General features: G+C 51.3%; 1 protein-coding gene across 1 annotated transcript; it reads right to left on the bottom strand.

Moving 5' to 3' along the window:
- Positions 1 to 15,897: 15,897 nt before the first annotated feature.
- Kcnq4 (potassium voltage-gated channel subfamily Q member 4) lies at positions 15,898 to 66,594 on the bottom strand. The gene is made up of 14 exons (XM_028786639.1): positions 65,973 to 66,594; positions 37,292 to 37,382; positions 36,780 to 36,906; positions 36,407 to 36,582; positions 35,627 to 35,752; positions 35,119 to 35,229; positions 34,854 to 34,949; positions 32,824 to 32,912; positions 31,058 to 31,219; positions 24,112 to 24,332; positions 22,133 to 22,232; positions 19,622 to 19,753; positions 18,227 to 18,356; positions 15,898 to 17,883 (listed from the first exon to the last, which is right to left on the bottom strand). The coding sequence occupies exons 1-14, from the start codon at positions 66,284 to 66,286 to the stop codon at positions 17,671 to 17,673; spliced, it is 2,088 nt and encodes a 695-aa protein (XP_028642472.1). The 5' UTR covers positions 66,287 to 66,594; the 3' UTR covers positions 15,898 to 17,670.
- Between the last annotated feature and the right edge of the window lie 4,169 nt (positions 66,595 to 70,763).

The following is a 70,763-nucleotide window of genomic DNA, read 5'->3' as shown; positions in this document are numbered from 1 at the left end:
CTATAGTCCATTGTGGTGCAGTAGTCAAGGTGGCAGGAAGTTAAAACAGCACAGTCAGAAGCAAAGGGAAATTAACAACTGCATGTTTACAAGTGCAGATCTTTCTCTCTACACTTATACAGACCAGATCTTCCTGCCTAGGGAATGGTGCTGCCCATGGTGGGAAATCTTTTCAGGTCAATTAGCACAATCAAGACAATCTCCTCCACCCCTAGCCCACACTCTAGACACACCCTCAGGCCAGCCTGATCTAGATAAGCCCTTGTCGAGACTCCCTTCCCAGGTGATTCTAGGTTACGTTCAGTTGGCATTAAAACTAATCATCACAATGGATAAGACCTCATGATCCCAAAAATATGCTTTATCTACTATATCAACATTCCGGTCAGGCGAAAGGGAGAAATGAGAAGTAAAGGCGCTCTCTCTCTCTCTCTCTCTCTCTCTCTCTCTCTCTCACACACACACACACACACACACACACACACACTCAAAATTAAGGTCTTTGTTTACTTATAGTATGCCTTCTATGTGAAAGTAAATTCTGCATCTTCAACTGTTGTGGAGGTTGCAGGAATGGGGAAGCAAAAGTGATGCCAGAGGGCTGACTCTGGGGACAGGATGACTCTTCTTGGAGTTAGTTGGGATCAGAGAAAAATGGATGCATTGGGCCAAGTCTGGCTGATGTTGAAGAGGTGAGGAACAGGGCCAGGCAGTGGGGCCAAGGCTCTGGAGTGAGGTTTGAGATAAACGTGTAATTGCCACAAGGATGCTGATGCAAGATGGTCGGAGTAGGTGGCCAAGGCAGAGCCTTGCAAGGTACAGAAGAAAAGAGGAATCGGATCGGTAAAACAGCTGTCTTATGCTAGTCACTCTTCTATCAGTGTGATAAAACACTATGACCATGGCAGCTCACAGAAGGAAGAACTTATTAGGACTTATGGATCCAGAGGCTTAGACCCAAGATGACAGAGTGGAGGCAGCAGGCAGTAGCCGAGAGCTCACACCTTGAACTGCAAGCATGAAGCAGAGAGAATGAACTAGAAATGTTGAGAGTCTCTAAGTTCTCAGGGCCTGCCTTTAGTGACATACTTCCTCCAATGAGGTCACACCCCTAAACCTCTCCAAAAACAGCCACCAACTGGGAACCAAGTATTCAAATCCCCAAGACTATGGGCAAACACTTCACTTTGGACTTCAGTATTTTCATAAGGTAAAAGGCCCACATGTCAGACTTCTCTCTCACCCCCACCCCCCACCCCGATCCTTTTTTTTTTTTCTTTTTTTGGTGGTACTGGGGTCAAACCAAGGATAACCCTCATGCTGAGTTTATTCTTTGCCACTGAGATATCCCCCTAGTGCCTTCACTGAGATTGTTCACTGGACCAAAAACATTTGAAAAGCTTGGGCTGGCGAGACAGACAAAGGCGCTTGCCACCAAGCCTGATGTTCTGAGTTCAATCCCCCAATGTGCACAGTGAAAGGTGCAAGCCGACTTCCGCAGGTTGTTCTCTGACCTCCACAAGTGCTCTGTGGCCACACACACACACACACACACACACACACACACACACACACACACACGCACACACCTGTAAAAGAAATTGATAGCACCTGCTTGATGTGGGGTGCAATAGCACCCTTTGCTCTGCAGGTGGCAGTACCGTACCAGGTGAAGCTTGCTGGACCACCCACGTGATTTTAATGCTCTCGAACACCAAACCTTTGATGGTTTCCATTATCTCAGATGTGAACTTTGAATAGGGGAAGATGTCAGAACTTTTTTTGTTTGAATCCTGACTCTGTCGCTCACACGGTGTGACCTAGAGCAAGTTCTCTCTTGCTGGAGCCTGCTTCCTGCTTGGCAAACAGGATGATCACACCCGAACCTACCTCATCGCGTCTCTGTGAGTGTCTAAACAAGCATGACTGGGTTTGACATTTGTGTGGATGGGCTCAGGGCTGGTGTTTGTAAGCAGGGTGGGTTCAGGAGCAGGAGGCAGGGTTCAGCCCAGTGCCCAGTCATGCAAATGACCCGAGGTGTGGAGAGGGAGGCGGCTTTGGGGTTAGGAAAGTTGAGTTCAGATTTTAAGATGAGGGAGCTGAAGAAATAACTTTCCCAGGGCCACACCTTCAGATAGGCAAGGCACCAAACCCAAAATTTGGGAAAGAATTTAATGTGTAATAATATATGGGGAAGCCTTAAAGTTGAATCACAAGACCAAAATCAGAACTCTGTGGGGTCTCTATCATTACTGTGTGGTTTTCGTGTAGTTTTTTTCTGAAAGTTTTACACACAGAGATACACACACTATCCTTTTAAGACCCACATTCTCAGGACTGGAGAGATGGCTCAGTGGTTAAGAGCACTGGCTGCTCTTTCTGAGGACCCAGGTTCAATTCTCAGCACCCACAAGGCAGCTTACAACTGTCTATAACTCCAGTCCCATGGGATCCGACACACTCACACAGACATACATGTAGTCAAATCGCCAATGTGCATAAATTAAAAATAAAGTTAAAAAAAATCCACATTCCCAAGCAGCCTCATATCCCAAGAAGACACAGTGCCAGCTAAAGAGCAAGGGGACGGAGAGCCATTCAGGGACTGGTCCGGAAGGTAAGAGACTCGGGAATCCTTCCTCTCTGGGCTCTACACTGCCATTTAGAGCCCCAGTTTCCTCATCTGCAGTACGGACCTGTTGAATCCAGGGCTCCCGGAAGCCATGGAAACCTTGCTCTGTTTCCCATGGATCTTCCGGTTACCTCACCCCCAGGACTCTTCCTAACACCGTGACTACCCCATTTCCGTTTTGTTTTCTTACCACCTTCTGGAGTTATTATCTAAGCTTTGTTGCTGCTGTTGATTTTTGTCTAGACACTAGTCTACTATTGCCTGTTCTCTCTAGGGAAACAGGGACTCGTGAGTTTACCAGAGCTGCTGCGACCATGACCGTGAGGGCTGTAACAGTGCTTGATGTGTATCAGCAAATAACAAACAACTGGAATAAAAGTGAAGGGCTGAGAACACCCCTGTACCCTCTGAACCTTTCAGGTAGGGTGTCTAGGATCCCAAAACTTGTTTCCTAATACCAGGCTGGTGCTGTGACACCAAGGTCTATACTGACCCCTTGTGGCCGTGGAAGTACATAGCGGGGACTAGGGGAGGTTTCTTGGGTAGGAGACAATCACTCCCATGTAGCTTTGCTATGCTCCCTGCAAACCTGCATCTAGGTGCCTGGTCGCCTGTGGAGAATAGAGACGATTGAAAACATGAAAATATATCTTTCAGGGACTGGAGAGATGGATCAGCAGGTGAGCTCAAGTGTATGGACTTGAGTTCAGATCCCAGCATCCATTGAGAAAGCTTGGTGAGGCCGAGCACATCTGTGACCCCAACATTGTAGACGGCAAATCTAAGATGACTGCCGGGGCTTGCTAGCCGGCCAGCATTCAAACTCCAAGATCAGTAAAACAAACTGTCTCAAAGAAACAAGGTAAATGTGATAGAACTGGATGCCAGATACCATCCTCCAACCTCTGTACATGCATGTGTGTCTCACACACGCACACACACACGCACACACGTTGCAAGATGTATCATCAGGTAAGATCGCTTGCCACCAAGCCTGATGATATGAACTGGATCTTCAGAACACACTTGATGGAAAGAGAGAACCACCTGCAAGTTGTCTGCTGACTTCCACATGTCTGCCCCCAACACACACGATAGACAAATGTTACAACAACTTTAAAACAAAATAGATGTTTCTTGTCCTCCACCTCGATGACATCACACCTGAGAAAGCAGAGAGGTCCTGGCTTAAGGAGAAGAGCCGTGGGAGAAGAGACCTTGAGAGAGAGGTGTCTTAGGGTTTCTATTGCTGTGAAGAGACACCGTGACAACTCTCATAAAAACAGCATGTACTTAGGGCTGACTTACAGTTCAGAGATTTAGTCATGGCGGGAAGCATGGCAGCATGAAGGCAGACATGGGGCTGAGGAGGACTGAGAATTCTACGATGGGATGGGATCAGCAGGCAGCAAGAAGAGAACTGAGCCACTGAGCCTAGCTTGATCTGAGGTCTCAAAGCCAATCCCCTAGGGAAGTACAACCTCCAGCAAAGCCACACCCACTCCCACAAGGCCACATCTCTTAATAGCACCCCTCCCTATGGGGGACTATGGGGGTCATTTTTATTCCAATCACAGTAGAGTTGAGACAGATTTCACTGCATTCTGAGCAGGTAGAGAAGTCTAGGCTCAGGCCTTGGGTCCTCCCAGCAAACTTCAGTCTTCCAAGAAGTCCTAAATGTCTTCAACTCTTTTTTTAGGCTTTTGGGGGAAGGGGAAAAGAAAGAGAAGAGGGAGTATCTAATGAATAGAGAAGCCATTTGGGACAAAACCAAAGTCGAGTAGAGAGGGTTTGAGAAAATCTTTTGTTAGGTACAATATGAACACACACACACACACACAACTGCCTCACTAGCTACCAGTCAGGTCTCTGATAATGTTACAAAACAAAACAACCCCATGTCTCAGAAAACATAGTGGGTCAACTTCTCCACCTGCCAGCCCTGCCTTCTCTCTGTCTTCCATCTGGATGAAAGATCCCAGCATATTCCTCCATGAACCTTCCCCACACCAGTGTCTCAGAATCTTCCATGAGGCCTACGGTGAGACGGACAGATCAGCAAGTGTCTGCCCCACAAGCAGAGCCATGGCATAGTTTAGGCAAGAAGCAAGATTTCACATAAACAGACTTTCAGATTTGTAGACTACAAATTACTCTAATCTCTAGATAAACAGTGCATCATGAAGACAGACCTGGTTTATTTGGATAGCCATAAGATGGTGGACACATATTCCATGCCTGTGGCATGGTTATGCTTGAGGTCACCTCTGCATTGATGCCATTTGATATACGGGGGGGGGGGTACCAAACACATAATGTAATAATGAAGGTTCTGTGTCTAACCAAATAAGCTTTTAAAGGTTTACTTTTATTCTTTGGGACAGGGTCTCCCAGGACAGCCTCGGCTGGCTTGGAGCTTGCTATGTAGACCAGGCTGACCTGGAACAGATACAACTACTTCTGTCTTTTTGTCTCTCAAATGTTGGGACTAAAGTGTCACTGCAGCCTAATATTTTTTATTATTTAATTGTACATAGGGGTGCGTGTGTGCATGCATGCCCATTAGTGTGTGTGTGTGTGTGTGTGTGTGTGTGTGTGTGTGTGTGTGTGTGAATTCACAGGGTATGTGCATATGAGTACACATACTAGGGGAGGCAGAAGCTAAAGTTACAGACAGTTATGAGCCACCTGATGTGGGTGCTGGGAACCAAACTCAGATCCTCTGGAAGAGCTGCAAGTGCTCTTAATAGCTGAGCCAGCTCTCCAGCCACTAAATAAGGATTTTAAATGACTGTTTTTATGATGTGTTCATTTGTCTACCTCTGTCCAGAAGATCAGGCTCCAAAGCAATGCTGAGCCCCTGAACATTTCCAGAAAGCAGGCCAGGAGGGAAGGCAGATTAAAGACTGCTCCACATGTGATGGGATAAATCGTGGCTCCCAAAAACTCACGTGTTGAAGCGCTAGTCCCTCGAGCCTGAAAATGAAGTTGTATTTGGAGACAAGGCTTGAAGGAGGTCACTGAGGCCCTGTGGGGTTGTTATGGGCTCAAAGGCAACATGGATAGTAACCTTAAAAGAAGGGGAGACTAGAAGTACCCGACATTCAAGAATGCAGGGATCTTATGGAAACAACTAAAAATACTGTGTGGTGGTTTGAATAGGAATGGCCCCATTGACTCCTGTGCTTGAATGCTTGGCCCATAGGGAGTGGCACGATTAGGAGGTGTGGCCTTATTGGAGTAGGTGTGGCCTTGTTGGAGGAAGTGTGTCAGGGTAAGGTAGGCTTTGAGGTCATATATGCTCAAGCTATACACAGAGTGCCTCACAGTCTCCTTCTGCTGCAGGTGTGCAGATCAAGATGCAGAACTCCCAGCCCCACGTCTGCCTGGATGCTGCCACGCTTCTCACCATGACCATAATGGACTAAACCTCTGAAACTGTAAGCCAGCCCCAATTAAATGTCATCCTTTATGAGAGGTGCTGTGGTCATGGTGTCTCTTCACACTAAAAACCCTAACTAAGTCATACTGCAAGCTCAGAAAGAAAGCTTAAGAATGAAGCTAACTCTGCTTATCCCTGGATTTTGGATTTCCAGTTTCCTAAGCCACAGGGAAATAAAAGTCTGGTACCAGCTGCCAGGTCTGTGGTATCTGTTATGTGGATTAATGCACCCACGTGGCAGCCATCACAATCCCATTGCCCACAGGAGGTGGGTGGCAAGGCTGGGGTGCTCTGGAGCTTCTCAGGGGGAAACAAAGAAGCTATTTTAACGTGGAGCTTGTCAAAAGAACATGACGTCATCTAAGATAAGAAGTATGCAGTATGGTTTTCATTGTTCTGCAAGAGTATGAAAGTTGCAACATTTTCAGAGTGCCATTGGCATGAGCTGCTTGGTACAGCTGCTGAGCCTGGACCTAGAGAGCTGTCTGCTTTTGTGCTCTGCCTATGAAAACAAAGCAAAACAGAAACCCGCTTTAACCTACACGAGAATTAGAAGTCATGAGGGGCCTGACAAACCATCCAACCTGTGGGCCAGGAGGGTATATGAAACACTGAACAGGTAAAACCATCTTAGGTTATCTCCATCCATTCTATTGCTGTAACAAAATACTTGGCACTAGGAACCTTATAAAGCAAGGAGGTTTGTATAATAGAAGGAACTCGGGGTTCTAGAGACTCAAGCGCATAGTGTTGGCATCTAGGCTGGGGAGGCTTTCACTGTGAATGGCACCATGATAGTAGAAAATGCTCTTAAGAGAGTTAGCTGCTTGAGTGGGAGAGGTATTCAGGGGAGATGGCAGGCTCCAACTAATTATAATTAGATCTGAGAGGAATTCATCCAATCTCGGAGGACCTTCACTAATCCCTTCTGAGGGCAGTTCCCTGGAACCTAGCTGCTACCTTCCATGAAGGCCCTACTTTCTGAAGGCTCACCCACTTCCACACTGCTGTAGAGTTGGAGGAACGTCCTGTATAAGAACCTTTGGGGGATGTATTCAAACACTAGCAAGCAACCAGCCTCAGGCAAGATGCCAGATGATTGCAAGCACATTAGTGATCCCAGGTGAGACCGGGAAAACTGCTCAGTTGATTCTGAGACCGAACTGCTGAACCACAAAATCAAGAATAAATAAAGCGATTGTTGCTTTAAGCCATTAAGAGTCAGGGAGCGTTGTTACACAGTAATAGATAAATGACATATCAAGCTAAAACTTGTCGTATCTGCTCTCAAGATGATGGAAGTTCAGGGACTCCCAGGGCCACCTGCAAATGCTCCTTGCTGAGCCAGACAAACCTAGAAGAGAAACAGCGACCTGTGCTTTGGCTAATTGAGCATCTGTCTCCCCCAGGGCCTTGATGACCTCTGAGTTATAACTCATCCCCCTGCGCCTGTTCATCCTGCATATTGTGCTGAGCTAGGGTCTGGCATACAGCAGGTGCCCAATAGGCATTTACTCAATTAGTGAAATGTCATGGGACTTGCTCAGGATGCTAACATTCCCTGCTCGGATGACTGTAGCAGTCTCCTAACTGCTGCCAGACACACCCAGCTTTGTCTCTGAAAATCCACCTGCCATCCTAGGAAGGAAACTTTATAAAGTACAAACCTACCCCAGTGCAGCTCCTAATCGAACGAAAGCTTTCACTTCCTGTTTCCTCAGAATGATTTATGAACTGCAGTCTGTGAGTTTGGTTGTGTGTGTGTGTGTGTGTGTGTGTGTGTGTGTGTGTGGTAGGGACTAGATGTAAGGCCTTATATATACTAAGCAAGTGTTCTATGGCCAAATTACAGTCCCAGCCTTAGGGTTCTTGAGACAGGTTCTTGCCAGACAGGTTTGTCTGGCTATGTAGCTGAGGCTAACCTCTAACTCTTGTCTGCCTCCCCCACAACCCAATGCAGTGCTTAGATCTCAGGCATGCAGGGTCATATCTCTCAAATTTTTGAAAATGTTCAACCCCCAATTCTAATATCCCATCATGTACCTCCCTGAGCAGCCCTGCCTCTGACACACACACACTATTGGAGCCTTATCACCAGGTCTCTTTGTTTCTTCCTTCTGGCACGTGTTCTAGCACCTCTGGGCTTTTACATACGCTATATCCACTAGCTAGAAGTCATCAGCAACACCAACAACCTCATTCCTGTACTTGGCTAGACCCCACTCACCTTTCAGGGTGCTTTGTGTTTGGCAATGGGTTTGTTTGCTTTATATTTGGAGGCAGTGTGTGTGAGCCTTGGCACAGGTGTGGACATCTGAGGACGTGCGTGAGTTATCTCTCTCCACCATGAGGCTTCTGGGATTGAACTAAGGTCATCAGGCCTGGTTGCAATTGTCATTACCCGCTGAGCTTTTTTCTTCTTCTTCTTTTTTGAGATGGGAGTCGTACTGTGTAGCTCTGGCTGGACTAGAGCTCACTTTATAGACCAGGCTGGACTCAGACTCATAGAGATCCACTGGCCTCTGCCTCCTGAGTGATCAATGCCACCACACTTGGTCCTACCGAGCCTTTTTGATGGCCCTGTGTTTTTATTCTGGTTTGTTTGTTTGAGACAGGATTACAAGATCTCATGTATCCCAAACTGACCTGGATGTATCCCAGCTGAGGATGACTTTAAACTTCCCATCCCAAGTTCTGGTACTATAGGTACGTACCACCACATCTGATTGCCTTTGTGTGTATGTGTGTGAGTATGTATGTGTGTGTTTGTGTGCTTGATTGTATATGTGTGTGAGTGTGTGCATGTGTGTGTGCTTGATTGTATGTGTGTGAGTTTGTGTGTGCTCCAGTGTGTATATGTGTTTGCGTGCTTGATTTGTATGAGTGTGTGTGCTTGATTGTGTGTGTGTGTTTGTGTGCTTGATTGTGTGTGTGAGAGTGTGTGTGTGTCCTTGATTGTTTATTTTATTTGGATTGAGAGATGGCAGAAAGTATGGATGGACATTGACTTCTGGGCAGTGGGTATCAGTTTGATTGAATGGTCCAGGATTTGGGAAGCACAGTGCTGAAGGACTGGCCATAAAGAAGATGGAAAGAGGTGTCCAGATTGGCTTTCTACCATGGCACAAAATTCAAAGATATTTGTGTTTCAAAGAAATCTTAGTTTGGCAGAGGAGGCTCTCGGTAGCTAGACAGAAAAGATGGGATATCCCATGGTAACAGCCCAACTTTCTCCAGGTCCTCCCTGTGCTATCTTAGTATATCCATGTACAGTTCAGACACAGTGGCCAGAACGAAGACTGTGAACTTAGCTTCACCAAGACTACCGGGGCCTGTGCCAACACATCTCACCTGTTATCAGCAGAAACATTAAAGACCTAATATGTCACCCCTCCACAGTGGGCCCCAAGATACCTGGTGTCAGGTGGGTTCCACTGAACTCGTTCTAGTATGGAGGAACATGGCTTAGCCTCACCAACAAGCACAGGACGTAAGATTCCAGGAAGGCAAGGAGTGGCCCTCTCACCAGCACTGATTCAAATCACCCATAGTATTGATTTCTGTGGCCACTGCCGTGAGTCACTTTAGACTTGATGGCTTGAAACAACAACAGGTTATCTCACAGCTCTGGAGGACAAAGGTCAGTTTCAACAGGTCTCAGCCAAGCAACAGGTCTGCAGAGCAGGAGGAGAGAATCCAGCCTTCCAGATGATGGCTGGCAGTCCTGCCTCCGTGTCTGTCCTCAAATCATCTGCTCTTTTGTGTGTCCAATCTCCCCCTGCCTCTCTCTTAAACAGACACTCATGGGATTAGAGGTCTGCCTCGTGGCTGAGTGCTTGCCTGGCATGTGAGGGGGGCCCTGGGATTTTATTCTCAGCAGAATTACCCTCTCATCAAAATGAACAAATAAACCAACAAAATGTATTTATGATTCTATTCAAGGCCGATCTCTAACAAAGGATAATTTCCTCCTGTCAGGATCCTTAATTGCAGGCTGTAATCCCAGCATCAGAGAGGCTGGGGCAAGACAATCAAGAGTTTGAGGCCCTGGGTGAGAGAGATGGCTCAGTGGGTAAAGGCACTTGACACCAAGCCTGATGACCTTAGTTCAAGCCTCAGGGCCCACATGGTGGAGGAAGAGACTACAGTAATTTGTCCTCTGACTTTTGCAAGCATGCTGTGAATGGGATGTTTGCATCTGTGTTCACATACATCAATAAATGAGAGTTTTAATTTTAAAAAGTCTTGAAGAGTTCTGAGGCCACCTTGGGCTATGTAGTGAGATTGTCCCATGAAAAGATAACAAGCAAACAAAAGCTTAATTTAATATACCCCCATCCCTTTTCCTTATGAGATGACAATCTACAGAGATTAGAAAATCCTCTTCTGCCGGGCGGGGGTGGCGCACGCCTTTAATCCCAGCACTTGGGAGGCAGAGGCAGGTGGATCTCTGAGTTCAAGAGTTCGAGGCCAGCCTGGTCTATAGAGTGAGTTCCAGGACAGCCAGGGCTACACAGAGAAACCCTGTCTCAAAAAAAAAAAAGAAAATCCTCTTCTTAGTGGCCATTATTCAACCTATACACCCACTTACCAAACGTTTGCATTTGGCTCCTGTAACATTGGTCCCTGCTACATTGGAAGTCTTCATCTTCAGGGAAAGAAATGAGTTTGCAACTCATTTTCTCTCATTGCTAGAAGAAGTAATGTCCTGGCTGCATGGACTTGTTCCCCATGACCAGGGGAAGCCGAGCTACTCTACAATAGGACAAGGTAGAATCCAGAGGATGCTTTAAGGCATCCTTAATAGTCATCCATCTGTCCTCCATAACTGTGGGTTCTTCATCCGTAGTTCCAACCAACTGTGGAGACAGATGACATGTAGGTAGGTAGATAGAAGGATGGATAGATGATAAATAGATGATTGACTAATAAACAGATGATAGGTATATAGATTAGAAGTCTATAGATATATAGACTAGACAGGGATCAGATCTAGTTGGTAGATAAATGGATGGATGGATGGATGGATGGATGGATGGATGGATTGACAGACAGAAGAGAATAGATAAATGACAGGTAGCTGAACATTGCTTTTATGCTGGCCAGGTGCTGGCTTTTATCTCATGATTTCTCCTAAACAATATGGTATAACAACTATTTCATACAGCATCTACACTGGGGATTATGAGGTAGAGGTGATTTAAAGCATACAGGAGGGTGAGCATCAGCTAGGCTACATTCTCTTACAAAGAAAATGGAGTTTCCACAGTTTTAGACTCTCTAGTGGACCCTGCAGCCAACCCTCCATGGTTACTTTACTTCCATGGACAACAATAAAAGTTAACGAAAAGCTATACCCCCACCCCCAAACCATGCAGGAGCACTAATGATTCAGTCTCAGAGATCATTCAAGTCACTTCACCATGTAGAGAGCCCTAACCAGGGGCTGGAGAGATGGCTCAGAGGTTAAGATTACTGACTGCTCTTGCAGGACCTGGCTCCCAGCACCCATGTGGTGGCTCACAAGCATCTGTAACCCCAGCTCCAGAGGATCTGACACCCTCTGCTGGCCTCTGCGGGCCCCAGGAATGTAAATGTATATGGTGCACATGTGCTCACAGGGGCCAAATAGCCATCTACAGGAAATAAAACTAAAAACAAGAACAAACCAAAAAAAATCATCAAACTTTAACCAACCTAGGGGTTGGCAGAGGACAGGGGTTGGGGAGGATCTGGCCCTGGGGTCATGAGAGTGAGAGAACTGGCCATGTCCCTCATCGGCTGCAACTCTCAGGAGAGCAGGCCATGCACCTTGACTGTACAGCAGGGAAGAGCTGGCCCTGTGTGTGTGTGTGTGTGTGTGTGTGTGTGTGTGTATTGGGGGTAGGGGTGCCAGTGAGCCTGCCCCAAGGGTGTATGAGTGGGAGAGGTGGTAGGCTGACCACCAGCTCAGATATCTCTCAGGCCCAGATCCAGGGCTTTGAATTGTTCCACCCCAACATCTACCCCATCCGTGAACTGCTAGAGTGCATAAAGGGGCCGGTCCTACAGAACCAAAACCATAGGATCTCCATGACGAAGGGCAACAACAGGATATCCAAAAGGAGTCCCAGTGAGGTTCCAGTGTTGATAGAGTAGCAGAAGCCAGAGGCCTCGTACCAGACCAAAGAATCATTGCAATGAACATTTGCAAGCAAGGAAGTGTGGACAAAGGGTATCCTGTGGGACACACTGATATACTACAGCTCCCATGGGGAGATTTTTCTGTCTGTTGCAGGGAGGTTGCAAGGGTGGAGGGTGGGTATGGGGGGTATGTGTGGGATTCGGGTGCATGATGTGAAGTTCACAAAGGACCAATGAAAAGTTTTTTATAAAGTGGGGGTGGGTAAGGAGAAATATCATACACCAGCTATGGTATATTTTACATAAAGAAACATGTATTTATGAAAGATAAGAGTCTGTTTTCTTCTTTGCTTGGGTTGTTGTGGCATTATTTTTTTTCTTTTTGGTTTTGGTATTTCAATGGCATTAATGTTTTCCCTGCTTCCCTCCCTATTTTATGAACTAAAGTTTCCTTTAAAAGCCACATCTGTGTTGAAGATTCTGCAGTGATTGACTAGGAAGCTGATTGGACAGATTGGAATGCCGCAGATTACGAGCCACAATTACACTGTGCTATCTTTAGTCTCCTTAATCACCATTTATTACTGTTAGGGTTTGAATGTAAATGCCCTGTACAAGCTTTTATGCTCAAGTACTTGGTCCAGAGGGTGGCGCTGTCTCCAGAGGTTGTGAAACTTTCTGGACTTGGAGCCTAGCTGACAGATACACATGGCCACAGAATCAGAGCTTGAGAGGTATAAACTGTGTAAGTTCTAAGACCTCCCTCAGCCACGTGCCCCCGACCAAACCTCCCCTACCAGGATAGACTACATGTGTGACACCATAAGCCAAGATAAAATCCTTCTTTTAAGTTGCTTTGTCAGGTGCTGTTAAAAGGATGAAAAAAAAAAAAGCTTAATACAGTTGCTGCCCTCTGGGCTGGGGATGAAATTCCATTGGCAGAATGCTTATCAAGCATACATGAAATGTTAAGTTTGATTACTAGTACCTTATAAACCGAGGATAGTGGAGCATCCTTGGAGGATCAGAAAGGTCTATGTCAGTCTTAGCTAGTGGTTCTCAACCCGTGGGTCATGCGTGACCTGTTTGGGAGCCACATATCAGATATTTACATAATGATTCATAACAGTAGCAAAATTACAGTTAGGAAGTAACAATAAAATAAATTTATGGTTGGGGTCACCACAACATGAGGAACTGTAGTAAAAGGTCACAGCACTAGGAAGGTTGAAAAACTCTCACCTATGAGTTTGAGACCAAGCTGGGATACTTGAAACCCTGGGGACAGGAGTGGGAAGGGGAGGGGGAAGGAAGAAAGGAGAAAGAGGGGGAAGGACAGAGAGAGAATGGGGAGGGAGGGAGAGGGAGAGGAAAGGAAGCAGGGAGAAGGAGGGGAGAGTGATTGAGAGAGAAAAGAGGAAGAGAAAGAAAAAGAAACTTGTATTTGGTAAAATTCTTGGAAAATATCACTTCTAAGATCTAGTTTCTAACCAACACAAAAGCTAAGAATGTCATTAGATCAAATCTGAAACTTCTGCAAGATGTCCCTGCTTTGCTGTATCCCGTCCACCTACACTGTCCCCAGCAACAGATTCGGTAAACGCATTGATTTATGACTGTCTTTTGGTCTATGACTATAAAAGCTCATGTAACCGCTTCCACAGTAAAGATGTCATTCAGGGCAACCTGAATCCGTATCCCTGAGTGACGGTCACTCATACTTGGCTCAGAATAGTCCTTTTTCCCTTTGGAACAAGAGTGGTCCTTTTGCAGCCTTCCCCCCCGCCCAGAGGTTAATGTTTGGTTGTATGTAGGATGGCCACTGAGTCAGAAGAATAGCTAACATATCCCAATAAGGGTTGGCTGGCTAGTTCCTGGTTATGGATGTTTTTGTTAGACGGAAACCTGGGAGACGGCGCGATGATGGCTCGACTGTTTGTAAGAGAATGTACGCTGCTCTTCCAAAGGGTAAGAGATCAGTTCCTAGCACCCATGTCTGTTGGGTCACAACTGCCTGTAGCACCAGCTCTGGGGGTCGGAGGTGGGAGCTGAAGTCTCTACCCTCTGAGGGGCACTCATATGCACATACGCACACAGAGATAGGGTTATACACATAATTAAAAGTAATTCAAATAAAATATTTTTAGAGGTTGTGGGACTTTGTGTTCTCCCCTTTTGAAGGAAGAGAGTGAGAAGGACTTTGTTTATATGAAGCATATCTCTGTCTTATTTGGTGGGAGACACTGTCATTACATGGATGTCCCATATGTGTGGGTTGATGTATATGGCTATTGACTGTTCAGGGGGTCTGTGGTCATCAGTAGATTCCAAGAATGTCTGTGATACTATGACTTTAACAAAAAGGGACACTAGGGAAAGATCAGCTGTAGAGACTTTCATACTTTTCTTCCCATCTAGATCAGCAAGGCTGTGTGGGTGGCAACATCTGGTGTGGACACCTAGGCAGGCCTCATGGATCGCCACCAGACTTCCCTCTTCCCTCTCTCTCCTCTCTCTCTCTCCCCCCCCCTTCTGTTTCTGCTAGGGACTGAACTAGGACTTTGCACATGCCAAGCAAGAGCTCTACCACGGGGCCACATCCCCAGCACCACGCTTATGAGTTTTGATGGTCCCTGTGGCTTCCTGCAGTTCCAGGAAGGACTGCTATGCTCAGCGACTTTCTCTAGGTTACCCTGGATTTTCTGTTCTTTTGTGTTTCCCGCAGCACTGTGGCCCACTCCTCAGTGTAAATCCTCTTTGTTGCAATACCCACTCTGGGTCTGGGGTGAATTTAGAGGAAACATTCCATCTCTCTAGTCATCTGGGTTACACGGATGGGTTACAATTAGAGATTAGCAGGTATGGACCCAGAGGGAGCCCTCTGGGTGGTAAGGATCATTTGGCAGGATCCATAAATGTCAGGGTGGCACTTCCCAGGTGGCTCACATTAAAAGACACCTTTGCTTATATGAAGAAGGGCAAAGACAAATGATTTTCCTATCACTGAGCCTTTTTGGAGAATCACTGACATGTTGACAATGTTTTGAAATGTTAATGCCTTTTAATTCCTGTTCTGTCCCTGCCCCAGGGGAATCACATGACTAAGTATCCCTAGGTGTCCAGCTCAAACCTCCTTAGGAGTTGGGGCTGACACTAGAAGTGAAAAGCTTCCAAGCTCTTCTCTGCTTCCAGAGCCAACAGAACGAAAGGCCTTGCTGGGAGTGGTGGTGACTCCATGTATGTTTGAGGCTGGCCTGGGCTACACAGCAATACCCTGTCTAAAAAATACAAGGCTGGGTGTGCCGGCTGTATCATGGTGCTAGATGTATAGTCACATTCGTTTTTTCTCATTACCAGTGTTTCTGTGTGTAAATGAACAAAATGAATTATGTCAACTGTTGAAAATCAAAAAGGAAAACCTATCGGCCATAAACCTGATATCAGAACCGCCCCAAATTCAAGGCCAGCTATAGACTATGGACTGAGACTGGCTCAAAAACAAACATGTTAGCAGACATTTGAGCAACTAGATTTGCCTGTACGTGAAACCGAATCTATCCCCTAGACACTGGGACGTGTCTCTTCTTTTTCCTTGAGTCATATGGAGCTGGGCTTTTATGGTTTACAGTAAATCCAAATCCCATTTTCTCCATCAAACCAGGAGCCTCAGCCCTCAGTCACCAAGCACAACCAAGACCAATCACTTCCTACTGAAAACTTTAATGAAACCAATAAGTTAATAAGTTAACAAAGTGAGGTACTTGCATATCTGAGAACCGGGTTGGTGGGGGAACCTCGATCGTGGAAGGAGGGAGAGCTTCTTCCCATGTCTCCTTTGGTCACAGGATAATCTTATTCTCCAGACCCTCTGTACAGCTCCATCTCTGAGGGAGTGGAGTGGCTCCCCAGGGGGCAATACAACGCAAGTGAAGTGAGCCAGGATGGGCTCCATCCAGGGCTTGATGGTACATGCAGATGGTAGGGCAGAGATTGGGCACCATAGGGCTGAGCAGGATTCAACCCAAGCCCTGGCACTGGTACATGCAGGTCCCAGTATGAATTGCAGACAGTTCGGCCTCAGCCCCTTGTTCCCAAGCACCCCCTCCCCCCCAGAGTGTTATCATTGGAACCCCACCCCTGACTCTCTTGCCACCTGCATTAGCTTAGCAGGAGAGGAACAAAGGGGTAGAGATCTAAAACTGGTGGTGGGGTCTGCAGTGTTTGGGCATTTGTGCCGACACACAGCGCTGCCAATTGAAGTGAGAAAGTGGGGCAGAGGCCGGTGCTGGTGAGAGCCAGGTCCAGTCGCTATAGCACTGGATGCAAGTGTCCTCGCTGAGACTAGGAAGAGGAAGTGCCTGAATTCTCTCCAGTGTGCAAGGCCCCGAGGCCTAGGCCTGAGTTACACTGTAGGGACACCAAGGTAGTCCTTAGGGCAACTAGAGGACTCCTGGACCTGTCTGAGGAGGGGAGCAAGTCAAACTCTGAGGCGGGGCCTGGGGAGACGCGTGGATGCTCTAAACCCTCTCCTGCCCAGGAGAGAACAAGTGGCTTTGTGCTCACACCTTCAAGTGTGTGTGGTGCCGTGTGCATCGGTGTGTGCGGCATTCTGCTGGAGAAATAGAAGGGCCATGCTTGTGGTTCCTGGTGGTAGGCCACTCTCTAGTAAATTTGAGGAAAATACAGGAATTTGTGCTGTCAAAACTGTTTGGAGGGCCAATGGGAATGGACATCCAGCAGCAAGAGGGAGCCCCTGGGGTGACACCTATAAAGGGGGCAGAAAGGCCCAGTACTGCCCTTGGGAGAGGACAGAGAGGTTTAGGCCCCATGCTGGGTGAGGATGGATGATAAGCCAAAGAATAGAGGTGGAGTATGGCCAAGCAGCCTGAGACCAGCTACTGCTGGGGCCCATCTCCCAGTGAGGGAGGGGCAGAGGAACCCCATAGGGGTCCCTAAAGTTGCATATTTAACATAGTTTGCATATATGATGCCCATCTGCCTTATGGCAGAGTCCTGTGCTTTGTGGGCACCTGTGGGGGCACCTTGGGCCCATCCCCGGATGGGGCGGGGCTTGGCAGGAGGGCTTCCCTGCTCTGCCTGGAAGGGCGGGCCTGGAGACCTCACCTTGCATAGCTAGAAGCTGGGTCAGGGACCAGGGCCCCAGCGCTCTGCTCCCATTCCCAGGGCAGTGCCCCTGCCAGGCGGGCCACATTGAGCCTTGGTGGAGCGGGCAGGGTCCGGGAGCGCCCAGAGGCCTCCGGTCAGCCATTGCTGTGGCCCACCACATGGCCTGGCATTTCATGCTCCTGGGGCGCTGGTACCTGGCATTGGGTATCTCGCCCACCCAGACAGCTCAATACTGTGTATGGCCTCTCTCCCTGCCAGGGAGCGAGTTCAAGTAAGAGAGGAGTCCAGAGGCCCCGGGGTGAGTCCGAAGGGCAAACCGAAGGCTGCCCCGCCCCTGAGAAGTCCTTCAGTCCATGTTGGTGCTGACTGAGCGAGAGATGCTGAGCGTCTGTGCCGAGACAGAGATGTCCTCGTGATCCACAGGACTGTGGTAGTCCGAGGTGATGTCCGGGTCGAAGAGCGGCACTTGCACGGTGCCCAGGCTGGCCGAGGTGCCAGAGCGTAGGCAGCGCGAGTAGAAGCCCAGCAGCAGATCCAGCTTGTGCTCGATGGATTGCACCTAGTGGGCGGAGCAGGACGAAGCTGGGAGGTGATGTTGGACCCAAGAGCAGGTAGCCCCTAAGGAAGGAAGTTGGCCTGGACGGGGCGGGGCCTCGGGGGCGGGGCTTGGAAACCGTAGGGCCATTAGGTAGGAGGCGTGGTTAGGAGGACTTTCCCCTGAGATCCTTCCGGAATGATTGACTGTGAGTGGGCTTTCTTGGAGCCCGGCTTGTTTGTAGGGTGGAGCTTGGCGGAGCAGAACTCAGCACGTGAGCCCTACTAGGCCAAGGCTCTGCACTACAGCAGTGCTGAACCCTTGCCAGCTATTTCAACCAGCGGGTAGAAGTCCTTCCTACACCCACCTGCTTTTCCACCTTGACGACGCGCCCCATCATGCTGATTTCATCCACTGGCTCCGTGTCTGAAGGACCCTTATCGCCCTTCTCCCGAGTCTTGCGGTCCCCGGGCCCTCGACCCACAATTTGGTCCACCCTGGGGGTGGGGAGAAGAAACCATCAAAGAGACTGAGTTACACTGCACCTCTCTTCCACTAGAACCCTAGGTTGACTGCTGACCAGGAAGACAGACTGCACTAATTGGAAGAAGCCGCTTCCCTGCCCAAGGGAGGTGAGCCTGGAAGACACCCGCCCCTGCTTCGAAAGTTCTCCAAATAACAAGCAGAGCCTCCGAGGTGGAAAAACGGGCTGGGGTAGGGAATGTTAGAAAGTGGACAAAGATGAGCCCACCTTATTCTGCTCTCTACCTGCAGTCCTCTGCCTGCAACCCTGCTTCCTTTCCCTATAAAGCCACTCTAGTCGGACTTCTCCTCCCCCAACCGAACTCCATGTTGCTAAATCCAGTGATCAACTCAGTCTTTCCTTACTTGACCTGAGCACAGCAGAGGTCACATCAGATCACTCCTTCCCACAATACTTGTTCTTTTTTTTTCCCCCCCTTTTAGACAGGAGCTCTTGTAACCCAGCTCTTTAAACAGCCAAGTTGAATTCCTCCTGCCTCTAATCGCACCCCTAGCCCAATACTGTGGTTGTTGTTGACACTGGGCCTCCTTATATCACCCTGGCTGACTTGGAACTCCCTGTGAACACCAGGCTAACCTCAAACTTAGAGATCCTCCTGCTTCAGTGTCTCCAGTGCTGTACACCAACCATGCCCCACCTTAATTGTTACTTTTTAAGTTAATGAATGAACAGACAATGAGAGGGTATGGGAGAAAGGAAAGCTCTAGGCAGTTTGGGACTTGATGTAAAGGTTCTTCCTCAACCCTGGACCTAGTGGACATGCAGGACTCTAGAGAAGCAAAAGGTAACTTGCTTCACTTCATACTGCTTCTTGGGAAACGGGAAGTCAGTGATTACTGTGGTCCAATTACTTTAGGACCTGGAGACAGGCACCCTAAGGAATGCCCTCAAGTCATGAATGTGGACTGGACTTGGCTGGACAACTATAACCGAGGCTGTTGTTTTGGTTTTCGGCTTCCAAACAGCCTGTACACTGCAAGACAGGGGTCGTCTGGTTTGGGTTTGATTTCTGATTTCTTTGTTCTTTTGAAGCAGAGTCTCATAGCCCAGACTAGCCTAAAACTCATCATGGTCTTCTGTCCTCTGTCTCCCCAGTGCTGAGATTACAGATGTACCACCAGGTAATACCCCCAACAAAGCACAGATGGCCTTAGCTCCCTCACCTGGGCCAGGACCTTCAACTGCCCACCCCTCCCTCCTCAAAGCCTGAATACCCACCGAGCTTGCAGGCTCTTGATTCGCCCCAGCATGTCCAGGTGTCCTGCTGAATACTGCTCGATGACATCCTTCACATCGTATGGCCGCAGGGTCTCCTTGAATTTCCTTTTGGCTACCAGGAACTTCAGAATCCTGTTAGGGGACGGGGATCTCTGACAGATGCTCCTGTTCCCACAGGGGACTCTTCCAGTCCCCTCTTCTGCATCTTTGTCCAGGTCCAGGTCATCTGCTTGGACCACTCTCTCCAACAACCTCTGCCGGGGCCCCTAGCTCTGTAACTAACCACCATGCTCCCCTTTGCCCTCCACATCCAGAGGCTGGTTTGCTGTTTTCTCATATGCCTCTATGGCAGCATTAACCTAGGAGGCAGGAAATGGCCATGTCTCCTCAGTTCAGTGGGACACAGAGCTTCTAGAACACCAACTGCTGCTGCTGGGTTAGGGAAAGGAATGTCTCATTCACTCTATGCATACTTGGCAATTATGTGCAGGTTCTTGGACATCCAAAGGGAGTTATATCCAACCTCTGGCTACAGGGAGGCCAGGTGTAGACAGAATCTCTTATAAGCATTACGTACCCTCCCCCCCAAAAAAAACAAAACCTCAAAATCAAAGAAAACAACTAAACCAAAAAACAACAACAACAAACCCGACCTGGCTCTAGGGTGGGGAGCTGGGAGGACACAGGCAAGTATGGGGTGACAAGAGCCAGGTTCAATGAATAAGAAAGAAGAGCTGGCAGCCATGAGAAGGGCCACAGTAGGTAGAGCCTCAGATGATAATTTTCAGCCAGGGGCAAGAGAGCTTTTCTTGCTCTGAAGAAAGGAGCTTCCCAGAAACAGGCATAGAAGTGCGAAGAGACAGAGCTCTGAGGGGTGGGAGAAGGAGCATGAGAGAAAGGGGACAGCCCCTGGAGTGGTGGGTAGTGTGAGCAGCCAGGACTAGCCATGAGGAAGAGCTGGGGTGGGGGCTGTGTAGAGAAGGCACTGGGATGGAGGGGGGACCATCTGCTCTGCTTCAACATGCTTGCTTTGCCAACTTCTAGAATGTGCTGGGGTGTTCTACGCTCTGGGCACAGAGACCAGTTCCCAGGACAGGCCTGAGTTGGGAGAGGACAGTTGGGTAGAGGGAGGAGACCAATTCGAGCAACTCAGAGGTTAGACAAGAGACTCGAGTCCAAATCCAAGTTGACTCCTATGTCTGGAGACAGTGCCTGACTTGGGGAGGTGGGCAGAGGAGCAGTCTGGGGGCATTCTGGGTTTGAGGGGGTTGTGAGGGTGCTGAGGACAGCTATCCTGGCCTTCACAGCTCAGATACTGTGTCCAAGATAGTGGTCACGGAAAGGGAGAGAAAGTGGCAAGGAGAGGCCTGACTCAGGGAGGAGGAGCCCACCTGGCTGATCTCAAAAGGAACACAGGAAAAAGGCTGTGGGCAGGTGCAGGAGCCAGGGAACGGAGTCAAGGGAGCTGAGCTTCAGTGGCCTCGGCAGCCCAGCTGCAGGCTGGAAGTGGAGACCCAGCCAGGACTCCTCGCCAGGAAGCTGGGGCCAGATCCACACTGGGCAGGGCTACAAGGCTATAGGAGACCAGCACCTACTTAATTATCACAGCAGCGGACGATGTATCACGGCTTTCAAACGGTTTGACCAAGACATAGAAATACATCTTATCCTGCAAGCCAGTACCCGTTCACACACATTAAACACACATTTCATAAACATAGTCGACCTCAGTATGAGACATGTAGTCGCATACATTCTTGTTTGTTTTTGTTTTTTGAAGCAGGAGGTCAGTAGCTCAGGAGAGCCTCAAACTGTCTGTGCAGTCAAGGTTGACCTTGAATTCCCAATCCTCCTGTTTCTACCTCCCAAGTGTTAGGACCACAGAAGTGCCACTGTGCCCAACTTCACTTTTTTTTTTTTTTTTTTTTTAATGCTGACCATGAAACCCTGACTTAGTCTCACTGAGTTCTTGACCTACGGTTTGAAGAGTACTGCTCTTGAGGATGTCCTAGGAGAAAGAGTGAGAGGCCAAGACACCCAGGGAGAAAGACTCTGTGATGTAGAGACGAAAGGAGCTTGGGACCGAGACATAGATACAGAAGAAAAACACATGTAGAGTAGGCAGAGACTACAGCAGAAGCTACTGCCTCTGGTGCAGCTAAGGAGAGGGAAGGAAAGAGGCCACCACAAGGTGGGAGAAGGGAAGGGGAAGGGAAGCAGAGAGCCTGAACTGGAAAGGGGAGGACCCAGTGTGTGTAAGGACAGAGACCCTGCTGGGCAGCTGTGCCACTGGCCACCGGAGCCAGGCCCTCTGGACATGATGTATGCTGTGCAGGAGTGAACAGTGCCGGAAGCCATCTGCTCCCTGTCCACAGCTCCTGCACTCCAGGCAGGTAGCAGCTGACACCCTGGGACCTGTGCCAGGGCTGGCCATGAGGACAGGCCCAGATGGGGAGCAGTGACGGGTGGCAGGTGGGATGGTGGGCTGCTTACCTTGGGTCTCAGCCTCACCTGACAGAACGGATGACCGTCTTCACAGCAGGCATGACATCATCCACCGTGAGCTCACACTGGTAGCTCTTCTCCTCAGATACTTCCTCCGAGGGGCCCTCTGTAAAGACAGGAATGGCACGTGAGGGCGAAGACTGGTAGAAGAAAACACTCTCAGCCCCCACCTCCATTAGCAGGACTCATGGGAAGACAGATCCAGAAAGAGCCCAGAACCTTCCTGAGGCTCAAGGCAGACGGGAATCCTGCCTCACTGGCTGCTGCCTCTTACTGTCTTACGTTACATGAATGTCCTTTTGCCTCTTCCATGGCTGGGCAGGGCCTGCCTGGTGACAGGTGGGTAGCAGCTACTTTAGAGGACATATGGTCTAGCCTGGGACAAAGATGGTGCATGCAGCCTTTGAGGACATGCCAAGTGTTACCCCTTACAGGGCAGGAAGCCCCAGGGAAAAGGCATTTATTTGATGCTCTTCATGGAGTCCATGTGTGGTCTCTTCTGGTTAGGAGCAATAGGGTTTGGGAGGTACTCCAGCTAATGCCAGATCTGCTACAAGGAAGGCTTTTAAAGCCAGTATGGAGAAAAGCTCCTCTGAGGCAGGTACCCTGTGCTTAAAGAGGGTGATACTTTTCCTCACCACACCGGAGGAAGGCGATCTCAGGCACCACCATGCCTAGGCTTCCGTGAGTCAGGACCTCCCAAAGAACCACTGGTCTGTGATGTTCAGTAACTTTCCAGGAAAAGGCTGAGTTCTCAGGCCTCAGCATCTTGGCACAGTGCAGGCAGAGGCTCTGAGCTGGCCTCTCTCTCTCTCCAGGAACAAAGGGAGCATCCTGTCCTCATCTCCACTGGATCTATTGACCCTTTCTTCTCTACCAAGAGCCTGCAGCATGTTCCACAGAGGTAAGGGGGCTGTTAGGAGACCCCATACAACCCTCCCATTTTCCAGAAGAGGCACAGAACAGGGCAGCCTCTTGCCCAAGTCCTAGTCCTAGTCCAAGACCTAGAATTCAAAGGGACCCTCTTCCTCTAACAATGGAGAAATGGCTCCTGCCAGACCCTCAGTCACAGTGACAGCAGGCTGGGCTGGGTACGAGGTGACAGTAGAGAACATCAGCTTCAAAGCTGGCCGGCCTTGCTTCAGGATAAGAGTGCTCCCACTCACATGCTGAGAGTCTCAACTTCCATGTCTACAAATTGGAGGCAAAAAAAAAAGGGGGGGTAGCTAGGAGAAGCAATGGAGACTGCCCAGGGGACAGCTTCACATAGGACTACTTCCAGAGGGCCCTCTGCTGAGAACTTACTATGCTGTGGCTCATCCCACTAAGAATTCTTCAGAATCTGTATCTGAAATAGATACTACTGTTGCTTCCATTTTACATATGGGGAAAGTGGGACCCAGAGAGATGTGGTCCTTATCTAAAAAAAGTGACAGAGGCCTCGTGTGGTGTGAAGGCTGAAGAATAGAGTTTGATCCTCAGACCTGTGTGGCAGGGGAAGGGAGCCATCTCTCACGGTTTGTCCTCTGACTTCCACCAGCACAGACACAGACACAGACACATACACACAATAAATAAGTAAAATAGGGGGCTGGAGACACAGCTCAGTGGTTAAGAGCACTGTCTGCTCTTCCAAGGTCCTGAGTTCAATTCCCAGCAACCACACGGTGGGTCACAACCCTCTGTAATGGGATCAAATGCCCTCTTCTGGCATGCAGGCATATATGTATAACATAAGTAAAATCTTTTTTAAAAATTAAAATATAATTTTAAAACATTAAAAAGAAAAGACAGAGCCAGTGACCAAATCTTGGAAGCCTGGTTCCAAATCCTATGCTCTTACCTCCAACCAGTGGCCCTTCTAAATTCTCTGGGTTATAGCAAAGAAGAAATTGTGATGCCCGTTTTCTAGAGCAGACGTTCCGAGCCAGTCCCCACCCATGCTGCCTCCAGCAGATGCACAGCCCGTGACCTCTGGGGCTTACCCTCAGCTGAACAGCGGGGCTTGAGTCTTAGAGAGGCTCGGAAGCGGGTGCGGTCATTGAAGCTCCAGCTTTTCTGCACCTTGCTGGGACTGGACGCCTCACCCACCTGCTCACTGCTTGGTGAGGTGGGAATCGGTGCAGGTGCCAGATGCTGCTTGGAGGGACCTGTCCGCTTCTGGGAGCTGCTCATTCGAATTCTGTCTTTGATGCCCATCCGGCTGCTGCCAGGGCAGGGCACGGCAGAGAAAGAGTCAAGTGAGCTGGCCGGAAGTAGGTAGGTGAGGACAAAGCTGACCTAGCTGATCTAGGGGGTTGCTATTTGGTCTTGGTTTCCATCAGTTATTTCCTTGGGTGTACCGTGGGGGCCCTGATGCCTATGAGAAGCTAGATCAATGGGGACATATCCCCTCCCCGTCCCCACATCCCAACCCCATCCCCAGACAGATAAGGGGTACACAGGAGACAGATGTCACAGTGAAAGCAGTGAGAGAAACCGGAAGGAAGTCAGAGACAGGAGGACGAGGATCCAGGACCAGCCCAGGTAGGTGGGGGGAGAGGGGAGATAGCAACCCCTGTGGACACAGACAACACTGGGAGGAGGAGCCCACCCAGCCAGGCGCACAGAGCGAGGCTCTGGGCTTCACCACACACAGGGGTTGGCTTTGTGTATGTACCGTTGGAACTGGGTTCACAGGCACCCATGTGTGTACACACTGTGTATACATGTGTCAACCTTACACTTCCCTGCCCCCCACCACCTTTACACTCCCCTCCTCCCCACTCTGCTGGAGCTATCTTATCCCACACTGGTCAAGTCACAGCTTTAGGACTTGGCACAGCTGTACAAATAGAACGCCACAAACTAAGGTCTCTATCACACAGCCCTCCACGTGTGATAGCTGTGGGGCTGTGGGATATGATGGGCTGCTGAGGCTCTGATGTCCCGGACACATGAGGTGCCAGGCCCCGCAGTGAGAATCCGTGTGTAGTAGCCTGTTCTCCTGTGGTTTGCCCCGTCTGAGTTCTGTTCTCCAAGACTGACATCCTAGCTACATGGTCTTGGAGCACCTGGAAGGTCCGCCTTTCTGCCTACTCACCTGTGTGTTTGTGAATGCATATGTATGTAAGGATGCTTGCTTACTTCCTGTACCCAGCTCCCCACCCACATTCCCAAATCTTGGAGGAAGATAAGCAGAGGGAGGCCTCCATTTCCCTGAGACAGGCCTCAGATAACCAATACCTGATAGAGTAACTCTGTGTCTAAGAGGTTTGAGAACCATGCTATGCTGTTGGCAAGACCTCAGCCAACACCCTCTGCCCCATACCCTACAGCATTACCACCATCTCCCCTGATGGATGTCCTCACTCTGCACAGGAAAATAGCAGCCAGGTTCAGACAAGGCTTGAGAAGGGGCAGAGGTGAAGAAGGGGTCATAGGACCTGCCTGGGGGCTTTTAGATTAAAGGCTGAGCAGATGACAGAATCTGGTTTCCATATCAGGTGGGAGGCAGCCCCACCCCAGGCCCAGGCCATGGAGCAGAGAGGCAGAGCCAAGATGGTGAGGTAGGGGGAGATCATAAAACCAGGGGTGCCACAGATATAGGGCCATCCTGTGGGATGGGTGCCTGCCCCAGAGGGAGAGGTTATAGGTCACAGGTTGGGAACCTGAAGCTGTCAGAAAGAAATCCATCATGTTCTTGACTGGCCTGGGGTCTCTTTGACATACCCAAAGATTCCAAGTTTAGTTTGACTGTGGTTTTCCCAAACTTCTGCAGCCCTGTTCTGTGGGCTCTCCTCATGTTAGCAAGGACCCCCACACACCCTAGGCCAATCAAGGCCACCCTGTCCTCTGTTACTCCAATGGGAGAGAAGGAGAGGAGACTGGAGAAACCCTTGTGCTTCGGTTCAAGGGCTGGAACTCCAGATCACTCCTTGGCGTTTTGGCGAATGTGTGGCCTCCCTGTCACTAAGGTGTGTAGCAAGGCTATGCTTGTACTCAGCAGGACTCTCAGAGGAAGGGGGCTTAGGCTTGCATTGGAGGCCTTTAAAAGTCCCTTTCTGGTTCTCATTCTGTGGTGGCAGAGGGAGCTTCTGGCCTGATTTAGGGATTCTGTAACTTTCCAGCCGGTCAAAGGCCCTGGCTCCTCTTGAATGCAAGAAGACACTGTTTTCACCCGGAGCGGCCCTGGATTCCAGCTCCTTGGGCAAGGACCAGAAAAAGGCTCACGTCAGCCTCTCTGGAGCCTGAAAGCTCAAAGGAAATGGAAGGAAATCTGGCACACGGTAGGCACCAAAAAGCTCTTTTCTTCCTCCGTTCCATAGAACACACAGGGCCCATCTGCAGACCCTGGTGTTTTAGGCCTCCAAGTGTCCTTTTGTAGGGTCTCTAAATTTGCCATCCCTCTTTTATAGATGGAGAGAGAAATGGTTTGGCTAAAATCAGAACAAGGTCGGACTCCATTTTCTTTGACTTTAGAGACTGTGTCTTTTTCTGGGACAAGGGCTTAGTGTGGAAAGAATGGCAGTGGTCCTCAGCTGGGGGCAATCTTGCCCACCAGAGGGCATCTGACATTGGAGACACTGGGGGTTATCATTCTGCAAAGGTGCTCTCCTGAGGCATCCTGGGTAGAAGCCAGAAGTCCTGTCTATCATCCCAAGATGCATGCTGTAGGCCTCAGCAAAAGAATCATCAGATTCAAAATGTCAACAGTGTTGAGGTAGAGAAAAGTGGAGCTGCTGGTGCCTGGAAGGATGGGGGTGGAAAGACGTGGGGGAAAGGAAAGGAGGAGGTAAACCCTGTATTAGCTGCTCTCTAACTGCCCTGAAAACCTAGGCAGCCCTGTACTCACAGTCACAGGCAACTCTGCCCACCACAGCCCAGGCTGGGAAAGGCAGACACCCACCCCTGTGCTATTCTACCCGGCCCCTCTTCAGAGACTTCGGGGAAAGAGCCTTTCCATTGGCCTTTGATCCTTCCTGCCCTCCAACCTACACTTGCACAGGAGCAAGTCTAAACCAGTCTCCTTAGTGCCACCCTCAGGCAGCCCCTATTTCCTGCAGACATGTTCCTGAGCTTCTGGTTTTTTGTTTTTTTGTTTGTTTGTTTGTTTGTTTTTTCTTTTTTTCAGGACTGGGGATAGCATTTGCAAGATCTACCACAAAGCTGCATCCTCCTCAGCTTCCAAACTATTTTTCAAAAGTATGGTTTTTATTTTATTTGTTTGTTTGTTTGTTTGTTTATAGATGGGGTCTCATGTAGCACAGGCTGACCTGAAACTTGATATGTAACCGAGGATAACCTTGAACTTCTGATCCTCCTGCCTCTCCCTCCTGTGTGCTACGACTATAAGCATGCACCACCATATCCAGTTTATGCAGCGCTAGGAAGCAAACGCATGCATTCTAGGCAAGCACTCTATCAACTGAGCCACACCCCAAAGGTCGTCTTAATGGACATAGTAAACTGAATGAGGTTAATGTTTACAGGAGCCAGTCAGTTTTAGCAGAAGCAAGTCCCATTAGCACCTATATTTTACATGAAAGGGAACTGAGGCATAGAAAGCTAGGTGCTGGCTGTATCCAAGGACACATGGCTAGCAAATTGGATCTAGAGGGTGGCCTGGAACTATAATTTTAAAACGGGCTGCCTCTCAACAGAGGCATACAGACAATTTGGGGCCCTGGCCCTCATTCCCAACCACAAGGCTCCACTGGCATCTTGGGGAGCCAGGCGCTCCATGAACCCAGGCCACCTATATGTTAATTGAATGAGGCTCATATCGGGCTGGGGTTCTTTGTGACCCAGTCTTGCCCTAGCCCTGGCTCCAGCAAGTCACTCTCAGATTAGGACATACTGGGCTCCAGGCTCATCTCCTGCACCTATGCTTTCTCCTTTCCCTCCAAGCCTGATCTATGGGGCTCTCTGGCCTGAGTACCCTCCCCCGACAGCCACCTCTTGCAGGGCTGCTTCTGGGCTAAATGCCTACCTCAGCTGCACAGCCCCTCTGCTTCGCTCATGTTGTACTCAATGCACTGAACCACAATTACTCTTTGCAACTCTCTGGGGACCATGTTTTATTCATTACCATTTCCCCAGTGCACAGAGCTGGGCCTGGCGTGGGGCAGGTACCACAAATGTAGTTGTGATGCAGCTGAATGAGCCGGGGCTCTGAAACTGGTGACAGAGGTGCCGGGCACAGCCCCTTCAGACACCTGTGGGTCAGGAAACTGTTTCCAAGATTGGCACAGGTCAGAGTGGAAAGGACCCTCAGAGAACCTTGAGTTCATCCTGCCCATTCCACAGAAAGGAAAAAGTCCAAAGGAGGGAAGGAATTTGGCCAAGATAACACAGGGGTCAGCAGCATAGCTGGCACACCCTCAGAGCTCCTGAGAGTGTCCCTTCTGACACACTGGGCCCATCCCTAAACCTGGCAGAGGCATCCCCAGGAAGGCAAGGGGGCTCCTTAGGAACCCAAGGCAGATTGCAGGCGGCAGGCACATGCACCTTGTCCTTGACCCATCCTGTCCTCCTCTCCAGCCCCTAAAGTGGGAGGAGAAAGGAAGAGAGAGGACAGGAGGGGCAGACGAGGGGGTACCTCGGTCTCCAGCTGGCGTGGATCCGAAAGAAACTCCGTTTATTACTAAACATCTGGCTGGAAAGTTGAGAACAAGACACGAACAGAGGTTAGTGACGAGGAGACAGGCGGATAGAGTGTGGAGGGCTGCCAGGATTGGACTGGCCTCCTGTGGCTGGAGGGAGAGAAGGATGCCCACTTAAGTCATCGTCCAGTCCCAATCCCAGGATGCAGAGATGCTCGGGCTCTGCATACGACCCCTTCGGAGTATGGCGAGCCTGCAGAACTCAAGGTCCCTTCTCCAGAGACTGAGTCTGTGCGGTGGGGCCGTCCCATCCTTTGCATTTTGAGTACATGCTCCATGGAATGTGGATACAGGCAGTCAGGAGACCAGGCTTTTAGGGACTCATCCCAAAACCCTCAAAGGGAGGACCTGGTGCAGGGAATGCCATTCCCAGGAAGTCCCACTTCCTGAAAACATGCACAGTGTAGACCATCTCCAAGCTCCGTGTGGCCAAACCAGGATGGGGTGTGGGACATAAGTGTGTATACATGTGTGTATACACATGTCTATGTATACACGTGTTTGGGGGTATTCTAGCAGGAGTTACACCCCATCTCCTAGGGTCAAGATAGCCAAGATTAAGGGCATGGCCACTGAGCTTGAGCCTGGTGACAAATCCAAAAGTCACAGTTCAACACCCACCCAGTCCACTCAGGTTCCTGAGTCATCCACCATCAGACACACAGAGTAGACAGATACAGTGTTAATAACGCTGGGGTTTCAACATCCATGTGTTCCCAGGCCTCTGAGGACTCAGGGACCCAGAATCATTAAGGGCACAGGCTCCAAGCTTCCTTCCACCCCTAGTATCTTCTGATTCAGCTGAAGAGATACAAGAGTGAACTGGAAGCTCAAAGCCCATATTTGGCCCAGCTCAGGGTTGCCAGACCTTGTGAGTTTCTGATTATAAGCTGTGGTTTGGCAAGCATGGTCCCTACAGGCAGTGATGGAGAACCCAAGTCAGGTTTTACAGAGGGGCTTCTCTTCAAGGGAGCTCCCAGTCTAGCTTGGCCAATCTTTCCTCTCCCTGAAGTTCCAGACCTGTCTAGCCCTTGGCCAGTAAGAGCCCTTATTGCGAACGCAGAAAAGACCCTGCTCCCAGTTATCCCCACCAATCCATTCCCCAAGCCTCTTCAGCCCCAAAAACAGAGAGCCTAGACTCCCAAATAGCCTAGACATGGTTAATGCTTTGCCATTGGCAGAGTTGCTTGATGACTTTCTCCAGGACACACGGCAGAGGTGAGCTTCGATGTGTGCCTCTTCCTTCCCTGGATGCTAATGCTGGACCTGGGCTTACTGATACCCCAGACTCAAAGAACAGAGGATGTCCACCTGACTAGTTCAAGGCTGATGTGTGGGAAGAGGCAAAGCAAAAGCGATGGCAAAGAAGAGGAGAGAGCATGAGGGGACTGAACTGACCCTTGATTTCAAAAGGGTTGAAGCAACATCACTGAAGTCCCTCTTCTTCCTAAGACATGAGGAGGGGTGTCCCTTATCCTAATGTGTCTGGGATTCCTCCAGTTAGGAGCATGTAGGTGAAGCAAGCACTGTTCTGACTTGATTCTTCTTTCAACAGGCAAAAGCTCCAGGTCAAGTTCGGAGAGAGGGTTGGGAACAGCAAAGAGTACCTCAGTACAGAAGAAGAGAGCCCCGACACAACCCCCCACCCCGCCCTGCTCTAGCAAAGCTGCGGACAAGAGCTGCAGAGATAAGTGTGTTAGTCATTGGTGGCGTTTACGAAGGTCCTAGTCACAGCGGTCTTAGTCACAGAGTTCTCTTTCCAGCAGGCACCTGCTTCCTGGGAGGTGTGTTCAGCATGGTCAGTGAGCATGCTGGGGGAGGGGATCCCTGCCCTCGCACCCCAGAACAGAACCGCGCCCTCGATTACCTGAGCCGTAAGCACCTGGGGCCAGCGGCCTCCTCCTCTCTCCAGCTTCCCGGGAGGGATGGGGGTGCAGGGATAGAAGAATGGGGGTGGGTGGGGACGTGGAAACAGAGAAAGAAAGAGGACAATGGTATGAACGATGGAGGTGACAGGAAGGAGTGATGTGGACAGCTGTCCCTCTCAGACCCTGGGAGACCCAGAGAATGGAAAGGTAATTCCACTGTGGCCTCTCTAGAGAGGGCCCTCCGTCTGTACCTGTCTGGCCATCTGACGACAACTACCAGGCCTCACAACAATGCCAGAGAATCCCCCAAACAGGTCCATACACCCATGTGGTGGCTGGAAGAGGTCTGAGAGAGGGTGAAACAGAAAACGGAAGAGGAAGAGAAGCAAGAGGTGGTGGTGGCCTCACGGGGCCCCTACCTTTCCCCAGGGCAGAAGGAGGCACTGCCTGGCCGGTGGCAGGTGGCAACGGGCGGGTAGCGAGAGGGCGCTCCATCAGGTACTGGCGCCCGCCTCACCTCCAGGGGCCGTAGGCCCCCATTGCGGGCCCGTTGTATGTGCTCAAACAAGAGGGCCAGCTCTCTGCAGGAGAGGGCGCCATCAGCTACAGTCAGGGCCTTGGGGACACCTCCCACCTCACCCAGTGGGCCCAGAGCTACTGAGCTGAGTCCTGCCAAGTCTTGAGCTACCTTCTAAGGGTGCTCACAAACACCACGGGCCAGAACAGGCAGGGTGGAGAGACTAGCTTTCTCCCCCTCTGCAGAAGTTTCTGGGAAATCGGAAGGAGTCTAGGTTAGGCATAAGTCCAGAGCACCCACACAAAGAGGGAGCTCCAATCTAGCTGACTCTGCTCCCCACCATGGAGCCATGCCTACCGAGCAGCCATTAGCAGCTCCGAGATCCTCAGTCTCCCAAGCTGACTTGGGTTTTAGGAGACTGGAGCTAAAGACAGATTTGATAGGGTGGCCGGCCCAGCTTCCCTTCCCTGTAGCGTTCCTCCTACCATGGAGTCCCTGGAGATGGTGTCAGGTTGGCTATCTACTAACTCTCCGGGTCATTTACTACTGCCATAATCGGGAAGGCACCCACCCCTCACCTGCTTTTCCAATGGAGCCCAAATCACCAGCCCAAGCTCTGTTCCTCTTACTAGAAAACCCAGGCCACCCCATCTAGAGGTTCCCCCCCCACACACACACACTCATACTTCTTTGCCAATTTCTAAGCATCCAGTCCCTGCTCCCTTTCTGGCTTGGTCTTGATTCCTTATAATTTCCTCTGTAAAGGGGCTGCTTCAAATCCAGCCTCCGGTCCTACCTCTGAGGTTGGAGCTTGCCTCTGCCAGTTGTGGAGATGGGGAGAGGGAGGAGTGATGTAGGGAGCCCCCCTTTCCAGACCTACCTCCTGCTCCTCCCCTGGGAAGCCTGGGGGACAGGGGGGAGCAAGAGGGGGCCAGGTGCGGGTGCGGGCAAGTGGGATCACGCAACAGCTGCTCAAAGGTAACTAATGAGGCAGTGACTGTGGAGAGAAGCGCTGAGCACAGCAGCCTGGACTAGCACGCACTCCATGCCATCCTGCCCATGGGACTGAGCCAACCAAGCCGGCTCTGCAGTCTTCACTCCTGCCCCAGGGCCTGGCCAGGCACCTGGCTCCACACACCTTGATGATGCTATTAATAACTTCCAGCGCAGAGCCGCCCCCATTCAGTCTCAGCCCAGCCTGGGACCAGCAGAGCAGACCCACTGCTGGCCTCAGAGACTGCTGGCCACAACAGTAAGAGGGGCCACACAGTCACGATCAGCGGCTCTGGGGCAAGTATACATATTTCTGCATAGCACCCTCTCTAACCAGCTGCACTGGTCGGTACAAGCTAATATGTCCCCGACTCAGGACTGAGGGGAGATGAGCTAGTGTAGCTTCCCTGGGTGGCAGCATCTATGGGTGAGCATGAAGATTGCCAGCACTCCATGAGTGGGGCTCAGTTTCACAGGCAAAGATGCATCCATACTCTGGGACCAGTGGACACTGAAGAGTTGGAGAGAGGACCAGCCAGGCTCCAAGTTATGCAGGACCTGAAGAACTAGTCCCAAATGCTCTGCTGGGAGCTATCTCCTTTTTCAACCCTGAAGGCATCTTCTCAAGGGGCATTAGTGCCAGCCCCTACCCTTTTCTACTCCAGCAGCACCTACCTGAAAGACGGGAGAATACTGTCATAGTAATACCAGGTGGCTGTCAAGTAGGCCCGGCTTGTGTCAGTGGAGTACAGGCGCCATGCAGCCTAGAGGCAGAGGGAGAACGGAGTGTCATAGAAGTCCTTAGCCACCCACCAGCCCTCTGCCCCTGAAGGAACCCAGTCCCAGGCCAGCTGAGAGTGATGCCAGGACCAGAGGCCAAGGCTAATCCCACAGCTACCAGCAGGGCCAGCCAAGAAATCAAGACTTAGTGAGAAACGACTTCCTCAAGGTGACCCATTAAATTGGCACCAGAGCCAGGGACCTACAAGCACTGGGTAAGAGCTGGGGTCTGCGGTCAGATAGGCATGGGTTTCTAATCCATTCTCCCATGCAGAACAAACTGACCATTGTTGACCTAACAGAGTGTTGTGTGGTCAAAACGAATAGATATCTGCCCAATGCTAAGCATAGTGCCTGGCACACTCATGTCCAGGTTCCTTTAAGCCCTTCTGTTAGCTCCCTTAGCTAAATACACATTCACAGTGTCTGGTTAGTGTCTTTCTTCATAAGTTGCATCACGGGCACTGCTGCATCCTCAGTGCCAAGTACAGTATCTGGCACGCGTGGGTGGTTCTGCAAATGTTTGGGGAGGGAATGTTGACTAAGTGAATGACTTTACAAACAGCAAGTCCGCTGTAGTTTCATCAGCTGCCTACTGCTACCATGGGACTACTAGGGCCCGAGAGAGAGAGAGAGAGAGAGAGAGAGAGAGAGAGAGAGAGAGAGAGAGAGGCCAAGATTATTGACCACCAACTCTTCAGCAGCTGCGGACACTGCAGCAGAAGGAACTACAGTCAAATGAGAAGCAAAACTGTCCCTCATCCTCCAGATGAAGAGAGGAATTTGGGAAGGCTCGGGAACGGATTGATCCACCAGGACAGGGAGATACAGAAACAGACAGGACAAAGCAGAATCACACCAGCCCTGGATGCCCCCCTCCTTTGGGTGCCTCTTGTCCTTAAGGGGTTGCCACAAGTGACCTCACCAGCCTGGCGCCTTCCTAAGACAGAAATATTTTTACTTCCTGCTTGCCTGGGTCCCTGGCATGGTCAGGGCAGCAGCTGCCAGAGCTCTCATTAATTATGGGCACCACAATGCCAGCTGTCTCTCGGCATGGACAGTGCCAGCTGCCTGCCCCTACAATGCCCCTCGGGAGGCCAGTTCCCAGAGGACAGCGGCCATTGTGCCCCAAGGGATGTTAAGAAGGAAAGGCCAGACTGGTGGTTGGAGATAGCAGGGATGGAGAAAGGGTTACACCCTGGGAAGGAGAGATAAGGAGGAGCCGAGTCAGGCTTGGGTCTGGGGGGTCAGAGGGTGGTGTGCTGGGGAGCAGGCAGAGGTATGCTGTGTCAGTACCCCTCGACTATTTCCTACAGGGAGTTCTCTTGCACGCCCCTACATTGGAGGGGAGCCAAGGCAATGGTGAGAGACGCACAGATCAGAGTCCACCCAGATCCTCCATCACACTGAGGGAAACAGAGATCACACGCTCCTGGCTTCCTACACCTGCTCCCATCTCTGGCCACTCTCCCTCTATTTCGTTGGCTGGCCCTTTTCAGCTGCCTATTAAATGCTGGCAATTCTAAAAGTCTAGCCCGGGATCATCTTCTTGCATGAGTTCCTTAGGACGCAGTGACTGTATCGAGGTGCTGGGAGTGGAGCAGGCTGACGGTTTCAGGATGGCAGAGTTAAGTCTCCATCACGAGATGGACGCCTTTTGCCCCAGGCTCTCTCCCCATCCCAAGTTATGGCCAGAGCTGGCAACAGTGGTCTAGGGAGTTCAAAAGCAGGTATTTGCTGCAGGGTTGGGGGGGCATTACTGATATTGCTGCCAACATCCCAGCTCTGTCTATAATGTGGCATGCAGTCCCCCAGAAGTCTCCACCCTCTCTTAATGTTGAAGGAGAGTTTTAGTTTGGAAGTTTGGAACCCACAGATCAGCACACAGGGCTGACACAGCACAGGCTTGCCTAAGCATCGTGTACCTGGATGAGATTAGCTGCTGGCATCCTCCGCTTCTCAAAGTGCTTCTGCCTGTGCTGCTCCTGGACCTTCAGAGCAAAGCCAGAGCCCAGGATGCCCTATGGGGATAAAACATGGCTGCAGGTAGTGTGGCAAAGAGGACAAGAGGCTACTAGGATGTTCCCGTACCTGTCCATCTGGGACACCCCAGGCTGCCCAGGGTAAATTTAGGACTAGGCTGCTCAGGTCTTGGTTCCAGCCTCCCTCAACAACCAGCAGGGAACTCACGGCAGGCAGGGCAAAGAAGGAGATGCCCAGTAAGGCGAAGCCAGCAGCCAGAACCCTGCCCAGCCATGTATGTGGCGTCTTGTCACCATAGCCAATGGTCGTCAGTGTAATCTGGAGATACAAACAGGTTACTCATAGGACTGGGCACAGGGACCTGACACAAGGACTTGGAGGTACAGCAAATTCAGGTGGAAAACTAATAACAAGGGAAGGGCTTCCTCTACAACCATAGGGATTGGTCTCAAGGACTTCTCAGATGGATTTCTTTCTCACACTAATCAGGAAAAAGCAGTACAGGTCACAAGGGCTGAGTGTAGGGCTGGATATGAGGGCACAGGCAGGTCCCACAGAGTGGGAAGGACAAGCATAGGGACTGGTCACAGGAGCCTTAGTGTGAAGAGACAAGGATGGGCCAACCCTGAGTCGGGCATCATAAGAGGACAGAACCTGGGAAGTGTCTGGGGATGTTTCTAGGGGGAAGGGCAGCCCTGCACAGACCCTCACGCACCGTCCCCCACCAGAGCGAGTCGGCATAGGAGGAGAAGTCAGAGTTGGCATCCTTCTCAGCCAGGTAGACGAGGAAAGAGGCGAAGATGAGCACCAGGAACCCGATGTACCAGGCGGTGATCAGCTCCTGGGGGAAAGAGGAGGGGCACCTACCAGTCCGGGGATAAGGCTGTTTCTCCAGTCGCCCCCTTCTTCAAGGAAGAAGCCCTTGCCCGGCCTTCTCTGAAACCCCGAAAGGCAGACTCCCAGGCCTGTCCTTCATCGTGGCGGCTCAGGCCTCCTTCTCTAGGCCTACTGTGCTCTGCCATTCTAGCTCCGCCTTTCAGGTTTCAACCCAGGAGCTCCGTCTGATCCCTTCCCAGCCTCACCCTTAGCACCTATCCAGTTCCCTCATTCCATTGGGAACAGTTCTCTCCTAACCTAGGGGCTTCCCGATGTGACCCTTAAGCCCTACCTCTCTGGCCTTGGCTGAGCCCCGCCCCTGATGGCTCCAGACGCCTCGACCCCTAACGTAGGCCCCTCCTCTAGTTTCTATTAAGTCTCATCCCTGCTAAGCTCCAGCCCCATATCTCAGACAAGCCACGCTTCTGTTACACCCCAACTGTACTTGCCCAACTGTATGCCCCATCCCTCACTAACTGCCCCCATCAGTGCCTGACGAGGCCAGCCCGGTCTGGCTACAGCCCTAGGTGCCCGCCCCAATTTGGCCCGCCCCAGCTCCGCCTCTTGCTTGTGCCTAGGGTCCAGGAGCTTGGTTCTCCTCACTTTTCTCCAGCCTCACCTTACTGTGCGCATAGACCACCGACCCCAACAGCTTCCAGGTGCCGCCGCGGCGGTCCATACGCACCATGCGCAGGATCTGCAGGAAGCGCATACTGCGCAACGCGGATGTAGCAAAGATGTTGCCCTGTGTGCCTGCCGCAATCACAGCCACGGAGGCCACGAACACGATGAAGTCTGCAGGGCAGGGTGTTGAAGTCACCAGTCGACCCCTTGTCAAGACCTGGGGTCTGGGACTCCTGGGACATTAAGTGGGTGGGGTGCAGATAGGGAAGGTCCACTAAAATTCATGAGAAACCAGGGTCGGGGTCAAGGCTGGTATCAAAACGCTTTCTTGAGGTTTGGAATGGGGCACAGTAAGAAAGGCTTTATACCGATGACACAGAAGGGTTTCCTGGCGAAGCGGAAGCGGCCCTGCCATCCTCTGTAACGACAACAGCATCCGGCCGACCAGACGCGGATTATATACTCCAAGCCAAAGACCACGATCATCACAAATTCCTGTGGGGAACCAGGACCCAGATCAGAGCCCTCTCCTGAGCCAGGTACACCAACACCTGGTTAGGTCCCTCTTATTCCTGGAAAGCTTGGAGAGGGTTCCAGTGGGGAGGTTACCCTCCCTTTTGTCCTCTAGGAAGAACAGAAGCCCGTTTGCCCTCTTACACAAGTGTCTAGCTTCATAAGACGCTGGATTTTTTCTTCTCCCCGCCCTCAGCCTTCCTGCCATTCTAGACTCTTAGCCCTGGTTCAGTGACAACGAGAACAGCTCTCCTTCGGTGGAAGGCCTTCTGTTGGTGAGGTTTGTTTCTGTTCGGGTGCAGATTGGAGCCTACTCCTGTGCTGCTCTCCCGTGAAGGAGAATCTAAGGGGGGCTCCCAGCACTCACCAAGATAAGGAGACACTCGTTGGCAAGTTCCTGGTGCTCCTGGATGGTGGACAGCACAGACAGCACCAGGCAGCTGAAGACTAGCAAAAATCTGCAATTAGAGGGTGACCAGGAAGGTTAGATGGCAAGGGGAAGGGGATGACTGTGGGATGCTGAGCTCAGACACCACCCAAGCCCTCTCCAGAGGACCTTGGTGTGACTGAAGCTCAGGGAGGAGGCCTCCCAGTTTTTTTCTGAGCTGGAAAGAGAACATAGAGGCTCAGTGTTTCCCCTGGCTCAGCCACCCACTCGACTTGGCCCTGGGCTCCATTTTAAGGTCCGAAGGAAGTGTTCCAGCAGAGCTCAGAAGCTGTGGCCTCAACTCAGACAGCTGCTCTGCCTCCATGTTTCTATGGAATTCATAATGAGTCAGCTACAGAAGAAAGGGGCTGGGGAGACAGCTTAGCAGTAGATCACTCACTGTACAAGCTTAAGGTCCTGCATCTGAATCCCAAATACGCATGTAAAAAGGCTGGGCATGACCACATGAGTCTATAACCCTGGTATTGGGATCAGAGACAGGCAACTCTCAGAAGCTCATGGGCCAGCTAGTCAGTGAGCTTTGGGACTTCTAGAGCACCCTGTCTCAGAGCAATAAGGCAGATAGCGATATCATACGGCCCAAATGTCCTCCTGTTGTCTCCACAAGTACGGACATTCACACCCATGACACATGCATGAGCACATGTGCGAGTACACACACACATACCACACCAACCACTACCACCACCACCACCACCACCCCGTAAATAAAAAGAAGGGGGACAGGGTAGGCAGGGAAGTAGCAACACAGAGGTGAAGGAAAAGAAAAATGAGAACAGGCAGTGAGGAGTTGGAAACTAAGTTCTGAAACCACCCTGTGGGCAGTGGGAAGCTACCAAGTAGCCCTTTTGGAAAGAACTAGAACCTAGCTCATCCAACACTCTCCTTGTCAGCTACACATGAAGAAACTATGGCCCCCAGCAAGAAATAGAGTTCACTTAAGGTTGCTATGTATTTCCAGGGCTGACCTGAGTTTGGAGCCAGGCGTCCCAACTCCCTAGCACAGAGGTAGTGGGGAGAGGCCATAAGCAGATGCCTTGAGGCGTGTATACACATGGGAGAGCTGCAGATACAGCGAGGGCAGTGTGGACTCTTTGGAACACTAAAGCACCCACCTGCCCCAGAAAACACCAGAAGGGACGAGCTTCTTCCCTGGAAATGTATCCTCTGTGTGTATGTGTGTGTGATCTCTATTGCTGAGATCCACCTGGGCCTCACACACCCCTCAGCCCTGTACAAACTCTACATGCTCCCCAGAACCTCTGCGTCCTACTCACGGCTCCTTCTTCAAGATCCCTTTAAGAGACCACTTTCTTGTATGTGCCCCAGGGGTTGCTCTTTCTTCTGTTAATTTTTTGAGGCAGGGTCTTACTGTGTAGCCCAGGCTGGCCTTGAACTCTAGCCTCCAGTCTGTCTCACAAGTTCTAGTGTGTCACAAGTGTGCAACCCCATGCCCATTCCAAGTCTCTTTCTACTTATCTTTATTTCTGTTCATGCATGTGTGCACATCTCATGGTGTGTGTGTGTGTGTGTGTGTGTGTGTGCATGTGTGTGTACACCTAGGAAAACCATTGATCTCTTCTGGCCAGCCTCCTTCTCTGTAAGGGGTGTTTGACAGTTGAAAGTAGGGTTTGGCTGTGCCCTGGCCCACTTACATCTCCTTGGAGGTCAGCATCTGAGGCTACATCACAGGAAATACCCCTGGATCAAGGAGGCAAGAAGCAGCTGCCGGTAAAGGGTTTCAGATGAATGAAGGAGGCTTCTGCAGCCCGATCCAGGCCAAAGCTGAGTCAGCAGAGATACAAGACAAGCTCAGAGGGAAGTATGTGCCCCAGCCCTCAGAGTCGGTCACTAACCACAGGGCCTACAGCAGCCAGGCTGCCTGGAATGGGAGCCGCAGCCCACACAGTGTTGGTATTGCCTTTCTCAGCTGCCCAAGACCTCAGGCAGCTGTGGGTATACGTAGCTTTCTGATGAGCACTTCTGGAATTCTTTCCCTTTATTTTATTTTTTATTGTTTTCTTGCCACTTCAATAGTTACACAGGTATCAACTATCCACAAGAGACTCAAGTGAAAGGAGCTGATTATAAAACCTCAAGGCTCATGTGCTCCTGCTGTTTAAGAAGAGATGCCTCTTGTGCCTGCACTGATAATGGCAGGCAAGAAGGAAGGGATTTGGCTTTTGTTTGTTTGCTTATCTGTGCTTCTTAAGATTTTTTTTTAGAATGAATATGGATTACTTAGAGAATAACAAACTAATGTACCTTCATTTATTTATTTGTTTGCCAGTGCTAGAGATCAAACCCAGGGCTTTCTAGGCAAGGGCTGAGTTATTCAGCTCCATATTTAGACCCTATGTCTTGTGGTGGTTTAAATGCAATTGCCCCCCCCCCCCCGGCTCCTATATTTGAGTTCTTGGTTCTCAGTTGGTAAAACTGTTTTGGAAGGATTAAGGTGGCCTTGTTGGAGGAGGTGTGTCATTGGAGGTGGCCTTTGAGTTTCAAAAGTCCAGGACACACCTAAAACTAGTTAGTCTGTTTTTCTCCTTCTCCCTCTCCCTCTCCCTCTCCCCCTCTGCCTCCTGTCTGGGGATCAGGACTTAGTGCTCAGGTAGTTCTCCAGCACCATGCCTGCGTGCTGCTTGCATGCTGCCATGCCCCTCTCCATGAGAAAAATGGACTAACCTTTGAAACTGTAAGGAAGCCCCCAGTTAAGTGCTTTCTTTTATAAGAGTAGCCTTGGTCATGGTACTTCTTCACAGCCGTAGAACAGTGACTGAGACAAGTTTCTAACATTTTAAAAGATTTATTTGTAATCTTATTATGTGTGGGGTGATGGAGGATGTGCAGATGGGTGAAGATGCCTGTGGCAGCCAGAAGGGGGTGCTAGGTCTCCTGAAACATGACTTATAGGTGGTTGTGAGTTGTGTAATGTGGGTGATGGAAACTGAATTTGGGGTCTCTACTGGAGCAATATGTGTATAGGTATTTTGCCTGCAAGTATGTCTGCACACCATGTACATACAGTAGCAGAGGAGGGCAGAAGAAGATGTTGGTTCCTCTGGAACTGAAGGTACAGATAGTCATTAGTCACCACATGGATGTTGGAACAGAATGTGGGTCTTCTTAAACACCAGAGCTCTTAACCTCTGAGTCATCTTTCCAGCCCCACCCCCCAATCTTTTTGAGAGGAGGAGTCTTTGCTATATTAACAAGGTGAGTCTCAAATGCCTAAGCATAAGTGTGTGCGTGTGCGTGTATGCCATAGCAGGTGTCTGATCAGAGGACAACTTGTATGAATTGTTTCTTTCCTTCTTTTGTTTGGTTCCTGGGAATCAAACTCAGCTTGTCAGCTTGATGGCAAGTATTCATATATATATTGTGTGTGCGTGTGTGTGTGTGTGCGCGCGCGCCAGGCTTATCAGCAAGTGCTTATACCCACTGAGCCATCCCACTGGTTCCCAGTATCATCAGTTATTACTATGTATTAACATTAATATTAAAATAATTAATATTTGTGTATGTATATATATCTTTGATATAGGGCTTCCCTGCACTGTTTAGGCTCAAACGAAGGAGCTGGTCTGATACACACTAAAGGTCGAGCCAACTGAACTTTCTACAGAACTGGGGGTGGGGAATATCAGATGACAGACTCACAGTTGGCTCAGATGGTTGACCTTAGTACCCAGGTACCATTGCTAATCCTCCTACCTCTGGACTAGTAAGGTTCGTAGGCATGAGCTACTGTGTCCAGCACCAGTGACATATTTTTAAATACAGTTTTCTGAACAATACAAACAAGAAAAAAGTATCCCTTTCAGTCCTACCCCTAGCCCTTACTATATTCACCTCTGTACCTAGCGGGTGTGAAACCATGGCAGGCTTTCCTGAGAGCCCAGCTCATATGTCCTACCAGCTCAAAGATTCTTCTTGGATATCTGGTGGCCCCTGGAACCAAACATGTTTTAAGCTAGAATTCCAATGTGCCATAAGATCTCCTTTCCTCCGGCCTGGTGGCTCAGGGATGGTGTGTATCAGACCAGCTCCCCCGTCCTGACCATGCCCCCACCATCCGGTCCCCTTGGAGCTCCACACATCACCTACTCCCACCCCGCCTGCCCGCCCACCCCGCATCTAATCCTCTCTGCTCTCTCAGTCCGTGCACTTCCACCGTCCCTGAGCCTGCCAGTAGCTCATCTAAGAATTTCCACTTTGCTGGCTTTGCTGGTTTGCTTGATTATTGCTCCCTTACTCACCTGAGTGCCTGCTCACACACCACTTCCTTGATGAGGCCCTTCTCAGGCATCCTCTCTCTAAAACAGTGGCCTCATACACCATCCTTCTTCCCTTTCCTGACTGATTTCATAGCACCGAGAAAACAACATCAAAAACCCTGTCGCTAAACCAAAGGGCCCATTTTGAACCAATTGACAAATCTCTTGAAACTCAGACCATCCATCCAGACTGAACAGACTTCCCAGCATCTTTTCTAAGTTGCCCCTAACCTTGGCCAGCTCCACTGGGCAAACACTGCTTACAAGTCCCTTGAATTGTCAGGAGTAGCAGTGTAAACCTATAGCCCCAGCACTTTTGAAGGCAAAAGGATCACCACAAGTTAGAAGCCAGCCTGATCTACCTAGTAAGTTCCATGTCAGCCTGGGCTACATAGCAAGACTCTGTCTAAAGCAACAACAAAATCCTGAATTTCACCTTCCCTTCCCTTAATCACTGGCAGAGAAGGGAATTTCCTTATCCTAGGTCTTCAACTCATTTGAAAGGATCTACTAGCTCTGATGATGAACAACACACTGTTCTTGGCCCTGAATAATTATTCCTATCTTCAAGATGAAGACATGAGGCCCAGGACTAACACATTTACTTAGGATCCCACTTGGTGGCAGAGTTGGGGCTAGAACCTCTGCAGCCTCTGGCCTCGAGGCTGCCTTGGCTGCAGTCATCACACAAAGATGCTCCCAGAGAAACACAAGCTCAGATGTTTACAGCTTAGGAGGTAGAGGAAGTCTGGGTGTGTCTGCTGCACTGGCTTATGACTTCATCATAGGACAAACAGGATTGCTCCAGGATTGTCTCCGACCCTCTGGGACCTCAGTTTCTCCAGCTAAGTGGTATGCTGGTGCTGGCTAGCCTGGGACTTCTGCGATCTCCCTAGCAGGGACTAGAGGCTTCTGCTGCTGCATCTTTATGCATCCCATCTCAGGCACATGGACCTATGTACTCCCTTGGCCAACCAGGAGTTAGAGGTGTGCCAGATGGGGGCAGTGTGTAGGCTAGCCAGATCTATTACAGTCCTTCCTGTCCCCTATACCTCCCCCCCCATTCTGCAACTATTCCCCTATGCATTTAGGAAGATTAGGGAGGAAAGGTAGATATTTGCTTAGGTCCACAGCTATCAAACTACAGAGGACATAAGAACCCCTGGAAGGCTTGTCAATGGTGGCACATGCCTGTAATCCCAGCACTCACGTGGTGAAAGCAAAGCTCAAGGTCATCCTTGAGTACTGGGAGACCTTGTCTTTTTTTAAAAAAAAAAAAATGCTGATTTCTGAGTATCTCCTTGACAATGTCTGATTCAGTAAGTTCAAGGTGGAAATGGGGCTCGATTACTAGCCAATGCAGGGTTTTGTTTGTTTTTCCTTTTGACAGGGTCTCACTGTGTATCAGGCAAACCTGGAACTCAAGATCCCCCTCCCTCAGCCTCCCGAGTGCTAGGATTTCAGGCATGAGCTTCCACACTTGGTGCCAAATCAGCACCTGTAAAACAATGGCAGTTCTTACGTCCTCAGATCACCACCAGAAACGGCCAGGACTGTGGCGGTCAGGGAGCCAGGTGTTAGGCCAACATCAACTTCATCACTAGTCTGATGTACGATCCCAAATTACAACCATAACTGCTCCAGGTGGCCCAGGGCTTCTCATTGGTACAACACAGTACCAAACCCCCAGACACATATTCTCCATAAAATCCCCTCAATCCCTACCATGATATCCCAGGCACACAAGTGAGGTTACAGGCTATGCCAGTCTGTGAGTGCAGAAGTATACACATTAACAAGAGTTATGCTATGGACTAAGACTTATCAACAAGCTGTTTATTAAAAACAAGGGGGAGGGTGTTAGCTTTCCCAAAGTCATAATACAAAACCTGAGCCCAAGACCACCCGGACACAAGTTCAAAGAATTTCTCTGGGCTTTAAGTTCCCTCCCTGCCCACAACACAGAGGTAAGGGACACCGAACGGTCACATCACTGAAGGTTCTTATCAGCTTGGTGATTCTTCAGTAGTGGGATGGGAAGGGAGAAGATCAGCTCAATTCCAGGAATCCTAGAAACACGCCGAGAAGAGATGTGTTTAGAGGATGTGAGAGGGTCTCACAGTAGGAAGAGGTTGCCTCTAATTTCACTGAACCACACTCACTTCATAAACACTAATCTCATCTACAGTCAGTCGAATTTACTAAATAATCCAGATCCCAAGACATGGCAAGTATAACAGTGGGGACACACTGGGAGAGCTGGTGACTGTCCTAAGGAGGTTGATGTCAGCTCAGCTAAAGTGGAGAGGTAACCAGAGAGGGTCAGGGGTGACCCAGACAGAAGAAGTAGGGTATGCAAAGATGTAGGTGTCTGTGGGAAGTCAGCCCAGAAGGTTCTTGACCCAGTGGGGAACACAGAGAGGGTCAGATCTATGAGAGCACCCTCTGATACTTGAATGTGATCCTAAAGGCAATGGGAGCCATTGGGGAGTTCAGAGAAAGGAAATGTCAATATCCCACTTTGTGTTTCAGGACCAACCCCTGGGCTAGACCGTGGAATAGGACTGACATGCAGGTCAGACACTGACTAGGAGCTCCAGGATAACTCATCTGGGAAATGATGGAGGCCTGGACCAGTAAAGCAGCAACAGAGAACAGAGAAGTGAATGGACTGGCGGTATCATAGCAAGCGGAACTTAGGGACAATGAGGCCGAGTGGCCGCTCTGTTTTGGGCAAGGACACTGGGCTGGTGAAATCACTCAGTAACACATAGGAACTGCAGCAAAGTTAAGAGGAGGACCCAGTGTCACCCCAGCAGGGTGAAGGGAGAGGCCTCTGTCCAGACCAAAAGAATACCTCCAGGGAGATGGGAAGGAAACAGAAGAGAGGCACAGAAGTCAAGAGAAGCAAGTGTGGAGGAGGAGGAGAGGACGGCAGTGTCCAAGCCCTGATAATGTCTATTGGATTTGGTGACATGTTGGTCCCTGGGTACGAGCAGCTTCACAGGCAGAGAATGACCTGAGCTGGCCCAGGTGGAGAGAGAGTAGGAGTGGATTCCGTGAGCCAGGACTGCAAAGGAGAAAGGCCAAGGCAAGCTGGAGAAAGATGGACACTGGAATCTCTCTCAAATGAGAAAACAGGAGTGGGAGGAGCCAGGAGAAAAGGGAGCTGAAGCCTGGACCATGGAGTAAGCTAAGGATGGATTCCCAGGGTGAAGGAGAGAGAGGCAGGAGGCAGTTCAGTCGGACCAGGCTGGGTCAGGAGAGGGAGCTAAGTGTGGGTACCCAGGAACTCAGAGGAGGTGGGATTTTATCAGAGCTGAAGAGGCAGTTTGGTTTCTCTGTTTTTTTTTTTCAGGTTTGTTTATCCAGTGATGAAGCAGCCTATGTGGGTGAAATGAGGGGATGCTTCCCTCACCAAATCAGACCTAGGCCCTTTGCCTTCTTTCCTCCAAGACCTCCTTCCATCTTTCCATCCTTCCATCTTTCTAAAGTCCTGTCCCCAGCCTGAGCCTTGCCAGTCAGTGCCTGGGACCTGCCTAGCAGCCAGCTGACTCCCTAATATTTGCCTCTGGCCTGGCAGTATGTGACATTTTGCTCTCCAGACTAGGACCCCCAGAACAGAGCTGCTGTGTTTCCCTCAGCTGGGAGACCCTGGTGCCAAAATGTCATGACTCAGCCAAGATTCCTAAAGGGCAGAGGTCATGACCCCTGTTTCCTGTCTACTGAAAAGTATTTCTTGAGCCCCAAACCAGAGCTGATGCTGAAGAAAGGACTTCAGTTAGATTTGACAGGCATATCCTGTCAAGGAGATGGAGGTTGGGGTCCAGAAAAGCCTAGAGGGTCCCACCGTCCTCTAAAGAGAGAGGATACTTACTTTCTCTTGTGGGTTGGGGCTCTGATGGGGGGCAGCATTAAGCCTCAGGGTGAGGCTCTTTCCAAGAATCCTCAAGGGCTGGGAGGAGAGTTTCCCCTGATCCAGCGATTCTAAATATGGCAGAGGGAGTAAGAACACGTGACCCAGGGCCCCACACAAGGCTGCTGCTGGCAAGGCTGCATCTCTGGGCCAGAGGTCCATAACGGGGCTCAGGGATGGAATGAGGTCTTAAAGGAGCCTTAGTTTCCCTGTCTGTAACACGAAGGAGAAACAGTCCAGTAACAGCTAAGGTTCCTTCAGCTTTATGACTGTCCAGCAGGGCAGTGAGAGGGAGAGACTTAGCTCAGTTCTACTTTCTCCAAGGATGTCCCTGGAGGGACAGCAGCTGCCAGCACATAGTGCAAACTATGAAGAAAATGTCTCCTATTGGAGGACCAATTAGAAAACACATTCCCTTTAGCTGGACAAGTTGCAAAAACTTGACCCCTTGAGCTGGCTCCATTAGAAACTGGAATTGCTTGCTGTGGGCTGACCCACCTCTGAGGCACTGGAGCCCTCTCAGCCCAGCAGGGCTCCTCCTCATGGAAGGTCCTGGGATGATTCCATGCCTATGTACTTACATGTGTGTAAGTACAGAAGTTGGGCAGAGCCAAAAGGATTCTTTTTTTTTTAAAAAAAGGTGTTTGTGGGAGGGTATACACATGAGTACATGTGCCCACTCAGGTGCACATGTGCACAGGTCAAAGGACATTCCAAATGTCCTACTATGTCACTCTCCACCTTAATCCCTTGAAACAGGGTCTCTCACTGACCCTAGAGCTCACCATCTTTCAGCTAGGTGGGCTGCCAGCAGGCTCCTAGAGTCCCTCCCATCTCTGCCCCCATTCCCAGCACTGGAGTCACAGGCACATGTGACCTCACCCACTTTTCTTTATGGGTGCTGGGGATCCAAGCTCAGGTCCTCTTGTTTGTGCATCAAACACTCCTCACAGAGCCACCTCACCAGCCTCCAGCCCCCAATCAGCTTCTGTCTCCACAGGAAACCATGAGCCACAGAGGTAAGGGGCAGAGGCACAGAGAGCAGTGTTGATGGCCCTGAAGCCACCTTCCCTTCTCTAGTCCATGAATCTCAGACGTACTCCTGGCTATAAAGACTCTGTAACATCCCCTTTTCTTACTGTTCGTCACCTCCTATGCCAATCATTCTTGAGCCAGATGCTCTAAAACACACGGCACGGAAATTGGTGTCTTGTGGACAAGGCACTTGAGTGCTATGGTTTACATGAGGCCATCCCCAAAAGGTTCGTGGTGTGAAGCTTGATCCCCAGTGTGGCAATAATATGAGGTGGAGCCTGGTGGAAGGTTGTTAGATCATCGAGGGCGTGACCTCAGAGGCATTAGCATCGTTCTCCTTGAACTGTCTTTGGCTTCCTATCCTACCATGTGATCACACACACACACACACATGATTGTGATATTATCACCCATGAGGCCTTCAATAGACTTGAACTAATGCTATTGACATTCCTTAAACTTGCAGAATTATGAGCTAAACACAGCTCTTTCTTTTTATGAAGCACCTAGCCTCGAGTATGTTGTTATAGTAACAGAAAATAGGCTAATAGCTTAATGAAGAGCCTCATCTTTTCCCAGCTGGACCAGCCTCCAAACCTCCACTTGCTCTCTGTGCTTCTACCAGTCAGACTGCCTTCTGCAGCATTTAAGGGAGTTGCACGATATGTCAACACAAGCCGGTGATGGAACAAGCAGGAAATGGCTGTCTATCTGTGGAGCTAGCAGGGCAACGCTGACTTCTCTGATAGCTAGCTGCTCAGGCCTAGTGAAGGGGAACTAAGGGCTGTAATACAAGCTGCCCAGATTTGAGAAACATATGCAAGATGGCCAGTAGAAACTCTCCCCTGGCTCCACTAAACAGTTCCGTATGCATTCAGCTGGCTCAGTTTCACAAGCTGGGCTTCACACAGGATTTTACTTACACCAAGATCTCTGCTGTCTTGCTTTTGTTTCTTTAATGTGAAATCCACTGACTTGTGACTCCAGTTCAAGTGTGGTGGCAAGGAAGGTCCCGGCACAGGCCACTCGGTTAGCACCACCATAGCAACCAGGGCTTTGCTTGTTCTCCACACCATTTTTTTGTTCTGCCTCTCCATCTTGGCATGTGTGTGTACCTCTAATCTGGCTGGTTAGGTGGGTGCATCTCATTCTCCCTTGACCCTCCACCCCATCTGTTTGCTAACTTCCATGGTGGAATGAAAAGCTCTGTTGTAATAACTGCCATCACAGCTCCGGAGGTCTGTCCCTTTTACCGTGCATGCCCTGTGCCTGACTCAAACATATACTGGGAAAGTTTCCTGAGGAAAGGTATACCCCTCCTCCCTAGCACACTGGCACTCCTGACTCCATACCTCAACACTCCCTGAAGCAGGAGGGATTGTGGGTAAATGACATAGCCCAGAACCACAAAGTATTATTCATTCACCATTCATTCATTCATTCATTCATTCATTCATCCATCCATCCATTCATTCATCAGTAACCATTTACTATTCATTCAGTGACCACAGCCAAGCACAGTCACATAATAGCCCTGCCTTCAGCGAGCTTATGGTCTAGGTAGAAGGAGATAATAAACGAGTCATCAAATGGTGATGGAAAAAAAATTAAGGGACAAAAAGGACACAGAGACGCAGTGTGGGAGTGGGGAGGCTACTGTTGTAGGTGATCAGAGAGGTGGCATTTGAGACACAGGATGTGAGCAGGAGCAGCGGGGACCAGGGAAGTGGGGTACACTGGGAGAAGAGGAACATTAGCCCCACCTTGAGCTGGGAAGATAATGGTACAATCCTAGCAGGAGATGCCTGTGACTTGCTCAAGGAGAAGTAGAGATGGCTAGATTAGATCCGGGCTAATTTTGGGCACTAAAGATTCCTTTAAAATCTTCCAGTTTTCTCATTTCTAGATGGGGAAACTGAGTCCCAGAAGGAGCCCTACCTATCTGTGCTCATACACTATATTGCACTTGGTACTAAGCCTGGCTCTGAGTTTCTCAGTCCTGAGGATACTGTTCTTTTGTTTGTCTGCTCAGCACCTGCTTGCCCCCCTCCCCCTTTCTAAAAGCCAAGGGACCAGGATGGAACCTGCTTTAGCCCTTCCTTCCCACATGTGACCTGGGTGGCCCTGCGTTCAAGGATTTCCCAGTTTCCCAGCTACTTGAGCCTGATAGGGGGTCAGGGTCACCTCTAAGGAGCCTTCTGTTCTCTGAATCAGCAGGCTTGTGTTGAGGAGGAGGGGGGATTTTAGTCCCAGCCACTTGGTTCTCAGTACTTCCAGAGCTGAGAGCGAAGGAACTGGCAAGAGCTGACAGGGTGGAACAGGAGCTTTGGGGAGGGCAGGGCCCCCTGGGGAGCTCAAGTGCCAACAGTAAGCCCAGCCTGGGAATTTTGCAGACTCTGCCACTGAGGACCCCACCCAGAGTGAGGCCTGTGGGTCTGAAGAAGCAAAGCAGTATGCAAACTCCCAGGCCACACCTGGGGCAGCTGATGGCCCCCACCCCAGGCACCCCAAGCCCAGAACCAGCCCTGCAATGAGCTAGTGAGCCCTGCAAGGGGGACGGGACTTGTGAGTTCAAACTGGGAGCTGGGGCTGTTCCATAGCCCCACATATGGTGGGAGCTGGGAGGTTATCTGCAGATACTCTCTCCGTATCTTCTGCTTGTTAAGGAGGGCTACCCAGCCAATAATTCCAGCAGACCAGAGTCCTCTAAAAGGCAAAGTCCTGCCTGTTGGCTCTAAGAAGTATAAGGACTGGGGGCACCAGAGGGCGTGGCATGGGGGCATAAGCAGCACCAGGAACCTAGATGGGCAGGTTCTCCACTCTTACTTGGCCGAGTGTCAGTGTATTCCTCTGCAGGAGCCAGGACCAAGAGCCTTATTTTTGGCTGGTCCAGCTGGCTACTCTGACTTCTGGGACAGGAAGTGAGGCTCTGAACAGCTTCTAAAGCTGCCCGATGCTTGTTCTCTAGAAAGTCAATTCGAGCCCTGGAGTCATCCAGAAGAGGGTCTTTTACTTTATTTGCATGCACAACTTCTGCCTCCAGAACGCTCCCATTTCTGAATGACGGCATCAAGGAGGAGTCAGAGTGGACTAAACAGAACTTCATTAGCCCCCAGGGCTGTGCAGATCAGAGAGGAAGGGGACAACGTACATCTCTGGTTCTGTTGCCCTGTCTTCTGCAGATAGAACCTGCTCTTATCCCAGCCAGAACAAGCTTGAATTCAGCTCCGTGTTGGCTGGTGGGCCTAAGACACATGATCTGTCCCTCTCTAGGACTCAGTTTCTCCCTCTCTCTAACAGGATCAATGATCCCAGATGCTGCAGCCCGGAGGAAGGGGTCTTCTGGCATGAAGCCTGTGCAAGGCTTGGGTTCACCTGGGGACACAGGAGGCTGACACCAGCAGGGCTACTCAGGAGAGGAAAATGTTCTTGGGAGAAGCTCCTAGGGACCCCTCCCTGGCACAGCCTCCGGCCCAGGCCAGATTTCTACCACAAGGAATTCTACCCTCTCTAAAGTGCGAGCCACCAGACCCCCAGATCCCGGCCTGGGTGGGGCATAGCGGGAGGGGCGTGGTTTGTGGGCGGGGCAGCATGGGGCGGGGCTTTGCCACTGCAAACTCCAGGAGCCGCAGCTCCGGTTACCTCCCCGCGGCCTCCCCGCCCGGCCGGCTTATTTTTCGTTTCCAAATTAACAATTGAAAACGCTGCGGCCTGAAAGGCGAGCAGCGGGCCAAGCGGAAAGTGTGAAGGTGCTGCGGCGTCACCGAGGCCGGGGGCGGAGAGAGTGTATTCGACACCCCGACGGGCCACCGATCGCCCACCCAGGAAGGCCGACGGCGCGAGGGAAGGGGGGAGGGACGACGGAGTCTTGCCCTGATGTAGCCTTCCCGGTGCTGCTCTGGCCAGGGTCGCAGGACCCAGTGCTCAGGCTCGGGACGATGCCAACCTCTGCGAGGAAGAAGGGGGGAAAGGGGAGAGAGCGCGCTAGGGCTAGGTTTCCACTCTCAGGCTGAGTGCCCAGGCGGGGCAGCAGGTGCCAGCCAGCACCTCATAGCACCGTCCTTAAAGGCTCCTAGTGTCGGAGCTTCACGTGTGACCTCAAGCAAGTCATTTCAGCTTGCTGAGACTCGATTTCCTCATCTGGAAAATGGAGAGAAAATAAGCACCTTCGAAATATAAAGGAGGCTGGCTCACAGAGAAAACTTTGTATAGCAGCTATTATCTGTGTTGTCAGTACTGTGGTAGTATTGAGTCCTAGGTACCCCTCTTACTCCCACCATAGCCAAAGGGACTGACCACCCTCCTAGGGGCCTTTCTGGAGACCCCAGAGCCAGGAAGGTCCTGGTAAGGGGCTCAAAGACTAGGTGAGTGAGAAGACCTGGGTTCCTCCTATAAAGGAGGGTGGTGCTGGGCTGGTATCATGAATATCCTTGTTGCCCAGTGTATGAGGGGTAATAGATAGACTTCTGTACCCTGGTAGCTAGGCCCCGGGCATGAACACTAGAGCCCCTTGACTACTGAGTGAGTGAGTGAGTGAGTGAGTGAGTGAGTGAGTGAGTGAGTGAATGAACAGGCCAGTCAGCCTGGGAAATCCTCTAGCGGCCCCTCTGTAAAGGGAACAGGGAGTTGTGATGCGTGTTCCCTCCCGTCCAGAAACCCAGGGCAAGTGGCATGACAGGAGTGGGAGATATAGGGAGACAGAGAAGAGAGCCGGCACCCTCAGGAGGCAGAATAAAGATAATCTAGCTCCTGGCTCCCCACTACCCACTCCTGGCCAGTTTAGGACTCAGCCTGGTCCCTCTAGTTGGTTCTTCACGACCTCCTAGGAGTCAGGCCTGGCCCCACACCCCGTCTACTTGGAACCCAGTGTGAGTACCCTTGTCCCATGTCAGCCCCAAAGCCTCCGTCCACTTCCCACATTGATTCCTATGCTCTCTCCCATGCTTGGAGGTCCTCTCCAGCCCCAAGTATCCCTGTTCAACGTTGGGAGGAGTACCCTTCCAGCCCCTTAGGATTTCAAGCCCTAGCTGGCCGCCCTCAGAAACCTTTGTCTTCTCTGTCTGGTCTGTGCCATGTCTGGCTGTTCCTCCCTCGGCTCCACTCCACTGACATTCATTTTCTAAAGCAGCTCAGTCCTGTTCCTTCATGTCCACCAGGCTGGTCCAAGTGGATGCCAAGGGCTTGAACCCTGGTGACTTAGGACTTTGCCATCCTTGTGAAGCCTGAGCATTCTGGAGGAAGTTGTCTTGGGGTTGCTTTGAGAAGCCTGAGCAGAGGGAGAGAGGACCAAAACCAGAACACCTCTGACACTGGCAGGGCAGAGAAAGAGTTCAAATGGAGACCCACATATGGGAAGTCTAAATATTTAAAAGTTTAAATCAAGTTAACAAGCTGTTAAACAAATGTGTTCTGTTCTTCCTGGCACGTCTGCCTTCATAATGATCTGGACAACAAAGGTTGAATTTCAATTCTGGGACTCTTGGGTCCTGTGCTGGAATATGGCAGGGTGGTGGGACAGCCAGACCCTGTGACCTTGTGGTCCTTATTAGTCCATGGTGTAGCCCCATTCCCTTCCCCCACTGGCCCTATCCCATTAGCCTCTGCTTTTGTTCACTGTGAATTAGCAGTCCCTGGTTTCTAACCCTGATTACCTGGAAGGAGAACCGCGCGCGCGGTTTCAAGTCTATATTCAGGGCTATATAGGGAGAGTGGACAGCCTCCACCCTGAACTCCACCCAAAACAGCCCTGCTTAGGTCTGCTGTATACATGTATACATACATATGTACGTACATATATATATATATATATATATATATATATACACACACACACACACACACACACACACACACACACACACACATATATATATATACCATGCTTCTGAGTCAGGGTCCTATTCAAGAATCAGGGCTACCGCTGCAAATGGCTGGGAAGCTCTAATCTAGACCCTCCCCTGTTGAAGGCAGCAGGGAATAAGGGCTGGGGTAACACAGCAGCGTAACAGGAAACACAAACCCAGGGCGAATCCCAGCACCCATGCCTCAAAGCTAGATCTAGCCCTGGAAGCACACTTCTGATTGATAAGACCCAGGACCTCCCGAACAAGAAGTCATTAACAGTGTTTATGGGGCAAGAATGAGCTTGCACCTGGGACCCATGACATGGACTTCAGCTCTGACTGCCCAGCTCAGGGATAGATTCAGGAGCCAGACCAGGCTCCAGAGAAGGAAGGGAGCCCTGGTATAAATAACAGTGGGGGGCCGGGATGTTTGGGCGCATCTCCCAGGCGACCGCTGTGTTTATTGCCCAGCGAGGGGGGAGCAACCCACACATTTGCCTCCCTGACTTGTAGCCAAATTTCTCCAGGAAGGGGTGGCCCAGGATTAGCCCCCAAACACTCCAACTTTACACCCCAACCAAAGGATCATCTGCTTGATATAGGCCTTAAACCTCCCTGTCATTGCTGGCCTCCTCTAGCCCCAAATGCTGCAGAGTGCTTCTCCATCCACCGCAAGTACTCCAGCATTTCCCCACTCAAGACTGACTTCTGCTCAAAGATGGAAGGGTAGAGAGCATGAGACAGGCAGGGAGGGCCACGAGCTGAGAGCTGGGAGTGTGCCAGCATCTAGCTGGGGCCACTGGGCACAGGGCAGAGACAAACTTCTCCCACGGCCCCAGCCAAGACAGGGGGAGGGCTGCAGCCCCCAGATTAGGAGCGTGCAAATCCCTTTCCCCAGCCCACAGTTCATCCCATGCCTGTCATGTGAGAGCATTAGATGGCCAAACCCATTGTGGGGAGGGCTGGCAGGTGCCCTCTTGATCATGCACTGGCAGCCACACAGACCAAGGGAAAGACCATTGATGCAGGAGGACAAGTGGGAAGGCCCTTCCCCATGGGGCAGCAGCTGCATCAAGGCTGGGCTGGGCATGGGTTGACACTGAGTTCAAGCCAGCAGGTCAACCCAGCCTAACACACAGACACACACAGACACACACGCTCTGCTCAGCTGTCTGATGGCTCTTTCCTGGGACAACAGCTAATTTGTACTCAAAACTGGGGCATAGTGTCCATCACAGCTAGATACCTGGGCATGCACACATGTATGTGCTTATGTGTGGAGATCAGCCTCAGAGTCACACCTAGCACTCTGCTGGGACCCTCCCTGCCTGTCTCATGCTCCCTTCCCTTCCATCTTTGAGCAGAAGTAGGTCTTGTGGGGAAATGCTGGAGTACTTGGGGTGAATAGAGGTGCACTCTACAGCATTTGGGGTGAGGAGGAGGGCAGGTCTAGAAAGGCTAGAGCCTCTGGAGCCATCTGCCTTATTTTTTATACAAGGTCTCTCTCACTGGGGTCCAGGGTCCACTGATTGGGAAAGGCCTGCAGGCAGCCTCAGGGTTTTGCCTCTGCAATGCTGGGATTACAGAATTGTACTGACACTGGCTTTTTACACATGTGCTGGGGATCAAACTTGGATCTTCATGCTTGGGTGTTACTCAGTTTATTTACCAGACTATCACCTCAGAAAGACAGACAGACAGACAGACAGATACACAAACACACACACACACACACACACACACACACACACTTTTTTTTTTGCAGTGCTGAGACTCAAACACAGGACGCTATGCTTCCTAAGCAAACGTTCTACCATTGAGCGACATTCCCAGCTTCGGTATGAAATGGTGTGAGTAACATTTTCTCTAGGAGGTACTTCCATGAGGATTTCTGTCACAAGGATTCAGGGAGGATTTTTTTAAACCCACAATAACTAAAGTCTATACTGGGCAGGTGTGCTGTAAAATACTCTGTGGGCCAGCACGTGGGAGAGGGGAGCTCCTTTCCAGCACAATGGCAAGGCTCAGAGGGTGTGACAGACAACTCCCTAAAACCAAGCTGTGGTCTGGGCTCAACTGCTGATTTACATTTAGCCTCTCCCCAGTTCAGAGCCTTAGCCTCTTAGCAGCATGGCAGGGTAGGGTATTGGGTTGGGGAGCTTATGAGACTGGTGACTTCTAAATCCTGGTGAGTTGTACGACAGGAGGGGAAAGAGGAGCTGAGTCCTGACTTTCTCCTGACCCCCATCATTGTCTCCATCAGTCCTTGCACGTTCTCACAGGGCAGTTCTAGTTTGCATACATGCCTGGAGCTTTCCCTACAGGCAAAGTTCCCAGGGCTGCGGGCCAGGTTGGGACAGCCAGGCCCAGGGCAGAGTTAGGAGGGGCTGTGGAAGGGTGCTCTGGGATATGGGTCTTGAGGTCAGCAGGGGAAGAACAGGCTGATTGAGATGGCATCCTGGGGTTCATTTCAGAGTCCTTCCTCCATCAAGGTCCTGCTCCGTCCCAGAAAGGAATTTCTAACAGAAATCTGCCTGTCACCCACACTTGGTCCCTCCCATCGCCTTCTTCCAGGAAGCCACGGCTGCCCGGCCAGCTTGGGTTGGGACTACACTTGAGCACTCTATACTAGGATCCCACAAACTCTGCAGTACCTAAAGACTTATCATGCAGTGTAGACGCCCATCCATGTTCCCCATGGAACAGGCTTGGGCCCTGACTCACTGCTCTGTCCTCAGCTTCCAGTTTAGGGTGCACCCCCAGGGACTGCCAGCAAAGTTTCCTGAATGAGAGCAGAAGAACAAAGAGCAAGGAGTAAGTCCCATGTAGTAGGACCACAAGGTGCGAGCAGAGTCTTGAACTTGACGGTTGAAGTGCTGTTTAGGACGGTTTCCCTGAGCAACAGGTTCTGTGAGGATGAGGAAGGTTCACGAGGCTGCAGCCTCCGAAGCTGGATGTCAAGGCTTGGGTCTAGGCCCAGCTACTAACATTCAGGCATGAGACGTAACTAAGTTGGGCTTCAGCCTCATCGGAAAAACTGGCCCACTGGCAGGATTCACATCGTAGGACTGTGGAGAGGCAAGTTCCCAGAGCAGAGTCTGTCTGGCTTTTGGTAAGCACTCAATAAACACTCGCTATTATTATCTTTACTGTTACTGAGAGCTGGAATAGGAGGAGAAGCCTCAGGAAAGGAGGCTCTGCTGGTTGCCACCCAGCAGACATGCTTCCCTTCCCACTGCAAACATGACATGCAGCAGCCATGAGCAAGGCTCCTACCCAGATACAGCACAGGGTCCCTGCACACTCGGACTCTCTAGACACTTTCTGGACTGAATCTAGAAAATTCTCCTTCTCCAGACACTCCTTCTTGCCACTTCCTGTTAATGACAAGGCCTGTGCTTAACTAGCAAGATGCAGCTTCCTTTTCTAACCAACAGGCACAGTGACTTAACTACGTTATAGGGATCATGGTGGGGATTCATGAAGTACTGTATGGAAACCAGTTAGCACAATTCCGGTTACAGATCGGGTAAAGATCTTATTAAACACGGGCTCTGAGTTTCTTCTTAGGACTTCAGCCCAGTGTGTCTTTGAGCTTTGGTCCAGGGCTTCCCAAGAAAGGAATTGCCATGCTGGCTAACCTGTTCTTACAGGGTCAATCTGCTCCCCCATGACTGAGTGTCAGAGCTCAGCTAGAGTCAGCAAGAGAGACAGAGGTGAGGGGTCCAAGGCTCCAGGGAAGTGGGAGCCTGTGATGGGAAGATAAAAATAAGGAAACCAGCATACTGCCCTGTTCTCCAGAACACTTCCTAATTCACTAAAACTTCAATCAGCAGACAGCCCAAGAGGCAGGCAGGATGGAACTGGAGTTCTAGGGCGGGAAGAGACTCAGTGAGAATGGACCTGCCTAGTATTACACAGGAAGCAGAGGCGGGAGCAAGTCCTAGCTTGGAAACTCCTGGTCCAGTGTTCCTGATTTGGGCTAGGCCAACTCCTCAGGCCATTCTTGGGAAACAGCCCAGGGTGAGGGGGGACAGGGCCTGGGGCTCCTCTGTCCCCCAGTAATCCTTCTAGCTGCCAGGTCTCTTCCAACTCCTCTGGCCCTATTGGTCAGGAGCCAGGACAGGACCAGCTCTTGGGGATTTCATGTTCTGGCTGAATTTCCAAAAGCACTTTAGGGACTGTATAAGGTTTTCAACTTCTTTATTTTGCCAAAGTAAGGACATTTTTAAAAATCCCCGCCTCATCACTTCATAAAAGAAAGCACATAATCTCAGACTTTATGACAGTCTTTGAAATGGACTGCATTTAACCTAAAGAAAAAGTCACCATGGCATCCTTATTTTCCTCAGTGTTTTCCTTGGCCATTGAAAACCACCCTGGGCTCTCCGCTATGCATCCGAGAAGCACTTGGAGCCCGAGGGTCTCACATGTGTGGGTTCCAATCCTGGCTCTGCAACAGAAAGGCTGCATGACTTGGTTTGCCTCCTTGTGCTGTCAGCAGAATGGGAACAATAGCAATGCTGACCACAGGGACGGGAAGAACTAGGCAGCTGTGTGTGCAGAGCAGCCGATCAGGAGGCATGGGGAGTTCCTTCCCCCATCTGCCCTTCCTACAGCTCCTGAGGGCCAAAGGACAGGGGCTCCTTGCCTCAAAACCTTCACCCTAGCTATTCCTGTCCGTCAGAGCTCTGTACTCAGGATGCAGGCAGAGAGAGATTCTAGGACTTGGAGGACCAAGGAGTCATTTCTCCACTTCTCTCCTGTGAGTAAAACCCTTCTCCTCTTACAACTTGGCCACCACCACTGTCTCATGCCTGGATAGTAACATTCCCAAATGTGAGCCATGCACAGCGTTCACCCAGTGCTCACACTTCCCTACCCAGGTCTGACAGTTCATTGAGAAAGAACCAAGAGTAATACATGGGACAGAAGGTTAAATTCTGGAACACTGTGGGGTCTCCTGAAGTAAAGAGGATAAGGAGCGCTTCCAAGAAGAGCCAATGTTCAAACAGGGCTTTGAAGGATCAATAGGAGTTTGTGACACAGCAGTGGGTTCGAAAGAGAAGTATGTGACCAGTAGCCTAAGGAAAAGTACACTGAGCACTTAACAGTGCATTGTAGGTCATTTCCAAGAGGAGGTGCAAAGGGTGTCTGTAGGAAGAGCTTCCTGGGGTGGGAAAGCCACTGGATCCAGGAAGGAGGACAGGTTTGGAGGGATAGGCTGGGGCGTTCACTATCTAGGTACTATCTGAGAGTTCAGAGATAAAACCTTGAAGGAGAAACTTTCCTTTAAAAAAAAAAGTCACACTGGGCGTTGGTGACACACGCCTTTAATCCCAGCACTTGGGAGGCAGAGGCAGGTGGATTTCTGAGTTCGAGGCCAGCCTGGTCTACAGAGTGAGTTCCAGGACAGCCAGGGCTACACAGAGAAACCCTGTCTCGAAAAACAAAAAAAAATAAAAATAAAAAAATAAAAAAAGTCACATAACATCACAGGATTGTGAGCCCACCATGAAACTGTGAGGAAAGAGCCCAAGATGAAAGCCCAGAATTTAAGGACAGGAAGAGGAGGCACAGGGAAAAGGCAGGCAGCTTGAGCCCCAAAGGAGGAGGCTAGCGGCAGAGTGCTTGCCTAGCAGCACAAGGTCCTGAGTTCAATCTCCTACATCCTGGGAACAGGAAGTCGGTAGGAAGGCCCTGTAAACTCAGACCCCTGCTAAGGCAGAGAACAACAGACAGCTTAGCACATGGTTCCAGGAGTCTTGTTCTGGGTTCAAATGCTGTTTATAACAATGCCGCTTCTTCAAATGTTAGCCCTGTCAACGTTGGGCAAGTCATTAACTGCTTTTTGTGGGTTTGGGTTTGTGGGTTCATTTGTCTGGGTTTTTTAGACAGGGTCTTATTATGTAGCTCTGGCTGTCCTAGAAGTCACGATGCAGACCAGGCTGGCCTTGAACTCACAAACATCTGCCTGCTTATGCCTCCTGAGTGTTGGAATCAAAGGTGTGAGCCATCAGGCCCAGCAGTCATTTGACTTCTCTAACTTCTCTCTCTCTCTCTCTCTCTCTCTCTCTCTCTCTCTCTCTCTCTCTCTCTCTCTCTCTCCCCGTGTGTGTGTGTGTGTGTGTGTGTGTGTGTGTATACATGAGCCTGCAAGTGTGGTGAGGGATATAGTTCTGTGATAGAGGGCCTGCCTCGCATGCACAAGGCCCTGGGTTCGATCTCTAGCACCACTACAAAAACCTCCCAGATATGGTGATGCCAGCACTTGAGATAAGGATGGATGAAGATATGGAGTGGAGTGTAGGGCTGGTCTAGGCCAGTTAGAAAGACCCTGCACACACACACACACACACACACACACTCACACTCACTCCAAAAATAAAAGAGAGCCCGAAGGAGTTGCTGACATGCTCACTCAGCCTTATTCTGCCGTTCCCAGGCCGTGTTCCTTCCCATCCCCTTCTGGTGGACCAAGGGTCCCCATTCCTTCTGATCTCACTTCTCCCACTCCTTCGCCTCCAAGCAGAGCCAGGCAGGAGAAATGGCTGAATGTATTCAGGGGCTGGCCCTTCCCTGGGGATATGTGGCACACAGCATAACAACGCCTATCTGTTGAGCTGTGTCCTGGGTCATCAGATCCTGCCTCCTGACTCGGTTTCCTCATCTGCCTCTGGAGCTCTGAGGTTCTGACTCTCTGCAGCAAGGATGGACTAGACAGAGAGGCTGTGCAGGTCCCACCCACCCCATCCCTGAAGGAGGATTCTCTCTGGGGCTCAGGATCTTGGCTGCACCTGGGTGAGGGTTGTCCCTTCTGCAGAGGGTGGCAGTCGGGCCCAGATGGGCCAGAAGCACCTGAATTGTGCTGACAAAGCCACTCTTTCTTGCCCTCCTTCCTTCCCCAACCCCTAGAGACAGCCAAGCCCAGCAAAAAATAAACCCAAAGGCAGAGACCTGGACACTCCAAGGAAGGGCTGCGAGGCAGGAAGGGTAAGGGAGATGCAGTAGAGAGCCATTCCTTCACTCCACAGCCAGCAGATCCTGATTTATTTCCTTCCATGTGGAGGGGTATCATTCCTCTGCATGGTGGGGATGATTAGCATAAACCACATTCAGCTCTGTTGACGGGCTTTCCCACATTTTGGAAAGAGTATCCCACAGAATCCCTCTCCAGCTCTTGGCTACTTGACAGTCCTTCTTGCTATCTGACCTCCATCCCTTTGGTTTCTGTGAGAACTGAACTTTATCATCTCTAGCAAGCTTGCTCCAGGACCACCAGCCTGGACAAGGGTCTGAGGAGCCACTTGAGACCCCATGCCACCCACCACTTCCAGTTCTTTAAGGAGGAAGGATGAGGGAAGAATGACTGCTCTCTGCTCTCTCTGCCTGTCTCCCTCAGGCGCTGCCCACGGATTCTTAGCCCAATTAATCTGCTGCCTGGGGCTGCCGTCCTGCTCCTCACCCCCAGGTGCCAAGCTCCAGGGCACACAGATCCTGCCTTGGAGACAGAGTTACCCAGTCTGCCTGGAGTCCTGGTGGGTTCCATCAAGCCTCAGAGGCCAGAGCATACCTTCTCCCCAGCCCTGGGGAGCCTCTATGGGACTGGCAGCCTCCTGGGGAGCCCTCTAAATGTCTCCGTGTCCTTTGAAGGGCCCTAGAAGAAGGCTGTACAAGATTCTCCTCTGCCATTCCAACTCTTGAGTCAGCAGCACCTCTCACCACGGCCATAGCTCTGCGTTTGCAATCCTGAGTAAGTGGGCTTCTCTTTCTTGTTAGGCCCATCTGGCAGAAGAGGACACTGAGGCTGAGGATTAGGGTGGAGAGTAGTGGATGGGCATCGTCCCAGGTTTGTTCCAGAGACCCCTGATACTGGGTTACCTCTCTGTGTCAGCTGGAGGGGGGCAGGGTGGGGTAGAGAGTGGGGTGGGGCAGGGCTGGGGGCAACAACAACAGGAACCAAGAAACTCAAACCTGAACCCCACAATGGCACCCTGATGCAGACAAACACACACACATACACACAGAGAGGGACAAAGAGAGAGAGACAGAGACAGAGAAAGAGAAAGCAGAGAGAGACAGAGAGACAGAGAGAGAAACAGAGAGAGACAGAGACAGAGAGAGAGACAGAGAGAGACAGAGAGACACAGAGAGACACAGAGAGACAGAATCAGGGCCCCAGAGAGAGCAGTGTTCTTAGAGCCTGAGCGGCCGCCCCACAGCCAACACCCCCTCCCCCATCTGCTCCCTGCAGGCAAGGCTCTGGTTCTCCAAGCCTGGCAAAGCGCTGTGCTGGCTGATGTCATTTGTGACACAATGGAAGAAACAAATCCATAAGCAGCCCAGAGACTCAGGCTAGTGACTCCAGGCACTAGCTGTGTGAAGTAAAGATGACTGTCCCCTGACACCGTGGCTGGGGGGGCGGGGGTGTCTAAATGAGAAGATGCAAGGAAGAAGCTTGGAGGGAGGCACTGACTCCACGCAGGAGCACATGAGCCTAGAAGTTGAGACTAGCCTGGGCTACAATAGGGAGATTCATTCTAAAAGAGAAAAAAGTTCAGATGAGCCCGGAGCATGCTCCACAGAAGCCCACAAAGACATAGCGTCAGGCTCCTGCCAGACACACAGGTGACATAGGCAATACCACCCCCACTATTTCCTCAGTGTTCACACTTGCCTGCTGAGCCCAGGACCCTGTCAGACCATCAGAACACCGATTCACTGGCTGCTCTCCTTCCTCAGCCTCGGCCACCTGGAGGTAACTGTGGTCCCTGCTCTTCAGATTAGACAGCCAGAGCTCAGAGAGACTTCGCAACTTTCACAGCAGCTCAGGGCAGCTGCAGAAACAAACCCCATCTGCAAGCCCAAAGGTCCCTGTGGAACTAGCTCTGGGGAGATGGAAAGCCTCCCATCTGCCTCCCACCCCTCAGTCGTCATGACAGGGCTGTCCAGGTGAGAGTTCCCCACAGGGTTCCTTTGGGACAGAGCCTCCTCCCCCTGCTCCTGGGGCCACTTGAGTGACTTTGATGGCTCCGAGAACTTAAAATTAATCACCCACTCCAAGTGCTGCCTCCAGCCCAAGAATGACCACCTCCTAAAGCAGCACGCCTGGTTCTAAGATTGTGTGATTATGGACTTCCTCGGCAGCGGGGTTTGTAGACAGATTTCCAGAAGGGCTTCCTCCGTGAGAAGGAAAAATGTGTTAAGATCTGGAGCAGGACAGATAGACAGTGGCCTGACCCAGAAGGAGGGAACGGCTGGTGCCAGGGGAAGCAAAGGGGCAAAGAAGCCGTTGAAGAATTGACATCTTCACTTTCCCACTCCTTATAAAGGAAAAACAGAAGCACAAAAGTGCCATGGGTCACACACTCCAAGTCCTTCCCAGTCACATCGTGAAGGTGTTGGAGCATCAGGTTTCTGCAGTGCTGTCTGGGAGGCTGAGTGTCACCTTGGAGGAGAGTGTGTCCTGTTCTATGCCTGATAGACCCAGCCACAGCAGGGTTGGGCAAAGGGGCTCGGGGGCCCTATGGGAGGAGGCCAAGCCAACCCCACTGTATCAAAGACTCCAGGCTGCTCATAAGGTAGCCTGAAACCCTGGGAAAGGAAAAGGCAGAAACTGCACCAAGGGAGGAGTCCCCCCTGATCTGACATGACCTAGTCTATGAAGCCAGTGAGAAGGTGGAGCAGCAGTTCCTTCTCCTGGATGATGCCACGTGTGCATGCGTGACATCTCTGTCCGGCTGTGATGAGTACAGCATGCAGCAGGACTATTCTATGCAACGAAATCTTGACTGCCCCCAGAAACAGTGGAGCAATTCCCACTTAATGCTATAAAATCTTATCACCACCCCCTGGCTGCAGGTGTACTTTGTACTAGGGACACAGATGCTCTGGAGGCCTGGGGCCTGACCCAGCTTAGGTCGGTGGATGACAGACAGCTCTGGGTTGAGGCTTTTTCCTTGTGAACTGTATGGCCTGTCTTGGGCTTCCTTTTCCTCATCTGTCAACTGGGGAGGACAAACAGGGCCTGCCTCACCAGGCTGTGAGGGTGTGCACCTGCACAAAGGCAGAAAACTCAGTTTGAACTCTAAGGGCCACACCAGGTGGCCTCAGTGAGCAAAGGGAATGGTTCTGGATAGGGAGTCTGAACTCAAGGTCTGGCCTTCTGCTTCTACCACCAATCTGTCACATGACTTTGGTCTCCAGAGCCTTAGTTTTCTGAGAAAGGATGGGACAGTCAGAATGTAAGAACTGACCTGGTCTGGTCTGGGTGTCCTGTGCTGGGATAACTTCTAGCCCAGGCTATGCTCTGTCTCACAAGCTTGGGGTAGGAGGTCGGGGGTGGGGGGACTTCAAGGTTAGGAGTGTACAGGCCTGGAGAACTGTGGCTACCCTCCTCCTCATCCCATTCCCACAGTTTCTGACCCCAGGGGCAAGGCTGAGAGAGGATGTTTACAGAGCCTTAAACCTTCACTTAGAGAAGTTTGCTGGGGGCTGGGAGCAAGGGTTGAATGGTGAGCACATAACAGGCCAGGGAAGCATAGTGGGCATGGGGGAGGGGTGTGCTCTGCTGCAGCCCCTTCCACGTTTGGGACTCTGAAGGTGCTGCTGTGGTCTGAGGGGTATCACAAGGAATGAGTCTGCCCCTAGGGAGTCAGTAATGAGGACTTGGTAAAGTGCCGAGAGCAAGGTCTTGTGGAAGGGGAGATACATGCCAGTGGCAGGGGCACTGGGGTGAAGGGCAAAGTGGTAGGACTAAGGGCCTAGAGACAGAGAGAGCCCAGAAGGGTCCAGTGACCCTTCATCTGGTCTTTACAAGGAGAAGACAGGACAGGCTGAGTTCATTTTCCAAAGGCACAGCTGAGAGCAAGAGAGGCTAAATTCTCTATCCCTGAGTGTCCTGGAAGGTGTAGATCCTGGGAGGCCAGTTGACTGGTGGGAGGGAGGTATCAGCATCTTCTTTCCCAAATTCTCTCTCCTAGGCATTTCTGTGGGAACCCCACTCATGGCCTGGGACTCTGAAAACAGGTCCTAGTTGAGGCTCTTAACTCATGCCCCATGCATAGGAACCCCACCCCACTCAACTTGAGGTGGGTGGGGTTAAGCTAGAAATGCTACTCTAAGCACTTCTTAGTAAGAGCATGCAAGACCCTACTGGGAGAGGCTGAGAAAGTCCATATCTGGAACTCATAGAGAACAGGAGACACTTCTGTGTAGGCTCCCTCCCCCACCCCCAATACTAACACCCATTCCTATTCCTCTCACCCACACAGCTGTTCAATCAACTCTTTCCCACCCATTAGCTCATCCATGAAGAAGTCCCAAAATTTGAGATTTCTGCCCACTCTAATGACCTACAGATCTAATGCTCAGAAAGGCTCTTAGCTAACACAATGTCACACCTCACGAAACAGGAAGGGGCTCAGGCATCTCGGTCTCCTTGACTTCCAAGATCCATGGCCAGTTCTCTGAGATTCCTAAACATCCAGACACTGTCACACCATGTTTCTTCCCCTAGGGCTTCAATTAATGCTTCCACCCTGAGCTCCTGAAGACAAGTGTTCAGTACATGGATGCTCCTAGCCAGGGCATTCCTGGCATCCGGAGAGAGCAGGATGTGGGGCAAAGGTGTCATCCGATTTAGCTCCTAGGAGGAAGGGGAGGCCCCTCTAAAAGAGCTACAGCACTGGTTGGTCTGGGTCATGCTGCTTTCATCACCACTTCACTGTCCCAGCCTGAGGCCGAGGAACCACGCTACAGCCAACTGACTTGGAAAAGTCACCTCCAGGGAGGAGCCTATGGAAGGCACAGCTGTGCCCTGTGTCTTAGCCTCCTTGAGCACATATATTCTTTCTTTTCTTTTTCCTTTTCTTTTGATGATGGCACCCAAGGCTCTGTCAGTAAGCTATACCTCTGGCTCTGGTGCATTAACTTTCAATGGACACTGGGGCCCCTAACCCACCAGCACTGAACTATATCACTCCACTGACAAGTTACATCTGACAGATGCCGTCTAGGTCTTTTGGGGCACACTGAGATGTGAGCTGCTCCTGATTATTCACTGGGATCCAAAGCCTGACCTTACACCCTGAAGAGTCTTAACCTGAGAGGTCTCTGCACGACGCCACAGGGGTCTGCACGACACCACCGCTGCCCCCTCTAGGTACTTAATGGTTGGTCTATAGCAAGTTCCCTTCCTGTGCTCTTCCTGGTACCACCTTCCTCTCCCCCCCTGAGACTCTGTGGTCCCTGTACTCGTGGGGCAGAGGCAGGAGGGCATACATATGTGGACAAGCAGAACGACACAGGCAGGAAAAGCCATAGAAGGGTGGCCAGGTAGATAGACAGATGGACACATAGGTATCAAAATAAGAGGGTAGGCTCACAAAGCATGGAGACAGACTGACAGAAAGGTTGTGGGACAGACAGGTGGAGAGATTAACAGACAAGCTAACTCACACACAAAGGGAAACTCAAGTCCAGTAGAGGGACAGGGACAGATTGTCACGTGACGATCAGGTGGACAAAGTGGGCTGCTCAGGAGACCCTGAAGCGGGCAGTGGTAAGAGCAGCTCGATGTCTCTCCCAGGCACTTCTCAGCCTCTGAGCACTAGGCCCAGCCCATTAACCGATATGGCCTGGGCCTCTCATGTTCCTGGCCCGGCCAGGCCTTCTCCCCAAGACTGCCTTCTGAGTTGCCAAAATTCACTCTCTACATCCAAGAGGGGTCAGTGTTTTGAAAGTTGTAGGAGCCTGCTGAGGGGAGGAGGGGCCCCACGGTGGCATTGTTTCCAAACATACCCCTCTCTTCTTTCTTTTTCCCCAAACCCAGAGCCAGGCCTAGTACAGCTGGCCAGCAAGGCAGGAGAGCTGGGCCCATCCTTCAGGGCAAGGCAGGACAGGGCAGCCTGCTGCCTCGGGTACTTCGAAGTTATGTGTGCAGAGCAGACTAAAGAAGACACAGATCAAGTTGGAAACAGCACACAGGCCTGTCAGGGCCATTGGGACCCTAGATACCTAGACAATCATAGGCCAGCCCTGAGCTGGGTCCAGCCTGTTTCTGAAGAGAGAAATCTCCAAGGGGACCAGGTGGGAGCACAACACAGCTACAGAGCCTGAGAGGAGGGAAAAAATGTAGGGGCTAGGGTCTTCTGTGTCTGGAACACAGGGAGCGTGAGGCGAACATAAGAAAAGGAGAGTCACTTTAGTGGCTTCGGACTTGGTAAAGAAGAGATGAGCAAGAAGCTGGGTGCCGGGCCAGAGCAGTGGGGCTCTGCCTCTGCGATCAGGAGGAAAGCAGGCAGAAAAGGTTAGACTCGAGGGCAACAGGGGTCAAGGATAGGAGATCAGGGGTTAGGCCAGGCTGGGAGACCGAAAAGGGGGCATAGGTCAGAGAGGGAGCACTTAGGGTCTGCCTGGGGCAGGAGGATAGAGAGGTGGAGCCAGCGCGGAGTGGCGGTCCCCAAGGAGTGTGGCTCACGCGGGGTCAGCGCCGGGGCACGCAAAGGGGTGCGGGGTCCCCAACTCACATGAAGACGTGGTAGACGAAGGCCCACCCGCGGGGCCGCTCCAGCACGTTGTAGACCCAGTTCTGCAGGCGGCGGTAGCGCTTCTGCGCGGCGGAGGAGCGCTGGCCGCAGGCGGAGCCCGAGCCGGAGCCCGGCCCAGGGAGGGGCGCGCCCGGCGGCAGGGGGCTGCCCAGAAGGCCGAGGCGACGCGGAGAGCCGCCCCCGCCCGCCTCGCCCTGTTCACTCTGCACGGCCGTGAGCGCCACCAACTCCGCGCGGGGGGCGTCCCCGGGCGGGGGGCCCAGGCCGAGGCGGCGCGGGGGGGCCTCGGCCATGGGCGGCGCTGGGCAGGGGGCCGGGGCGTTGCGGGGCGGGGGCGCACTCGGGCGGCTCAGAGGCTCATGGCTCGAACCCCGGGCCGGCGAGGCGACCCTGGGCGCGCACGCAGGCGGCGGGGGCTAGGGACCGGGCTGGGTCCGCACAGGGTCCGGAGGCGGTCGCTCGGAGCCTCGGGGCCGCGGGAGCCCGTACTGACCGCCCGCTTCCCCGGCGACTGGGGCGGCTCTTTCCGACTCCAACTCTCTTATTACGCGCTCCATGCCGCTCGCCTTTCCACCTGCCGCCGGCGCGCCGCTCACATGTCACCCTCCCCCGCCCCGCCCCGCCCCTCCCCCGCCCGCCCCGCGGCCGCCTTCCCAAATCGGGAGGGAGCGAGAGACGAGAGCACGGGGAGGGGGACCCGCGCCCGACGCGGCGGGGCTGGGCGCGCGGTCCGCCCAGTCGGTGTGTCCCGGCCCCGAGCGCGTAGCGCGGGCAGCGCGCCGGGGCCCGAGGCCGGGCGTGTAGGAGTGGTGGCCCTAGTGGCCGGCTCTGGGGAGGGAGGTTGGGACGTCTGGTCAGTGGTTGTGGAAAGTGAGGCGTGGACTGTGGAGTTGTGGCCGCGGTCGTTCGAGGGACACTCATATTGTGGAGTGGAGGTGTCTGAGTCCAGAGAAGTGCCTACTTGTGCGAGTTGGCTGGCCAGCCGTGGGTCTGCGTGGGTTCAGTGTGAGTGGGTGGGTGGGTGGATGGATGGATGGATGGATGGGAGTGAAGAAGGGTGTGGAGAGCCCGGCAGTGCAGCGCAATGGGTGGTGTAAGCGAGGAGGTGTGCCCGTCGGGTCGTGCCCTTGGTTTCTTGTGCAGGGTGTTTAAAATGCGCTGAGCGCTGAGTAAAGTTGGGACAGCAGTTTCCTCCTGCTGCTACTTGAAGGGCCTGGTGCCCTACAGCTACCGAGATGTATGGGGCGGTGTAGCTCACAGCTGAGCGCAGATGCGTCTCTCCTCGAAGTTGATGAAGGAGGAGACCAGTTGACCACCCCCGAGCAGAGGTGACGCTCCCTCCCTGATTACGGACCTGCCCTCATCTCCCCACCCCATCTCCGCCTCCGTGGAATCCCCCCTCTCCCATTCTCTAGCCAGGAAAGCTTGTTTATTAAGGCGGATAGGAAGTATAGAAGTAAACGCTGAGCCAGTACTAGGGGAACGGACAGGGCACTCGCAAAGGCCCCACCCAGGCTTTCTCTAGGAGCACCCCTCTCCAGCAAAAAGTTCTCCGGTGCCTGATCTCCGTCTGCAGCTGTGAGCTGGCTGGCCCTTTTCCTTAGCCCTCCTGACCCAGAGCTAAGTGATGATTCGGGTTTGCTGGTCCTTCTTCCCTCTTTCTCAGCCTAAAGCGATGGCCAAACCAGACGCTCCCTCCGCAGGCCCTGCCCCAGGGTGAAGCGCTTCCGCTGCAAACTCTTCTCCACTCCTGGGGAGGATCTCGGGGGACACAGCTAGCCGGAGGGGCGGGGGAAGGGGCGGGCTGCAAGCTCGATTCTCAGCTGTCAGCAAAGGCAGCATTGATCTGCTGAGCGCCAGAGCGGGAGGGCTGGAGGGAGGGATATGGGCCGGGAGGTTGTGTAGGATCCGAGGTCCTCAAGCTAGGTTTGGCAGCCAGCCGTACTCCAACCCCTAGCGACCCTTTCTTCTCCTGCCCAGCTGGGATGCATTCTGAGGTCTAACCTGAATCTCTCCCACTGCTGCTGGGACTGGGAGTGCGCAGGGCCTGCTGCTCCTGCATAGGTCATGCCCTGACCTACTGAGAACTGAAGGTTTCTAGACCTCAGGGCTCCACTGTGGTTGCAGTGCCAGGGCTAGATATAGCTATCTTCTCCCTATAAGCTGAAGACAGTATATCCCCCACCCCATATATGGCATTGCCTCTCCTGACTGGTAAACTACAGTACTCCATCAGAGGCCCAGGGATGGGACTCAAGTCAAGAATTCAAATTACACAATGGAAAGTGGCTGCTGGGGTCTTTTGAGGCTTTGATCTTAGCTGAAATGGAACTTGAATTCGGGTTGGCCTCATCAGCACTCGGACTATCTAAAATTGGGTCTGTTCTGGGAAATCTGATCCTCCAGTTGAGCACCTATGAACTCATGCTCCTCTTCCCATGTGGGAGACTGCCAGGCTTCTTCCCTCTGTGAATGGAACTCTGCAGGGAGAGGGTCTCGTCATCTTTTCCAATTCACAATCTATATTACTCCATCAAAGGCTGGGGCCAGGTAAGAGACCGTAGTTCTTGTAGGGATGGAAGCTAGATTTCAGAAGCACCTACAGAGGTCCCAGCGGGCATCTCTGAAGGTCAGCACCTCATGGAGGGTCATGTGCACTGATAGTGAGAGGAGGGAGGCATAGAGAGAGTTCTTCCTAGGGGGTGGGGGAGGTGACAATAGGAGGGCCTAGCAAAGTTGAGCTTCTGTAGGGTGTGTGTGTGTGTGTGTGTGTGTGTGTGTGTGTGTAGGAGGCAAAGGAGAGAGTCCAGAGAGGACAGGTGGCCACTCTGAGTGTTACTCAGTGGCCTTCCTGTGTCCATCCGGATTCCCAGGGCATGACAGAGAATGGACTTTCCCCACAGCAGCCTTTAGTGACGAAGACACTTTTCTGAGCAAACAGCTGTCTTTGGCCCCCAGGTCTAGCCTTCCTACTGGAGGGAGGTGGGGTACGCTGCGGCTTCCCACACACCACCCTCTAACTCCCACACCTACGCCCTTGACTCCACCCTCAGCAACTTCCTCAACTCCACCCCAGCTCCTTGGCAACCCTCCCTAGTCTTCTGAGCTCATCCCCTGTCCCATGTTTCTCCCTGGCTCTGAGTTTCTAGGGCTGTATAAGAACAGGCCAACTCCCTGATCTGCTGTAATCCATCACTGTCTCCATCATCCATCAATGGAGCAGGTATTGATTGTGAGGAAGGGTGGGGAGGGAGAGGGAGAGTGTTCCCTTTGCTGAGCAGCAGCTGTGGGCCAGGTCCTATCCTTTACAGAGAACAGAGTCCTGTGCTTTGTGGGAAATGGGCTGAGAGGTAGGGACACTCACCTAAGGATATACAACCGGGAGTGAGCTCACACTCTCTCTGCCTTGCGCTTTCCCAGAACTCATATGCCAGGCCCTTGACTGCCAAGGAGAAGGAATTCGAAGAGATGATTCTGAGTCTCTAGCACTGGCTCCTACCAGGGGGTTGGATGCCCAGATCTGAGAGCATCAAGGCCTAGAAGTGGCTGGCACCTTGGTTCTTGGGGGCAGGTTTATCCCTGGTATTGACTCCTGTTATGACCTCAGGTCATTTCACGGCTCGGATTCCTTGCTGGAGTGGGAGGGTTGACTGCACTCAGCAGTTTTCAGCCACTGTCAGCACCAGGAGTTGATTTTTTTTTTCTTTTAGCAGACAGAATCATAAGGTGGTAAAGAATGGCTGCGGTGAGGGCCTCCAGTCTCTCCTCACCTGCCTGTTTCTCCCTGATCTCTGATTTGTCTCCCCATGAAGCTGGCTACATAGTCCAGGTGGTCTCAAAATTGCAGCAATCCACCTGCCTATCTCCCAGTGCTGAGATTACCAATGCGTGCCATCTCACCTGACTTTCTCCTGAGTTTTCTTATAGCTGCTGGATTGCCAGAGACCCAAGGAGGGAGAAGCTGTCACTGGCAATGACAGAAGGCCATGAATCTTCTTTGGGACAGAAATGGAGGGGACTTGGAGAATTACTTTTATGGCCCACAGCTCCACAAGACTGCTGCTTCTCTTTCAGCATCTGCCAAACATGCTGGGAGCTCAGGAGATTCCTACCTGTTAGGCAGCCTCAGGCTGGGTGGAGACTTGCCCAGTAGAGAGGCTTCAGTGTGTGAGAACAGCCAGGGCCTGGGACAGGGAGGGTGTTCCAGGGCACAGGGAAGAAAGAAGAAATGTGGTTAGCAGCAGAGACTCGAGTGTCTGGGTAGCAGATGGGGCCTGAGCCCAGGCCCAGAGCAGAGGAGGGCTCAGGAGGGCCAGACACAACAACACCTGAAGGCACAGATCAGCAGAGGCTGCACAAATAGGAGACATTTATCTTACTGTTCAGGTGAGAACTGGCAGAAGGTGCTCACAAGGCAATAGTAGGAAGCCACTGAGGGATGTGGAAGCCTTCTCTCTTCCATATACAGCCCAGAATGGACAGAAGCCTTACGGACAGAAGGGATCTGAAGAACAGGAGAGGGCTAAGGAGCCCCTTCTCCCAGATCTGAGTGTACCACTCACCTGCTCCTTCCCTGGACCGAGCTTGTCTGGCCAGACAGTTCAGAGACACAGAAGTGGGGAGAAACTCAGAGAGGAGCGTCTCTGAGCTCAGTGAATGTAAACCCTCATTGATCTTAAGGCCAGAAAGGGGGACACCTAAAGAAGACAAACAAAGAGAAGGGGGTGTGGAAACAAAGATCAAATCCATTCCTAACTTGCAGGTTCCTCC

The sequence above is a fragment of the Grammomys surdaster genome, unplaced genomic scaffold (genome assembly GCF_004785775.1).
Source record: "Grammomys surdaster isolate TR1022 unplaced genomic scaffold, NIH_TR_1.0 100, whole genome shotgun sequence".
NCBI classification, from domain to species: Eukaryota; Metazoa; Chordata; class Mammalia; order Rodentia; family Muridae; genus Grammomys; species Grammomys surdaster.
Note: the sequence above shows the minus strand (reverse complement) of the source record. Positions and strands in the feature narration are given on the sequence as shown.

What these genes read in the sequence shown, in the direction of transcription:
- Kcnq4 (XM_028786639.1), bottom strand. Translation starts at nt 66,286, where the DNA reads ATGGCCGAGGCCCCCCCGCGCCGCCTCGGCCTGGGCCCCCCGCCCGGG. An exon ending in TGGTCTATGCGCACAGTAAG is followed by an intron (nt 35,753 to 36,406) that starts GTGAGGCTGGAG and finishes TCTTTCCCCCAG; the next exon opens with GAGCTGATCACCGCCTGGTA. An exon ending in ATCAAGAGCCTGCAAGCTCG is followed by an intron (nt 18,357 to 19,621) that starts GTGGGTATTCAG and finishes CCCCACCCCCAG; the next exon opens with GGTGGACCAAATTGTGGGTC.